Genomic DNA, 72089 nt, shown 5'->3' with positions numbered 1-72089 from the left:
ATTTAAAATTGAACAAAGGGTGCACAAATTCTGCAAAATGACTGTAGGTGACCTAAACATAGTATCATGAGCTTTTACTAAAAGGACATGGACCAGATATATTCCATCAGTAAAAATTAGTCCTAAGTGGCCTGCACAATTAATAATTTTTAATTAATACTTCTTCCTTTTGATCACTCCACCCCTGATCAGTTCAGTTCATTTCAGTCCTCTCCACATTTCTAGTTAAGCTGAGTCACAAGCTGTAAATTTGTTTATTTTAAAAGGTTTAATCTGTGTGTTTTATTTCGGAGACGAGTATTTTTATGCAGCTATCAGAAAAATCTCCTCAATAATATATATTTTTTTATTTTAATAGAATACGGGAAATTTACGGGAAAGTACTAATACGGGAGGACGGCGGGAAAGAGGAGTAAAATACGGTAGTTTCCCGGCCAAAACGGGAGACTTGACAGGTATGCTAGTGTCACACACTACATAAAACACAAACTGTGAACTTCAGAGCCGCTCAGCTGAAATGAACTGCAGCTAACCGAGCTTCCTTCACACATGCTCAATGATCCTGGTAAGTCCGTCTCCAAGCATGAGTTACCATTATCACTAACTACCTAAACCACAAACTATGCACTTCCTCTAACAGGATCACAGCAGACACATATTTTTTTACATTAAAATATCCATTATTAAAAAGCTTTAGGAAAAGAAAAGTTGTGATTAATCATCAGATTATATTTATAATGCATTGACACAACTAATCGTACTGCATATCACCTTTCTCTTAAACTTTTCCCTATATTAGAATTTTGGTCTCATAAATCACCAAGCTGTAATGATTATAAACAGCAATAAAAAAAAAAATATATATATATATATATATATAGTTCTGCTGTTCACTAAATACTTATGATAAAATATGTATTTAGTTTTTACAGGAGGATTGGCTGCTGCTATAGATATATCTATAACAGGTAATATGGATTATCTCATTATTATTAGCTGCTGTTCAGTTAATTTGGTTCCTGTCATCAATTGCAATTATATTTAAATAAAATGTAAATAATACGAAATAAATACATTTTTTGTATCTATCCCTAAAGTAGTTAGCATTAGAAAATAAATTATAAGTTATAAAGTAGAAAATAAGTTATGAGTTATATATATATAGTCATGGGCGTGGTAGTGGGGGGACTATCCAGGGCCCGAGTAGTGACAGGGGCCCATGAAAATTATTTTTTCTTATTTGTTTTTTTGCTCATGTTTCTTGTGTACTGGCATGGATTCGGGCCCACTGACATTGAGATTGTACAGGGCACAGAACTTGCTGCTACGCCCCTGTATATAGTATGAGTGTTTTTCCTAAAAACAAAACACAGCATATGATTTACACAGATGCAAATGAACATACATACAGTAAAAAGTAACAGTAATTTCTGTTTTTAACTATAAGTATGTTATATTCTGTGAGCCGAGCTGAAGAACATAGTGTAGAGGTTCCAGATTTCTCCTGGATGCTCCTCAGCCAGCATGTGTATATTAGTTCCAGTTCAGTTCCATCAGCAGCTCACCTGATTTAACATCAGTAAGCTCTGATTTACCAAACCAGGTGTTAATATAATGAGAACAAAAATATATGCAGTACGATTAGTGGTGTCAACGGATTAAAAATATAATCTGATTAATCACAACTTTTCTTTTCCTAAAGCTTTTTAATAATGGATATTTTAATGTAAAAAAAGAAAAGTAATACATTTCTCTCCCTTAATAATAAACTTGTGTTTATTGTGTTGTCTTTGAATAATATTTACATGATACATTTTTTCGTGTGTCTGCTGTGTTCCTTTCAGAGGAAGTTCACAGTTTGTGTTTTATGTAGTGTGTGACACTATATGACTCATGTAGTTTGTGTTTTATGTAGTGTGTGACACTATATGACTCATGCGTGGTGAGGGAGTTACCGTTGAGCATGTGTGAAAGGAAGCCCGGTATATAAAGAGGCTGAAGTTCATTTCAGCTGAGCGGCTCTGTAGTGAGAGACACTACACACACACAGCTCTACAGCTTCTGCTCTCCACAGGTAAGAACCTCAACACTGCACCTGAACTAACTGTAGTAGTACTATAGAAGTGCAGACCTGAAGGGCTGGTTTATTAACAGCACTGTTAAATGTTTTTTCTTAATGTAGTTAATAAATGTACAATTTTAGAGATTTAATAAAATATTAAATATGTTATTTATGATGAGTAACATGATCATCACAAGTTCATTATGAGGTACATTTGTGCAAGAGAGATAGCAGAGATTTATATTTAAACAGAATGAAAAAAACCTTTTCGGATGATTTATATTACATATTTGCTGCACATCATTCACTTTAACAGGATTTTTACACTCACAGAAACGTGAGGTCCGATATAGGCGCTGTTCCATTCAGTATTCAGTTAATAATATGATTTTTTAATAAAATAATAATGTACTAAAAATGTAATGTAACATAAAAATGCAGAAATGTAACTAAACACGTACCACGATATGAGGATGCAGAATATTTAGAGAATGCATATAAACTTCAAACATGAACAAAAATGATTCATAGCTTCATAGACTGCTTTTAATACAAAATACTGTTATTATCATCATATTATTTTCTTTATTGTTTCAGAAATTATCACAATGCTATGTTCAATCTCTAGTGCTGAGGCTGTGCTATTGAACAAAAACTGCTGTGGATGAATTAAATAAGAACATACAACATGTGATCTGCTCTCACCGTCTGTGTGAAAGAGTGATGGAGTGATCAGGTTTGCAATTTAAAAAGGAGGGTAGTCTTTACCCTGTAAGGATCGGGGGTGACATCACATGTCAATTTCACATATTAAGGGATGAGGGGAAAAAAGAGAAAAGAAAAACTGTGAAAAAAAAAGCAAAAAATACACAAAGACATTATCATTGATCAGAGACTAACATGCATTCTTTCCATGATTTCTCAGTCTGTTTCTCTGCCTATTTAACCCTCCTATTATGTTACGGGTCAAACTGACGTTTTAAAGTTTGAAGATCTAGGAAAAATAGTTAAAAGTATTTTATTTCAGTATGAAACTTCTTCTGCTGACCTTAATCAGTGTAATCAACATATAATATGAAAATGGTTCATCTTACAAATTCACAACCAGCCTTTGCTAAAACTAAAACTAAATTGTAATGTTACGTGTGAATGTTGTGTAAAACTATTGTGTTTTATAGATCTATAGGTCTTTTAAAGGTAATAAAGTAGTAAAATCTAAAAAAAAAGTTTGAACATGTATTTTTTTTATGAAAAACGAGTGAATTATCCTAATTAAAGTATTACCTGCTGGAGGTAAGGAACACCATTGCACTAAATATTGATAGAATAATTAGTAATGGAGCAAATAAAGAAATATTCACACTGTTTTTTGAGATTTTTTTGGTTTCAGACATCTTTTGGATAATTAAACATGCAGCAGTTAAAATTAACCCAGGAACACCATTGCTGTTTTTGACAAATGAACATAACATAACCACGCCCTGCCCCAAGTTTCAGGTGTACCCCCTGTCAAGTCATAATGTAAAAAGATAAATTAATCAATAAAAAAAATAATAATGGAAAAAATGAGAAGGCCAAGCTCAGTGTGAGTAAAAGTGAAACTTAGCACTGCACCAAAAGCCAGTTTCTGAAACTGAATATGTTCTGTTTAGTTAAAAATTAATTGATGTTTTTTTTTTTCAGGTGTTGCTACAATACAAAGTTTATGTGACATTACGTGTGAGAGACGTGGGTAGATTGAGCATTCCCCTTTAACGATGAATGTTTTTTTTTTGTCAGTCAGAATGTGAAACAGTATCACATCACATGTTCCATAGTATCTAAATTCTGGAAAGATTTTTCTTCTTTGTTTTTAAAGGAAACTGTTGAAAATGTTGCTGAATATGAACCTTGGTGATATAATGTTATTTTTTCATACACTGATCTTGATATAGAGTATATTATTAATTTTATTATTTTATTGATAAAATTTTACATTCACCGTAAATAGTTGATATCTGCATACTGGACTTTACTCACCTTTTGAAATCCTTTAGAATTGCTAAGAATAAGAATAAGAAATGGCTAAAAACTGTAAGAATTTATGATGAGCTTTCACTGGCCCCTCGTTAATATTTCTCTATTTTTATCTCTTTTTTAAACTTATTTAAAGTTTCAAGATGATACATATAAACAACAATAAAAGACAGCATAAAAATATACATTAAGGAAACACCTTATATATAACTACACCTCTTAATTGAACGAGATTCACACTGTATAACTGTAAGTAATAAACCATGTTTATCCAGCGCTCATAAAAAGAGCACTTCCCTTTCCGCTCTTGCTCAGTGTAAACTAGAGGTCTGCACTCCCGCGGGAGCAGAGGCGGTTCTTTAATTAGGCAAACCTAGGCATTTGCCTAGGGCCTCAACCAAATCTGTCCCTCATAGGGGCCCCCAAATCTGACCATCCCAGCTACAGTAAATACACCAAAAACAATGTTAATTTGTTACTTATGTAAAGTAAAGAAAAAACATAGTCCATAATATGATGACGTAGCAATGTGCCACACGACGTGACTTCAAACCAAAACAGCGGGAACTGTACACGACTAGAGTGAGAGCTGTCACAGTGAAAATGAAGCGGAGTTATGAAAGTGATTCTGCTAAACGAAAGAAACGGGCAGAGAGCAAAATTCACCTCCTTTTTCTACACCTCCTGGACCGATCAGTGTTTTTGGGGCCGATTACCATCGTCTTTCACCACGATCGGCCGATCGTCGATGCCGATATTGGGCGGGGCCAAATGCCACATTAATGCCACACAGGTGCCAGACAAACCTGGTACAGATTCCCCTAATTACATCCACGCCAAATCAAACACTGGTAATTTACGGTGCTAGTAAATAAACACGAGTGTTACTGACCAAAATAAACGCTTTTTAGGAGAGATATAAGTTCTGTGTAAATATTTATAAGACAATAGCTGACAAAATCTGTTTTAATGACGTTAATAAACATCACTGTGACAGCGCTAGTCACAGTTTCACCGCAGTAAAGGACGAGGAGGTGAATCACTTATCTAACCAGTCTTTACTGATTTCTGCTCCAATAACCCTTTCAATAACCTCCAATAGCCTTTAATAGTCTTCAGTAGCCTTCAACAGTCTAACCTTGCAGCCGTGGTGTGTCCTCTAAACTCCGTATTATAAACATCCTGAGGTTAGCAGCGCGCTAACTGACCTATTTATAATGTAATCCGAGCAGTGACTCCGTGACGGCTGCTCTAAACTGCTGCTGTTAGCTGCAAAGATGAACTGTAGAGAGCTGTATTATCCGGTTAGTGGGGTTAAAACCTTTATTTCCTACACAGATGAACTTAAGAAAACTGATAACATAATGATTAACTGCTTAACCCTAAACTCCTGAATCAGATCGGCTAAAATCAGAAGAATATCTGCCGATCGACGATACCGTATTTTGGCTGAAAATCGGCCGATACCGATACACTGCCGATCGATCGTTCTATCTCTAGTTATTTGGTTTGTGTGTGTTTCAAGAATGCCCCTTGTTTATATTTTGCCTAGGGCCCCAAAATGGCTAGATCCGCCCCTGCGGGGAGTCCTGAAGGACTCGCGGGACCCGTCAGAATATGTTGCGGTGCAGTACAGAACTGAATTGTTATTGGCGGGAGCGGGAGTTTAATCAATCCAGGCGATGTGGGAGCGGACGCACATTAACATGTAGTCCCGCTACCGCAAATTAATAAATAGTTAAGAAAATTATAATAATCACACTATGATTCCCATGCGAGCAACAATAAAAACCCTCAAGAAAAATCTCTCAGAGGGTGGACTGACACACACAGACACACACTCACGCACACACACACACACACACACCAATGGGAGATTTTCAGCATGTCCAACAGGCACGTGCAGAGGGGGGTGGCGGAGGTTGCTTGAGCACCTGCCCATTTGGGTCGTTCTCACCTGAATAATTCCCCCAGCAGTACATTTGAAGCATTAAATGTGATTCATTCCATTCCTATACGGACCGCGGGGCGGGAGCGGCAGAAATGTGTATGTGGCGGGCGGGTGCGGGATTAAAAAAAGCAATTTTTGGTGGGAGTGGGCAGGAGCGGGTTTAAAAAAGCAGTCCCATGCAGACCTCTACTCCGTAGGACTGTCCCGTTTAAATATTGCCATCGCAGCCTACCCATCTTTAGAAGAACACACCTTCGTAGGCCGCGTCCTTCGAAGGATGCAGCCCCTGAATTGGGACACACTGATATTCTGACCCAGAGACTGTAAAAAAGATGGACGCCGTGTCGCCGCTCCCATTCATTCAATGAAAATGAAGCCAAAATCTTCCTCCATGTTGGCGATCCTGAAACCCGAGTCTGTAGAGCGCAGTAGAGACCAGAGGAGGGAGAAAGGCTGTGGAGAGACCGCCTACTCATTTAAATAACCCCGCCCCTGAGGGCTGCCTCCACAGAGCTCACACAGTCTATAGTCCCGCCCAAACAGTCATTGGTCCCGCCCCGGCTAGGTGTAACCCCACCCTTTTACAATAAACACACCTTTTTTAATTGAGCTGAATAACATTTAAATAACAAATTCTGTAGGGATATAAAAATTTGACAATATAAGCAGAGGTTACACTAGCTGCTGCATTTAAATAATTCAAGATTCAAAGAGTTTATTGTCATGTGCACAGTAAGAAACAAGTTTCCTCGTACAATGAAATTCAATGAAAAATAATGGAGGTAGAATTACAGTATATTAGAAAAAATCGTGATAGAAATATGTTCTGTTTTGCCATTGAAACCTATGGGGATGGGTGGGGTTACACAGCTTTCTGCAGCCGAACAGCAGGAGGCGCCCGACCTGTGGTGGCTTCACACTTGAGAGACTATGCTCTGTCCAGCTATATACAGTCTATGGCAGGGGTGGGCAATTAATTTTCACAAGCTGCCACATGAGAAATTGTAACAGTTTTAGAGGGGCAGACTAACACACTTAGCTCGACTCTGCTCAATACATATATATATAGTGTAGCTTCACTATCCGCTACAGAACTTTACACAAACAAAAATACTTTTCAAAAGACCAGCATCATTTCATACAAAACAATTGCAATAAATGCTTTTGTATGTTTGTTCTACATCAGTTAAAGAAATCTAGCATGTTTTGGGCTTGAACAAGAGCATTAGTCAGGCTGAAAACCAGGCTGAAAAAAAACAGGCTGAAAACCTGATGTGGAAATGTGGAGGACAGCACAAAATTGTGATCAAATCTATTTTATGAACAACTGAATATAGATTGTTCCTAAGTTTGGTAACTTATCCCATTATTCCAAAATGATACAGATATATCACTTGAAACATATATTTTGAATACATGAGAAAGAAATCTTTAAGAATTTAGTGATGTGATATAATAACCCTTTGATGTTCCTGTTTTATTTGACTCCAAACTCTTGTCTCATTTTTCAGTAATATTACTGGAAACATACATTATGAATACAGTTGGCAGTGTTAACTGTTAATAACTGACTTTTGGGCTATCATTATCATTTTACAGATAGGTAGTTGTATTTCTGGTGTACATTAGTTGATTATATCTGGTAAATCATGTTTGCATGTCTGCAGGAGAAGCGCGAGCCTCTGCTCCTCCAGCACCGCTGTGCACGCGGCCACTGTAATACACCGTTTAGACGCGCACACCGGTTTTTGGTGCGGATAGCGCAACTTACAGTTTTACTTTTCCCTTCTAATAAATTTACCAAAAGTCTCACGCGTCTCACAAATAGTCAGAGGGTCGGTTGTGGCCCGCGGGCCTTAAGACACCAGTGCAGGATTGGAGAAGGAGACTGTTGGACAGGCGCCCACACGGAGGAGAGAGGAGAAGCTGAGTTGTGCAGAGAGGTGTTTCAGCTCGTGTTTGACTGCAGAGAGGAACTGGTAGGATCTAACGTGCCACCGAGCACCTGTAGAAGTTTAAGTATTGATATAATTTGCAATTGTTAGTGAAATAGTACATGTATGGTGTGTATTTGGTGTATATTTTAGGTTATCAACATGTTAACTGAATCCTGGAAGTAATAAAGATCCTAAAAGGAGACAAAGTTTCGTCTGTTGTGGGGAAATTGAGTAAGTGCGATTACTGTTTTCACACCTGCTCAATCAAACCGCACTAACGTTACAAACGGACCAGAGTTCATTTTACCCAGATCAAACAGTGCTGGTGCGAAAACGCCCTAAGATAACTTGACACCCACACATTCACCTCATAGAAACGTGAGGTCCGATATAGGCGCTGTTCCATTCAGTATTTAGCCAATAATATGATTTTTTAATAAAATAATAATGTAATAAAAATGTAATGTAACATAAAAATGCAGAAATGCAACTAAACACGTACCACGATATGAGGATGCAGAATATTTAGAGAATGCATATAAACTTCAAACATGAACAAAAATGATTCATAGCTTCATAGACTGCTTTTAATACAAAATACTGTTATTATCATCATATTATTTTCTTTATTGTTTCAGAAATTATCACAATGCTATGATCAATCTCTAGTGCTGAGGCTGTGCTATTGAACAAAAACTGCTGTGGATTAATTAAATAAGAACATACAACATGTGATCTGCTCTCACCGTCTGTGTGAAAGTGTGATGGAGTGATGATCAGGTTTGCAAATCAAAAAGGAGGGTAGTCTTTACCCTGCAAGGATCGGGGGTGACATCACATGTCAATTTCACATATTAAGGGATAAGAGGGGAAAAAGAGAAAAACCGTAAAAAAAAGCAAAAAATACACAAAGACATGATTGCCATGATTTCTCAGTCTGTTTCTCTGCCTATTTAACCCTCCTATTATGTTACGGGTCAAACTGACGTTTTAAAGTTTAAAGATTTAGGAAAAAATAGTTAAAAGTATTTTATTTCAGTATGAAACTTTTTCTGCTGACCTTAATCAGTGTAATCAACATTTAATATGAAAATGGTTCGTCTTACAAATTCACAACCAGCCTTTGCTAAAACTAAAACTAAATTGTAATGTTAAAATATATAAAAAAAGTTTGAACATGTATTTTTTTAATGAAAAACGAGTGAATTATCCTAATTGAAGCGTTACCTGTTAGAGGTGAGGAACACCATTGCACTAAATATTGATAGAATAATTAGTAATGGAGCAAATAAAGAAATATTTACACTGTTTTTTGGGATTTTGTTTAATTAAACATGCAGCAGTTAAAATTAACCCAGGAACCCCATTGCTGTTTCTGACAAAAGAACATAACAGGGGGGTTAAACACCACGCCCCGCCCCAACCAGTCAGCCCAGACCAATCTTCTGGCTGGTAGGGCTACATAGAAAAAAAATAAACAAACAAAACCTTAACACGATACGCAATAAACACATAAAACATACAGTACACTATTTCATGTACCGGTAAGTATATACAATTAGTTTTTTTTTCAGTTCTAATACTTCTCCTCTTTTTCTCCACAAGTTCCCAGACTTTCCCTCAGCCCCACAGGTAGCACAAGTAACACATGTGCACCACTTACCATTACATTCCTGTTATCTAGGCATTTTACTATACTTTACTATACTTTAACCCTTTAAACTCTAGTCTGTTTTGGTGTGTTTTTTATTCTTCGTTTTTGTCAGTTCTCTCTCTTTCAGGTCTTATAACACAGTAATTATATCAGACAGACACATGCCCTGATCTCTTTTACTCCAGAAGACATACGACTGCTCAAAAATATAATCATTTAAAATGTAAAAGGAAGCAGAATTGTTATATTTTCCTGGAACTGATCATGATTTGCTCAAAATTTTACCAAGCGCCTGTTTTTTTTATTTACTTATTTTTAAATGTATAGACTTTAAATATATTCACACTTAAAATATATTTTCAAAAATATAGGTTAGACTAGAGTGTTTATAAGTTATGAGAAAGCATAAGAATATTGTTGATTTGAGTTCATCACATGGTTTATTAATTATTAATCTGATAAAATACATGCAGGAACAGCATCAGGCGGAGTTATTTAATTTTTCTTGATAATCAATAATCACACCTCTAGGATACATGTAGATACTAAAAACCTGACACTCAGAGCAGCCTATGCCTTTCAGTATTTTAATCAGGACACACAAAGAAAACTAAATACAAAAATTAAAACTTTTAGTCTAAATAAATAAAAATGTTTAGTGCAAAATAACTACTTAGTAAAAATGTGCAGGTAAATTAAAAACTATATAAAGTAGTGCGCACACCATACCTAGCTTTAGTTTGAGTAAAGCAGGTAGTTTCACACTTTTTCTGTGGACACTTTTGAGTCTTTATTTACTGATATTATTTGGTTTAAGAAACATCATATAAATATGTTTGAAGCACTAAAGGTAAATAATATTGGTTGGGGAAGGAGATTTTTCACTTTTTTAGGTGTTTTTCTCTCAGTGGGTTTCTTGTAGATTTAGCTTTACTGCACTGGGATGTGATTCATCACTATTTTTAGAAAGAGTAAGCTCCGCCCTTTCTAACCTTATATGGATTATGTTTATGTGTGAAGGGATTCCTGAGTAATTAAGCTGAGATGTAAAATCTGTCAGGTAGGGTTCTATGGGTTAAATCCCAGTGTCCTTTCACAGTCCTCACTAACCCCATCACAGTCTGCTATAATGTGTTATTTCTCATCTTTATTTTAGAAAACTACGTCTTAATAGAAGAGTATGAAGACCATGCTCTCACTCCTGTACTCTGCAGCTGTTTCATGGCTTATGCTCTGTATAGGTGAGTAAACAAATAAACACTTCTTCTTTTTTTTGCTGAAATCAGCTGTTTTAAAGCTGTTTTAAATTTCTGAGATGGGAAGTGACAGAGTATTGTAATGACTGATATCACAGCCCTGCAGCATGTCGTATATTCATTCTAAAAACAGAGTGGTCTGGTAGGTTTGTTGGATGTAATCATTCTCTACATTTTGAAAGGATTTCATAAATAAACTAAATTAATTAAACAATTTTATACTCAAACAAGTACTCTTCCAAATGATCTGTGCAATTACAATTCTCACCTAAAATCTCCAAATCCTACAAACTTACAGGGTGTCTCTTTAAGTTGCATCCTTTGCTGATACAGATGTGCAAATGCACCAAAACAGCTGGTCTAGTCCCTGAATTATCCCTGGTTTAATATATTAAACCGTGGGCTATAGAGGGGTATAAAGCCTCCAGTAGTGGGAGTGGAGCAGTAGAACTGTGTTCTCTGGAAAAATGGAGCTTCATCCAATACTTTTAGGTGAATGAGCGGCTGAATGCAGTCAAATCCTCACAGCAGTGACTCAGACATATCAACTAGACGGTGTTCTCTGAACAGTAGATTACTGCGTATATAATATCTCCTAATATGTCCCAAAAACATTCTAAAAGGGTTCTAATTTTTCAATGCTTCCACCACTGGTTCTGTTTCAGCAGAGTCTCGGATCGTAATGACGGTGAAAGCCGGCTCCTCGGCTGTTCTGCCGTGTAATTGGACAGCAGTCTCCAACATTCAGCCGTCCAGCCAAATTCTTCACGTTGAATGGAGGTCAATTGCTGGGACGATTTTTGAGCGAAGGGGTACAGAGCAGTATGCAGGTGAGGGGTATGAAGGTCGGGTGGACGTTCCTGAAGATAAACTGGTCAGTGGTGATTGTTCCCTGGTGCTGAAAAACGTCAAACCTGAAGACACTGGAGTTTATGAGAGTTACCTGCTGGTGAATCGAAAGAAGAGATCTCTACAGTCCAAACGAGTTCCCATCCAGAGGGTGGAGCTCTCAGTAGATGGTAAGCATAAATCCACTGTATGTATATGTATATATATATAGGGACTGGACAATGAAACTGAAACACCTGGTTTTAGAGCACAATAATTGATTGTGGTGACGGACAGTTCTGGTGGAAACAGGAGAGTTGAGGTGCACATTGAATTCTGTGTGATTTGATCAGTTTTTTGGATACAATCCGGGTTAGCACCCGAAGATCCCTTTCAGACAGCTTCCTCTTACAGCGTCCACAGTTAATCCTGTTGGATGTGGTTGGTCCTTCTTGGTGGTATGCTGACATTACCCTGGATACCGTGGGTCTTGATACATCACAAAGACTTGCTGTCTTGGTCACAGATGCTCCAGCAAGACGTGCACCAACAATTTGTCCTCTTTTGAACTCTGGTATGTCCCCATAATGTTGTGTGCATTGCAATATTTAGAGCAGAACTGTGCTCTTACCCTGCTAATTGAACCTTCACACTCTGCTCTTACTGGTGCAATAATGTGCAATTAATGAAGATTGAACACCAGGCTGCTCCAATTTAGCCATGAATCCTCCCACACTAAAATGATGACAGGTGTTTCAGTTTCATTGTCCAACTCCTGTATGTAGCCACACCTGTTCTCAATCAATAAATCACTTAAATAAAACCTGTCTGACAAAGAGAAGTAAACCAAAATATCCTCAAAATCTAGACATCATGCTAATATCCAAATAAATTCAGGAACAAATGAGAAAGAAAGTAATTGAGATCCATCAATCTGGAAAAACTGAGCAGGATATGGGTAATCCATACTAGATCAAACTAGATATATTTATTTTAGTTAAATGCTTAAAGTATATCTGTCTCTAAATTAAATACAATCTAAACTATCCTTTCTTTTTATTTTCCCCCAAAGAGACACCTGAAGAAATTCAGGAAGAAAATCCTGTAGCAGGTGAGTGAACACTGAATCTAACACTACTGATTATCATATTTCATCATGTCAAAAATGTTTCACCTCCATTTTTACTACTTTTACTCATTAACATGAATGGGGCAGTACTTTATGTTGAGTCAGAATTTTATGATGAATGGACCAATAGAAATGCTCTTGGAAAATACAAGTATATAAAGTAAAAGTCACAGTCGTTCCTTTGTGTGTAACCTAGTATTATGATGGTTCCTGGGGGATCTGATTGATTAGTATGAAGTGCAGTATAAAGTGTGAACAGAGCCCAGGAGGGGCTGTGGATCAAAAAATGAATAAATCAAATGAATGATATAGCAGTTCATGCTCACTTTTTCTTTAATTCAAGTGAATGATTTTTATGTGCAAGAAGACAAGATGCTCAGAGTGAAAGAAGCATTTCCCACTCATGATCTGTTACAGGGCTGCTGTGATTATCATCAGTTAATGCTCTAGTTTTACAGTTACATGTGCAGATTTTGCCGTAGTAGTGGCGTCCCGGTAGCGGAGGCACCTCCCGGGCTCACATATGAAATAACCACAATACTATACCATCCACCGTCCACGCGGGTTAGCTGAGCACGCTACAATCACAAGCTAATAATAAAAGATAATGGTGATACTTTTAGCTGCAGCACAAGCCAAACTAGCTGCTCATTTTGTACTGAGGACTAAATGTAACTAGCCATGCCTCCAGTGTAAATGAAGTGACCAGAAATAGCAGATGTAAATTGGTGCGTTTTGGGGTTTGGATAACATTTGTGATCAGATCATTCAGGACTCATTAATGCCAGGTGTGAACAAACCTGTGCTAGTACAGTGGGGGGAAAAAAAATATTTAGTCAGTAACCATTTGTGCAAGTTCTCCCACTTAAAAAGAAGAGAGAGGCCTGTAATTGACATCATAGGTAGACAGAAAATCACATTGTCTGATTTGTAAAGAATTGATATGCAAATAATGGTGGAAAATAGGTATATATATCGTTTGTTGGCGATGACAGAGATCAAATGTTTTCTGTAAGTGTTTATATGGTTTTAACACACTGTTGATTGTATGTTGGCCCATTCCTCCATGTAGATTTCCTCTAGAGCAGTGATGTTTTGGGGCTGTTGGCGGGAAACATGGATTTTCTACCTTTCCTTCCAAAGGTTTTTTTTATGGGGTTGAGATTTGGAAACTGGCTAGGCCACTGCAGGACCTTGAAATGCGTCTTATGATATGTACTGGCTTAAGCAGGGGGACACGGCTACGTCCCTGGGGGTGTAGTGTGTTACTGACGGTAGCCTTTGTAACGTTGGTCCCAGCTTTCTGCAGGTCGTTCACTGGGTCCCCTCGTGTGGTTCTGGGATTTTTGCTCACTCTTCTTGTTCTGAGATCTTGCGTGGAGCCCCTGATGGAGGGAGATTAGCAGTGTTCTTGATGGTTTTTCTTTCATTTTCTGATTTTTTCTCCCACAGTAGATTTCTTAGCACTGAACTGCTTACCTATTGCAGATTCAGTCTCCCAGCCTGGTGCAGCAGGTCTACAGTTTAGTTTCTGGTGTCCTTCCACAGTTCTTTGGTCTTCACCATAGTGGAGTTTGGAGTGTGACTGTTTGAGGTTGAGTTTGAGGTGTGTTTTATACAGGTAACGAGGTCAAACAGGTGCCATTAATACAGGTAATGAAAGAAGAAGTTGTTACATGTTTGTGACAAAAAATGGTAAAAACCAGCAGCACTTGTTGACTGGAGAATTTCAGATTTATTGACAATACAAAAATAACCAACGCGTTTCGGCGCTCAGGCCTTCATCAGGGTTAAAAGACCAAAGTTAATAGCATTCCTGCTTTTAAAACACACATGATTACAAAACAACCAATGAGAACACTCCAAATACTAAAGGTCACATGATCAGCCAATAAGAGGCTGGCAGCTCAATTCCACAGAGGAACCACTTCCACCCAAAACTTCTTAAAAGTCCTTCTGAAATTCATAAAAACAGTTAATCCATTTTAGGGAAAAATACTTTTGCTCAAGAAAACATATACAGAGGAAAAAACAACCAAACTGACGATACAGACACATTTCCCCAAATCACCTAAAGAAACTCTTTTATTGTAAAATCCTCATTCATACCTTCAGGAAATAACTTTTAAGATAAAAAATCCAGAAGGCTTCCCTCTTTTTTCTTTTTTGCTCTGTATTACCTCCTCTTTGTGTAGTTTGTATTTGTTCAATACCCAAAAAAGAAAAAGAAGAAATAGAATGGCCTTTTTCTTTAAGGTGTCTTGCTACAGGGTTGGTTAAATCATTGCTTGAAATCGAGCTTCTATGTTCTGTAATTCTGTCTTTTAGTGGTCTAGACGTCTCTCCCGCATATACTTTTCCACATGGACATTGGATCATATAGATGTTTGTGACAGACAGAAATCTTGCTGGTTGTTATTGACCAAATACTAATTTTCCACCATTATTTGTAAAAAATAATGGTGTCTCTCTTAGTTGAGGTTTACCTATGATGTCAGTTACAAACCTCTCTTGTCTTTTTAAGTGGGAGAACTTGCACAATTGGGGACTGACTAAATACTTTTTTCCCCACTGTGTGCTTTATAGCTGCATGTATGTTATAGCTTTGAATTGATCTGTAATTGATCCCTCCTCTATCTCTCAACTAATGACATCTCTCTCTCTCTCTCTCTCTCTCTCTCTCTCTCTCTCTTTCTGTCCAGATGATGCTGGAAGAAACTCTCCATATCTGCTCATCTTAGCCTCTTATCTATTAATCTATTATCTTGTCCAGCCCCTCCTTTAGCTTAACTTGACAGAAGCAGTCATCATCTTGACTGGCTTCTGGAATTGCAGCTCGTAAATCTGATGAATCAGATGAGTCAGACTTTAAATAACTCCGACTCGTTTACCTCGCTGAGCGCACGCATGTTTTCATGCAAAGTATGAAAAATAAGGTACTCAGTGGTACCGATATATTTTGGTCTGTATTTCCTCATATAAAGTTTAAATGGTTTAAACTCACAGCTTTGTGATGATCAGAGAACATTAATTCATACACAATGAATATTCAGGTCCCCAGATTTGAATATTACTGTAAATCTGTGGTGTGATTTAAAGCGTAAAGGCTGTTCATGATCAGAAACCATAAAACCTGACTGAACTGGAGATGATTTATAAAGAAGAATGATCCAAAATACCTTCAACCAGAAGCCAGACTCTCATTGGAAGCTATAGGAAGAGTTTAGAGCCTTATACTTCTGTAAAAGGAGGATCTGCTAAATATTAATGTCAAATAATAAACAAAAGGTTTTTAGGAACTTTAAACAAAGATAAAAACAAGGATTGCAAAGATAAACCAAGCATTAACTAAAACAAAAAAGGTACAAGCTCTGTAGCAGCCTGGGCTTGTGGAAGTGAGGTAAAAGTCTTCCTGCTCTGGCCACGCCCTCCAGGTAGCAGCACCTGTCCTTATTGACAATGGCCCAACCATAGCAGCCAATAGATGAAGTAAACTCAAAAAATACACAAAAAATTAGAAAACACAAACTTAAAAATGACAATTTTGGCTCCTACAGCACCACAGTAATTTGGCCAACACTATTAATGACTAAACAAATGGTGCCCCCTACTGGACTGGATAATTTTGCACGTCATACTTTTCAGATTTCAATTACTTTTTTTTATGTGCTACTCCGTGTTGGTTTATCACTTAAAATACATTTGAGTTTGTGGTTGTAAGCTGACAAAATGTGAAAAAGTTCAAGGGGTATGAATACTTTTGCAACTCACTGTATGTAATAATTGTGATACCCCACCATCTACTGCTCAGGTGGGTTAGCTGAGCTACAATAACAAGCTAATGGATAAAGGCTGATCCACATCACCCTAGTAGTGATGAGGGAAAAGAGCTCCATCTACTGTACCCACCCAGAGAGAGCAAGACTAACTGTGCTCTTTCAGGGCTCTGGCAGCTGATGGCAAGCTGCATAACAGGGATTTGAACTGGATCATAGTGTCAGCTGTACCACTTGGAGCCCTGTTTTTTAAATCCCACATTTCCTTCTGGGTGGAGTTATTTCTTTAATAATTCGTGTAATTTGCACACAGGATAAGGAATATTTAAAATAAGTTAATAGTAAAATACATTTTAAACATAATTATCTGTATATATTCAATATCAACTGGGGTTAGTTAAATGAAAACACATTACAATTGCACAATATCTTTAAATATTTATTATTACAATGAACAGCAGCGTTTAGATTTTCAAAAAGTACCTAAACATGTCATGGGAATGTGTATTCATTTAAAGCCCTGCTGTGATTGGATAGACTGAATGAGTGCATCTGATTGGCTGCCAACTGATATCAATGTAACAGAACTATGAGATGAGACAACAGTAAAGACCAATATATTAGAAATCAGTTTAAAGATTTCTATTTCTATTGATCAGTCCGTGGCTTTTTTCTGTAGGGTTATTTTTGATTAAGAATTTTACATTTATTTGCAAAAAACAGGTCAGTGCTTTTTTTTTTAAACAATTTTATCTGGTCTTCCCCTAATGGCTGTGTGTGGAAAAGGAAGATAAAGGCAGAATTAAAGCATGTGTTTAATCATCTTCAACATTTTACAACCCAAAGCACAGATGTTTTTATTTATTCATTTACAGTTACATTTATTTATAACTAAAGAGAAGTACGGCTACCTAATAATCCTGATTAAAACTGCAGATTTAGGAGTCTTACCGTTTTATTTATACAGCAATTTTAATGATCAAACTGAAATAAAAAATAAAATGAGCCACATTTCTACCATCACGATTAAAACTGAGAGCAATGCAGTGCTGCACTGTCTCAACGCAGAAGTACCAGATGTAATGTAAGAGAAATGCAGTGTAACTGAAACATAATGTAACAGAACTGTAGTGTAACAGAAATGCAGTGTAACAGAACTGTAGTGTAACAGAAATGCAGTGTAACAGAAATGCTGTGTAACAGAAATGCTGTGTAACAGAAATGCAGTGTAACTGAAGCATAATAACAGAACTGTAATGTAACCAAATGCAGTGTAACAGAAATGCAGTGTAACAGAAATGCAGTGTAACTGAAAAGCAGTGTAACGTAAATGCAGTGTAACAGAAATGCAGTGTAACTGAAATGCAGTGTAAGAGAACTGTAGTGTAACAGAAATGCAGTGTAATGTAAATGCAGTGTAACAGAAATGCAGTGTAACTGAAATGCAGTGTAAGAGAACTGCAGTGTAACAGAAATGCAGTGTAACTGAAATGCAGTGTAAGAGAACTGTAGTGTAACAGAAATGCAGTGTAATGTAAATGCAGTGTAACAGAAATGCAGTGTCACTGAAACGTTATCTAACAGAACTATAATATAAAAGAATTGCAGTATAACGGAAACAGTGTATAAGAAATGTAGTGTATAAGAAATGTAGTGTAAGAGAACTGTAGTGTAACAGAAATGCAGTGTAACTGAAATGCAGTGTAACTGAAACGTTATCTAACAGAACGATAATATAAAAGAACTGCAGTATAACAGAAACACAGTGTATAAGAAATGTAGTGTAAGAGAACTGTAGTGTAACGGAAATGCAGTGTAACAAAAAAGTAATGGAACAGAGATGCATTGTAGCTAAAAGATAATATAACAGAAATGTAGTGTAATAGTAATGTAGTGTAACTGAAATGCAGTGTTACTGAAACGTAGTTTAACAAAAATGTAATTAAACAGAAATGCAGTGTAACAGAAATATAATTAAACAAAATGCAGAGAAACAAAAATATAATATTACACAACTGTAGTGTAACAGAGATGCAGTGTAACTGTAACGTAATGTAACAGAAACACAGTGTCACAGAAATGCAGTGTAACAGAAATATAATATAACTAAACTGTAATGTAGGCCTCACTGTAATCGGTGAGGAATACAGTAAAGACACTTCCCCACATCTTCCTTCAGTTTGTCTTGATTGATGCATCTCTTGTGGTGATTGGCAGCGGTCACTGTCCAGTTAATCCCTTGCAGTGATGTTTTACTCACTGTAAAACATCCAATACAGCCTCAGCACATAAACTTAACTGAATGTGGTTTAATTAATTCAGAAATTTGATCAGAAATTCCCATAAAATTAAGAGGTTGTGCAAAATGTGTAAACGTGTAAATAAAAACAGAATGCAATGACTAGTAAATTGTGTGGACCCATAAATATTTCACAATAGAACTTATAGAACACATATCAGATTTACTATTTCATATAAATCAGATAGAACTTAATGCAGCAGCAACACGTCTCAGTAAAGTTGGGACAGGGCCATGTTTACCATGGTGCAGCATCTCCTCTTCTGTTAGCAGCAGTGTGTAAAAGAAGTGAGGAGAGCAGTGCTGGAGTTTTACATTGGTGTCTGATTCTATCTGATCAAAAGTCCTGGCTCTTCTTTACCAGACTTTTCCTTTTATGAATGCCAAATATTTCCCAATTCAGCCCAAGACTCTTCTTATATGAATGCAATGCTGTTATCCTGTCCCAACTTTCAACATCTGATGTGTGTTCTACGTCCTGTTATGAATAAAATATGGGTCTATAATATTTGCAAATAGCAAAAAAGAGCAGGACTGTGGAGCAATAATATGATCCTTATAAGCCGGTGCTCCTTATGTATGAATTCTACCAGTCAGGTATTAAGGAGCAGTAAAGTAAAGAAGTAAAGACACTCTGCTGAAGTACAGAGTTATAAGGATGAGTTTTCAGTGAAGTTTCTCCAGCACTAAGGCTGGAGCAGCAGCAGTATTAGCATTAGCCTGTAACCCACATGTGTCAAACACAAGGCCACAAAGCGAGAGCTTGTAAAATCTTAGTGTCTATAATAAATAGGTCAGAAGCGTTCTTTGACCAAAAACTACATTTCCCACAATGCTTGTCGATTGTATTTCCCGCGAAGTTACGGCTTACTGCCACTACAGGGCAGTGTAGTCATTGATGTGGAAACCCTGCCGGAGGGAAGGCGTAACTTCGCGGGTGTAATTGAGACATATAAATGTTTATCCCATAATGTCCAGAAAAAGAGAAGCTGATGCAGACGGACGGCTGTGCTTCAAGGCGAAAGACCGGTATGCCTTTTGTGTTACGAAGAGTGTTACTGACCAAAATAAACGCTTTTTAGGAGAGATATAAGTTCTGTGTAAATATTTATAAGACAAATACCTGACAAAATCTGTTTTAATGACGTTAATAAACATCACTGTGACAGCGCTAGTCACAGTTTCACCACAGCAAAGGACGAGGAGGTGAATCACTTATCTAACCAGCCTTTACTGATTTCTGCCCCCAATACCCCTTTCAATAACTGGAGGTTAGACTGTTGAAGGCTACTGGAGACTATTAAAGTCTATTGGAGATAGACTTTAATAGTCTCCAGTAGCCTTCAACAGTCTAACCATGCTGCCGTGGTGTGTGCACTAAACTCCGTAGTTATAAACATCCTGAGGTTAGCAGCGCGCTGACTGACCTGTTTATAATGTAATCCCAGCAGTGACTCCGTGACGGCTGCTCTAAACTGCTGCTGTTAGCTGCTTGGGATGAAAGATGAACTGTAGAGAGCTGTATTATCCGGTTAGTGGGGTTAAAATCTTTATTTCATACACAGAAGAACTTAAAATTTTTAAAAACGCTCCAGACTGGCTCAGCTGAGCCCTGTAGCCCGTGGCTGGGCTGTAGCTCTGACTCAGTAAAGACTGCGGGCTTGTGCTGCTGCTGCTGCTGCAGCTCCAACTAGTGGTTGGATGAGGAACTGCTAAATCTGAGGAAACGCTAAATCTGTCACATGTTCTTAACAGCTCACAATTTTTGATTATATATTTATTAAGCCTCTTTTCAGTATCAAATGCTTTGATCAAAGTTAATATAACTTGTATTTTATGTCATTTCTATTCACTTGAATAGTTTGGTTCTTGATTGATGGAGTTTTTGGATTTCATAACATGACAAATTAAAAGGATTTATGTTAATAGAGCAACAAGCAACCATTTTGTCCATGCAACTGTAATATTTGATTGAATAAATAATATATTGAGAGTTATTTAACATTAAGGAGTAATTACTAGGGCTGGACCCGAATATTCGGGTATTCGGATATTCGTTCGTTGAGTAGGTATTCGGTTTTTAATTTTGGTATTCGGATATTCGTTTTTTTTCTCCTTTCCAGAGTTCCACCTCACTCTAACCACTTCTGTTTTAGCGGGTCCCGTCAGAATATCTTGCGCGCGGGACAGAACTGAACTGTTATTGGCTGGAGCGGGAGTTTAATCCAGACGATGCGGGAGCAAGAAAACTGTAATAATTGTAAAAGAAAAAAAAAAACCTAAAGAAAACTCTCAACGCGCAGGATGGACCGACACACACACGCACACACCGATGGTGTTTGGACTGGGGTAAGGAACGGGACCACACTATTCAGCGCTGCTGTTTTAATAAATATATAAGTAAATTTGAAGCATTAAATGTAGTTTATTTAATTTATATTAGGAACGTGGGGCGGGAGCGGCAGAAATGTGTATGTGGCGGGCGGGCGCGGGATTAAAAGAAGCAATTTTTTTGCGGAGCGGTAACGAGACAGAAACGCGGGAGCGTGGAAGAGTGGGTTTAAAAATCAGTCTCGCGCAGACCTCTATTATACATGATAAAAAAAATGCAGGCTCTTCGAAACTGATTTATATAATAAAACGTAAGGGGTAATGTGGCAACAGTAGGGGCTAAATCGGTTACAAAAGCCTGGCCTACAAAAATGATGTCTGAACGAATTTCCTCTTATCTAATATAATTTAAAATGGTTTAAAAATATAAAATAATTTCTAAGCAAACGAAATATTTAATATTGAGCTTATAGCCCAAGTGCAAAAATACAAAATCAGTAATACGGCTATGCCCTGCACAATCCTTAAACCGAAATAGACCAAGTACAATAACGTCATTAACAATGACTTTCCTCTACTCTAATATAATTTAACATGGTTTAAAAATATTAAATAATTTCTAAACAAACGAAATATTTAATATTGAGCTTATAGCCCAAGTGCAAAAATACAAAATCAGTAATATGCCCTGCACAATCCTTTAACCGAAATAGACCAAGTACAGTTTACAATGACTGTCCTCTAATATAATCAACAATGTTTAAGAATATAAAATACTTCCTGAACAAACGTTTTTTTTTGTTTGTTTTTTTAAGCAAATAGCCTAAGTGTGAAAACACAAACAGCAATTTACTGGGCTGGCTTGCGCAGCGGAGAAACCGTGCAGCAGCCTCCTAGCCTGCTTACGCAGCGGATAAGCCGCGGTGTGGGGCAGCAGAAATTCCGGGATGAAAACAAAGAAATCTGGGCTAAAAACACAGAAAAAATATGGGGTGAAAACACAAAAATCCGGGATAAAAACACCAAAAATCCGGGGTGAATATGTCTCGTCGGTCAGAGCAAATTGAACATTTTTCAGTGGATTAAAGGGGCCGTGATTTCCTTTTTTTTTTTTTTTTTTTTTTACCTCTTTTTTTAAAAACGAATATTCGAATATTCGCTTCGAATCAGTGCCGAATATCCGGAGCTCAAAAAACGCTATTCGGGCCAGCCCTAGTTTGCAGAAGGTCCTCAGGGACCGCAGGATCCATTTCGCCCGTTCCGCTCCTAAGAGGACCCTCTTTTCTCTCTTACTCTCCTCAGACGCCGCCATCCGAAGATCCCCCGCGACGTCACCTCAACTTCACCCAGGCGGCGCGGCCGCCCCGCCCACACTCCCTCCAGCCGCTCCACCCCCCCCCGCCGGAGAGGCGGGCCCCTCCCTTTCCACCCGGCCCATTACCACTCTTTCTTCTGTCTTTTCTCGCCTTTCTCCTCCCTTCGTTGCTCCTCTTCCTTCTCTCTCCTCTTTGCCCCCTCCTGAGTTTTCCGCTCTTCCCGCCAGTGGCCTCGTTTCTTCCTTTTTCCCCCCCGTTTCTGTTTCCGCCCCCTTGGTTCCCGTTCCCGCCCACAACCCCCCCGTCCACCGAGTTCCCCGAGTCCCCCAAGCCCCCCGAGTCCCCCAAGCCCCCCGAGTTCCCCAAGCCCCCCCTGTTCCCATTTCCTCTGATCCCCCCCAGGCCGTTCAGCAGCTAACATCACTTTCTCTTCCTTTCACTCTCTCCTCAGGTGCTCCGAGTGTACAAGCTGCCCAGCCTCTCCTCCCCACTCCTCAGGTCCACGACGGCTCCTTCTCCCTCTCCACCGCAGCTCCCGCTCCGCCTCCAGCCGGCGCCCGCTCCTTCTGCCCTCCTCTGGTTCAGCCATCTCTACGCCAGCGAATTCTGCAAGGTGCGGACTTTCCTCTCTCCTACGTCCATCAGCTGCCGCTGCGGCGCCCCGCCTTCTCGATGTCGGGGGCGTATCGCTCACGCTCGGATCTTCTGAATCCCGCGCCTCCAAGATCCTTACCGTGCCTGAGTTCGCTCTCGCGTTTTCTACCTTCCGCGATGTTATCTGCGCTGTTTGATGATTACCTGTCCATCATCCTTGACATGGCTGTGCGATACGGAGGATCGGGATTTTATGAATACCATCGCCTCTTCTCCGCACAGGCGGCTGCGCGCCTGCAGCAATGGAACATCGCTACCTATTGGGGCACCCTGAACCTCGAGCTTTATTGCCGTATTTTCGCTGGCCGTCCTTCCCTCTCCTGCGAACTGTGCGGTCAGCCGTCACACCCCGTCTCAGCCTGCTCACTGGTGATCTCTGCTCCTGTCACCGCTCCTTCTCCTGCCCCCCCCCTCTCTCCTTTCACTCCCCTTTGCCGGCGCACCTTCGGCTGCACCGCGTCTCAATACCTGCAGTTCTCGCGATTCGCGCGGAAGGCGCCTTTATTTTCTCGGGACTCAGGCTGTGTGCAATAATTTTAACATGAACGGGTGCCGTGCATCTTCGTGTCGTTTCCTGCACATCTGCTCCTATTGCGCTCAGGCTCACGCCCGCCCTTCCTGGCCCCACCATCCCCCCAAGTTCGGGCGGAGCTGACTGCTCCGCTATCTGTCAACCCCGGTAAACGTACCTGAACTCGCTGCTTGCCTGTCTTCTCACCCTGACCCTGTATCTGTACGCTACCTACTCGATGGTTTCACTTTCGGTTTTTCTCCTGGGCTCGTTTCATTGCCGGACTTTTCTTTCTCGGCTCCCAATCTCCTGTCAGCAGAATCTGAACCCGACGTTGTCTCCTTTCTCCTCGCCAAGGAGGTTTCTGATGGTTTCATGGTCGGCCCCTTTTCCTCTCCCCCTTTTTCTACTTTTCGGATTAATCCCATCGGCATTGCCACGCGCAAATAGGAAGAAACGCCTCATCATCGACTTATCCGCTCCCCATGGCTCTTTTGTTCCTTCCGTCAATAGCCTGGTGCCCAGTGACGAGTTTTCTTTGTGCTATGCCCGCGTCGATGATGCGATTTCCCTCATCAAACTCGTCGGACGCAGCACTTGGATGGCCAAAGCAGATATCGTCTCAGCTTTTAAGGTCTTACCCATCCATCCTGACTTTTGGCACCTATTTTGCGTGCGCTGGAAGGGGCGTTACTACTTCACCACCCGGCTCGTTTTCGGCTGTAAGAGCAGCCCCAAGATATTTGACTGTTTCGCTGAGGCACTGTCCTGGATCCTGCTCAACGTGTGTCGCATTCCCTATGTCGTGCACCTGCTGGACGACTTTCTGGTCCTCGACGCCCCGTCTTCTCCGCCCGCTCTTTGCATCACCTCCCTAGCATCAGTTTTTCACCGCCTGGGCTTTCCGCTGTCCGCCGAAAAGACCGTTGGTCCGTCTACATCGCTTGAATTTTTGGGGATTTTGCTGGACTCTGTCAACTTACAGGCTTCTCTTCCCCGCGATAAGCAAACTTGCATCTCCCAAGTTCTCTCAGAGTTTCTGCAACAGCCTCGTTGCACCAAGCAGCAGCTCCTGTCGCTTCTCGGGCATCTGAATTTCGCCATGCGCATCATCCCACAAGGTCGCGCTTTCATTTCCCATCTCCTCCTCCTCGCTTCTTCAGCTACATCCTACTTTCAGTTCGTCACCCTGGATGAGGCTTGTCTAGCAGAGATACGTTTCTGGCTCCTACTCCTCTCTCATTGGAATGGCATTTCGTTTTTCTTTAACGACGCAGTATCTAATCCTGTTGATATTCATCTCTTCACGGACGCCGCACCTTCCACAGGCTTTGGCGGTTTCTACGACGGCAGATGGTTCGCCTCCCAATGGCCTGCCGAATTTTTTCAGCTCCCCTCGGATCTTTGTGATTCATCCGCGCTTCGTGAACTTTACCCCATCATCGTCGCTGCCCTGCTATGGGGACACGAATGGACGCGACGCGTCATTTTCACACACTCTGATAATCTAGCCGTAGTAAACGCAATCAACAAGGGTCGGTCAAATTCCCCGTCCTTAATGCCATTGCTCCAGAGGCTCACGTGGCACTCCATCATGCATCAGTTCATTCTCAAAGCTGTTCACATTCCTGGTTCATCTAACCCCATTGCTGATTCTCTGTCTCGTTTCCAATTTCAGAAATTCAGGACCTTGGCTCCACTCTCAGACCCTCATCCAACCCCAGTTCCACCTTATTCGGACACCATCTTCCCGCTGCACACGCCTTCTACAATTTGACTCTCCAATCCCAGGACCTCATTCTTAACGCCGTTTCCCCTAACACTCTTTCAACTTACTGGACAGGATGGCAATGTTTTCGTCGGTTCCACGTTTTTCTTTCAATCCCCTTTCCCTCCTTTGATCTATTTAGCACGGCCAACTTCCTCACCTTTACCAGCTCCCGCCTCTTCATTCGATCATCCTCCCTCAAAGTTTACCTGTCAGCTATCAACTTCTTTCATAAACTCCTCCATGGCTCACCTCATCCTTTCATTAGTCATCCTCAGATCACACTGCTTTTAAAAGGCATTAAAAGGAGCTAACCTCCTCTCACTCACAAACGTCTTCCCCTAACCTCTCACATTCTCTCCTGCTGCATTTCCACTCTACGTTCCGGACAATATTCTCCCAACATTTCTCAAACCTTGAGCTAGCTTTCTTTGGTTTTCTCAGAGTTTCAGAATTTACCACTCCTTCCACCACTCATCATCCCTCTCTCCACCCCTGTCTGTCTGATATCACCATCCTGGACACCGACACCCTCATTTTCAACATCAAGAGAAGCAAAACTAACCAATTTGGTATATATACTCCAGTTTACATATTCAGACTTCGTTCATCTCTCAGTCCTTACGAACCTCTCCAGCTCTACCTCCAGTTCCGTCTCTCCCAAGGTGCTCGTCCTCATGACCCCCTGTTTATCAGCGAATCCGGTTCCCCTGCTACCAGTCATTGGTTTCATTATCACCTCAAGAACGTACTCAACCTCAGTGGATTCAACCCCGCACATTTCTCCGCCCATTCTCTTAGAATCGGAGCAGCCACTACAGCTTCTCACCAAGGTTTACCTGACCACACCATTCAGATCCTCGGCCGCTGGTCCTCCCATGTCTATCACAGCTACATCCGCACTCACGCCCGAGACCTATTTGCTGCCCACGAACTTCTAGCTTCTGTATTTCCTTAATTCCATTAGTTGCCATACTTTCTTCCATTGTTTTGGGGTTTACGCTTGAGACCCACTCAAGCAGTACAGAACTGTGCCCAAGCATACCTCATACAGTTCACGCCCCCCCGCGTCGTCTGGCGCGATCCATTATGGCAAACCTGTATTAATTACACCTGTTTAAACTCGTAAAAATCCACCAATCACACTCCAGCCTCTCCACCATGACCAAGATCAAATATCTGTCTAAGGACACTTTACTGTATTGTTGGGAGCAAACTGCACCATGTTTAAGGGAGGATGGATGAGGTCATGTAGCGCAAGATTTTGGCCAACAACCTCCTTCCCTCAGAAAGAGCATTAAATATGGGTTGTGGCTGGGTCTTCCAACATGACAATGACCCTGTAATGTCTCTGTAAGAAGCATTTTAAGTTCTTGGAGCGGCCTAGCCAGTCTCCAGACCTGAAGACCTGAAGGAGCTAAAACTCAATGTTGCCCAGCGAAACAGAGATCTGGAGAAGGTTTCTGTACCAAATATTTAGTTTTATTTTTCTATTGTAACAAATACTTATCAGTTTGATACAGTTTACATACTGATCTACCAAAATGAAAGGATGTGTGTTTAAGGAATGGTAGAAATGTACGTTTTTGGTGATGCTAACACATGTCATTTGATATTTTCTGCTGGTTTTGACTGAATTTTCCAGCATTTTTCTTTACATTTCTAACATGAAGTTTGAGAAAAGTTTTAAATTCTCTGCAGCAAGCCTGGGCAATACACACACACACACACACACACACACAGCTTAATAATGCACTGGGATAAAGTTACAACAGAAGAAAAAAAGGTAAAAATTACATATACCTCTTATTTTAATGTAATTTAGCAAGCTGTTAAAAATTAGACTGGAATAATTCATTATCAGTTTGCTTTCTCACATTTCCCCACCATACTGATTAATGTGTGTATTGCAGTAATATTGTATTACCTGTTGTGTTGTTCAGAATACTTGAGTTAAGATGTTCTGATCTATAACGTTTTAATTTCAGTTTACTTTATTAATAAGCATCCTCAGATCGCATTGAGTGCTGTGTTTTTAATGTGTATATTTGATATATTTTAGTGCTTATGCATTGAATGTAGACAGAAGGGAAATTGAGTGTTATATTAAGTGTTACTCTGTGACTCAAACTGTTTAAATTGTGGCAGATAATAGCCGTTTATTTTCATCTTAATATTGATATAACAGAGTCTGAGTCCAGGTGCTTACTGTTTAAATATCAGCTGTTTATATTTTTTATTATATGTATTTTTACTGTTTTATTTTCTGTCACATTTTTACATTTGCTGGATGAGCTGAATATAGCCACTTTACCAAAGCCTTTTCATTTAAATCAACTATTGCACTTTTTTATATATATATTTTATTTGTATTTTTCTTTTACAGTGTATTTTATGTTTACATATTTGGTCAAAATGTTAAATCTATGCTGGAATTCTCTGGATTTGAACCAGAAATTAGAGAATTACCTCTTAAAAATAGAGAAACGTTATAATTGAAAGGATTGTCTATCAGTAACCCGGTACAGAATTGTTTTTTACCCTGTCATTACATATTTTGTATTTAACTTTTAATTCTTTGGCATCTGTAGCATTATTTTATTTCCTAGGGACTTCTGGTTACTTTACCTGCCCAGTGTTTCAGAAAGTGTAGGAGCAGTGTAAATGTTTATGATCTTCTGCTGCTTTTTTAGCTTTTAAATTAGATCTATATATTACTATATTTTTCTTGATGCACTTTTTCCTTAATTTGCAGCATAAGAACAGATATATAAACGTGTGGTTTGATGTTTATGGAGATTGGCAGCTTTTGATCTGATGCTGTATTCTTTATTATATTGTACTTTGAATTTCACTGAGTACTGTTTTTATTAATAAATAAAGGATTTAATTTTTGCTTATCCACGTGTCCCTGAATTAATATGATCTTTTAACGTTTGTAAAAAATGGGGCTCTGTAGAAAATAACTTCTTTTGTTGATACTTTAGGAAATGTCACTGACTGTATATGTATGTGTAACATATGGACGTAAAAATAAGGACATATTTAATATTATATTTAATAATAAAAATAATAATAATATTACAGTTACAAATTACTTATTTTCTTTGTGTTTCTGTTTTTTAAACAGTAACTTTTAAAAGATACACATCCACTGACAAATCTTAAGTTTCTAAAGATCAATCACACTGTCTGATTAAAGTTGAATTGCATGTAATTAGGTAATTTCTACCACATTACTTTTTTTGTAAAGTAAATGAAAAATAATATTTTTAATTATTTACTATATATTTATGTAGTTTATTTTTTCTTATTTTTTTTTTCCAAAAAATACCCTAAATGTGTACCTTTTGTACACATTTAAAAATGATGTTTTTCTTTGATTTTACCAAATTGAAAATCTCTGGAATATAATCAAGAGGAAGATGGATGATCACAAGCCATCAAATCACCAAACTGAACTGCTTGAATTTTTGCACCAGGAGTAAAGCAGCATAAAGTTATCCAAAAGCAGTGTGTAAGACTGGTGGAGGAGAACATTCCCATCAAGAGCTTACCATTTAGACAAGATCTCAATAGTTTAGTTACGTTCCACTGTGTTCCTGTTAGTGATATATATTGCCTCAAATTACTAAAGTATCAAAAGTATTGATATTTTGATTTGAAAATCGATTTTAGAGCATAAAGATGTGGTATTGGAGGTATTGATATTTCAGAATCTATCTGCGCATCACTATTGTACGGCCAGTCGGTCACTCTGTAAATGCCTGGAGTTGTACCAAAGATAAACTGAAACTTAAGAATTGATCTTATCACACAAGTATCGATCAATACCAAATACCAACATTAGTATCGATACTATCAATGTTTTAAATCGATCCGCCCACCTCTAGTGGAGGGTCATCTATGGGGCCTTAGCCACTAATAAGCTCCTTGTTCACCTGAAGCCCCTTATTGATGACGGCTGTGCTTTTTATGGGAGGCCTGAGACTGTAGAACACGTGTTTGCTGTGCACCCTTGCTGTATCTGTTGGCAGGATTGTGTGAAGCGTTGGAGGTTATTTTGCTTTGCCTTTGTTTATTCTGGGTCCACGCTACTCCTCCTCTTTCTTTCAAACTTTCTGTTTGGACAAGCAAAGCTAGCAATCTGGCTCACAAGCATAATAATAACCTTTGAGATGAAGGTGTGACGGACCCTGAGCTGCTGTTTAAAGCCCTGGTCAAATCAGGTATCATCAGTGTGGGGTTCTCATATTATAAACTGAGGAACGATGTGCTAACTGGTGTGTTTAGGGACAGTGGTTGATGTGTGTACATTGGATTATTAATGTATGAGCTGTGTTATTTGTGTGTTTTTATTTTTATGAGATTTGGTGCATCACCTTTCTGATGATATTTTAAAGTTCATGTAAAAGTAAAAATCTCTCTTTCTTCTCACAGGGTGAGGGTCATAGCAATTCAATAGCAATTTCCAGGCCTGGATAAGTTTTGGAAAAATAAAAATACCTAGAAAGTCATGGAAATTTGTTCTACCAAAAATATATATATATATTATATTTTTATTATTAAAGACGGCGTATCAGTATTTTATTTAATACATTTTAGGCCTACTATTATCAATTTTGATTATAGTTTTAGTTGATTGTTGGTTTTATTGTCCATGTCTGCACTGATGTTTTAAAAATCGTATGGTCATAAAATTTTGCCATGAAAATATCATGGAAATGTATTGGTTAAAACGTGTATGAACCCTGTTCTCGGTTTCCCCTCTATCGGTCTCTCTCTCTCTCTCTCTCTCTCTCTCTCTTCTTGATTTCTCCATCTGTCGGTCTATTTATCTCTTCCTCTCGCTCTCATCTCAGTCTGTCCCTCTATCATCTTTCTCTTCCTCTTTTTCTCTCTCTGTATCTCTCTCTATATTTGTTTATCTCTCCCTCTTTATAATAAACATCTGAGCATTGTTACTTTTTGTGCTATAATAGTTTGTAAAATTCTTATGATTGATATCATAAACGTACCGCTGATGTTTCCAGCATTATTAAATATTAAATATTCTATAATCTCTAAGTATATAGGGGCGTTTTCTCCGTTTTACTGTAATTCTAGGCGGGTAAATATGTAAATATGCGCGCTGAAGCGTGAGCAGTTTGAACTCAGAGCTCAGAGCTCAGAGCGGAAAAACCAGCAGCGGCTTTTCTGAGGGGAAAAAATCCGCTTCTTAAACCGATTTAACCGGATCAGGAGCGGAGCGCGCGCAGGGATGGAGCTGTACGCGATCCTGTTCGTGATCGTGGTGTGCACGGTGGGGGTCCTAACCCGCGGCGGTAAGTCCCGAACCGACACCCAACACCCGACACCGACCCCGACACCGACCGCGACAAACGGAAACTAAAATATAGTATATATATTAATATTCCTAAATACCTGAAATACACAGAATAAAAGGATTATAGCAAACACAATTATTATTATAGACTATACTTAAATTAATTTGGTTAATGGTTATAATAATTATAATAATAATATAATTGGTTAATAAGGTTAATTCGTCATAAATGAGTATTTTACAGTAATTGTTAAACACGGCACTATCACACCCACACAAAGAAGTGTAACGTTAACTGTACACACACGTGTTTCTTTGTGTGTGAAATGAGACTTAAATACACTTCTAATACATTATTTATTTACATAAAACGCTTAATTATGTGTAAAACGCTTCTCAAACAGTTGCACTGTACATTAAGGAAATATATTTTTTATTGACTGCGAAATTTAAAACGTTTTTAAAAATATTATTTAAATATAAAAGCATTTAACATATATTTCTCTTCCATATGAGCAGAACAGCAACAATGGCTTCATTAAATTTGAAATATATTCATTCATTTTTTTGTTTCATTACTTTTCTACATATTAGACACATTTGTCACAGGAAATGTAATGGTTTGCTTTAGTATCAAGTGTTAGCTTCTTATTTAATGCGAATAATGTTGTAAAAGTGTACCTGTACAAAAAAATCAAATATATTGATTATATTTGAAACAGTTGCAGTACATTTTTGTGTATTATGACATTTTAATGTTTAACATTTAAATTGGTTTCTAAATTCATTTCACATATATTTTTTTCCATATGTGCAGACCAGCAATGGTATCATTATATTTGAAATATATTTATTTATCTATTTGTTTCATTACTTTTTTACAAATAAGACAAATTTGTCAGCGCATGCTGCATTAACACTCGACTGGTTTCCTTTAGTGTCAGGATGAGCGTTCTCCAATTTATTTAATGAGATTATTGTATATGATGTGTATTTCTTTACATGCGAAGTACACTTTAAATATATTGCTTATTCTCAAAATGACAATGCAATTTGTAGCAGTACATTAGGGATAATACATTTTTGAATGTATTTAAAATGCATTTTATATATATTTCTCTTTATGTGGGCAGACCAATTACATTATTTTATTATTAATCAATCAATCAGTATAATCAATTTATTTACACATTTATTTAGTTTGTTTACTTACTTACAGATTTATTTTATCACAGCTGGATTGTTTAGCACCCGACTGGGTTTATATTGTATCCGGACCAGTGTCATGCAGTTTGTTTAATTAGATTAATGAGATTATAAGAAAATACATTTGAGATGTTCATACATTTCAACGTTTTCTATACACATATGTTACACATATTTACTTTACACATGGGTAAGCAGGCATTCAACAGTGTCAAATTTACATACATTATCTTAGTGTCTAGATCATCGATCTACGGTGGTGCCAAACAGTGTTTGAATGGCTGTTTCAGCCCATATGGAAAATTAATATATTTCCAGTATGCATTTCTAAATATATTTGCATTTGTAAAAAGTAAGAAAATAAAATCCCTAATATTTGGCAAGCAATTAAAAAAAAAATTAAAATGTTTAAAATGTATTTCACATATTAAGAAACAAATGCCCACATATATACATTTTCTATGTGTGAAGAAAATGGTGTATTTACCATTCTGTTTGAACTCAGTCTAAACTGGTATATGATGTTCAAGTTCAGACAAAAAAAATCATACCCTGTACTGGTGAGACATCTAGTTGACCAGCTTAGCTCTTAACCAGCATTAAACTCCTGAGAGGGGTATCCAGTTAGTGTTCTGACACTGACTGTATTGGGCGCAGCAATGGTTGTGTGGACAGTTTGAATGATCTGTTTCTGCTCTCTCTTTCTGCTTGTGTGCTTCAACTTCCAGTCAGAACTAAACTTCTCAGCACAGGCTAAGAGCTAAGTCGGTAGGGAGTTGCTAATAGCAACAGTGCTACAGCTACATTTTCTGGGTTACGTTCATTGGATTTGCAATCTCAACAGACTGCCTATGTACCGTGTATTCTGCATGCGTTTACACGAACCGAACCGTGACCCCGTACCGTGACGGTTTGTAAAGAATACACGTACCGTTACCCCCTAACTGTACATGTTTTAAACTCAATACATTTAATATAGTTGTCTTATGTTGGTAAACATAAGACTTTTTAAAACCCTGTTTTAAATTTTCTTTACAGTATCTCCTCCAGAGAAACACTCCCTGTTCTACATTTACAGCGCCCTCAACAAAGACGTGTCTCTACCAGGAATCCACCAGTTCACAGCTCTGGGGCTGCTGGATGACCGAGAGATCGACTACTACAACAGTAAGGAGCAGAAGAAGATTCCTAAACAGAGCTGGATGATGGAGAAGATGCAGGAAGATTACTGGGAAAAAGGAACCCAGTCTCGCAAGAGTAAAGAACAGTGGTTCAAGGTCAACATGGATATTCTGATGAAGAGGATGAACCACAGTAACACTGGTTAGTGATTCATCAGATCTCATTGTTTCCTTCTCTCGTGATCTGTGTCAGTGATTGTGATGGTCTTTATTTTCTCCTTCTTTTCAGATCTTCATGTTCTTCAGTGGAGACACGGCTGTGAGATCGATGAGTCCAATGGAGAGGTGAAGTTTCTGAACGGGATTGATCAGTACAGTTATGATGGATCAGATTTTCTCTCCTTTGATAATTCGCACAGGGTCTGGGTCGCTCCGGTTCCAGCTGCAGAAGAAACCAAGAGGAAATGGGATGGTGTGGCCATCCTGAACCAGTACACCCAGGGCTACCTGGAGAAAGAGTGTGTGGACTGGCTCACCAAATTCATGGAGTACGGAAAAGAAACACTACGAAAACACTGTGAGTTTCCGTTTTTTCCATTTTTGGAAACATTGAAATTGTAACCCTGAGGTGAAGCTGGTACAGATTGTAGAAGGACTGCATGATACTGGGAAGAAATGCTTCTACATTGTGATATTGTAAGTGATACACACTGGTACTGATGCACTCTTGAGAGGAGTATCCTGTTAGTTTTCTGTTGATATTCTGAGTACTGGGCTAAGCAATAGACTCTCTAAAGGGGAATTCGATAGCAATAGACATTCAAAAGGGGGAATCCGAGTAGTGTTTTGATTATGCACACTGTATTGGGATGAATGATGCACTTTTTCAAGAGGGGTATCTGGTTAGTGTTCTAATGATACTTACTATACTGTACAGGGCTCAGTGATTAACTCTTTTGAGAGGGGTATCCGATTAGTGTTCTGATGATACTCACTATACTGTACTGGGCTGAGTGATGCACTCTTTCGAGAGGGGTATCTGGTTAGTGTTCTGATGGTAGTCACTGTATTGGGCTGAGTGATGCACTCTTTCGAGAGGGAAATCCGGTAAGTGTTCTGATGATACTCACGATACTGTATTGGAATGAGTGATGCACTCTTTCCTTTTTCAAGAGGAGTATCTGGTTTAGGGTTGGGCGGTATTGAAGTTTTTCATACCGTCGTCAGATTATATGGCGGTATACGGTGCAGCGCGCAGCGCCTCGCAGTCCGCGGAATTGCTTATATTTACAGCGCTCAAGCTAGCTGCGAAATAATGACAGAAAACTCTGAGGAAACTGCAGAATTCTGTACGGTATTAGAATATGAGCGCGAGTGAAATAGGAGATGAGGAATATTTAAGGAAACAGCTGTAACACACTGAACACCCCATGCTGCAGGATAAACTGATAAATTTGATCATTTCGGTGGTTGGTTGGTTGGTTAGTTGTTAGGGATTTATTGTCACTTCAGCACAAATGTGGTTATTTGTGGCGATAATTTTGGTGAAAATTAGTGAAACCTGTAGAGTTTATTGAGTTTTTGCTGTATGATCTCCTCACTGAGAATCCCCACCCCATAACCAATCAGGGAGCTCCAACTGCTTACCCCTCCCACTGCTCTTTCATTGTGGATGCGCAGAATGTCTTAAACGTCCGTTTTTCAAAGTTCAGGTTTGGCACGTCACGTGGTTAATATACCGTCACTATTTTACAATACCTTCACCATATTTAAATACCGTGGTATACCGAAATACCGTCATACCGCCCAACCCTAATCTGGTTAGTGTTTTCATAGTTTACTGGGCTCAGTGATGCACTCTTTCGAGATGGGTATCTGGTTAGTGTACTGATGATACTGTACTGTGCTGAGTGATGCACTCTTTCGAGAGAGGTATCTGGTTAGTGTTCTGATGATACTCACTGTACTGGGCTAAGCAATAGACTCAAGAGGGGAATCCGATTAGTGTTCTGATGATACTCACTGTACTGGTCTCATTGATGCACTCTTTTGAGAGGGGTATCTAGTTAGTGTTCTAATGGTAGTTACTGTATTGGACTGAGTGATGGATTCTTAAGAGTAGCATCTGGTTAGAGTTCTGATGGTACTCCCTGAATTAGGTTCAGTGATGCACACTTTTCGATCTGGTTAGTGTTCTAATGGTACTCAATGCATTGGCCTCAGTGATGCACTCTTTCAAGAGGGGTATCTGGTTAGTGTTCTGATGATACTCACTGTATTGGGCTGAGTGATGCACTTTTTTAAGAGGAGTATCTGGTTTGTGTTCTGATAGTAATCACTGTGATGGGCTGAGTGAAGCACTCTTTCAAAAGGGGGTATCTGGTTAGTGTTCTGATGATACTATATTGTACTGGGCTCAGTGATGCACTCTTTTGAGAGGGGCATTTGGTTATTGTTCTGATGGTACTCACTGCATTGGGATGAGTGATGCACTCTTTCGAGGGTGGTATCTGGTTAGTGTTCTGATGATGCTCACTGTACTGTGCTAAGTGTTGCTCTCTTTCAAGACGGTTATCTGGTTAGTGTTCTGATGATACTCACTATACTGTACTGGGTTCAGTGATGAACTCTTTCGAGAGGGTTATCCGGTTATTTTAAATGTATTCTTGTTCATTTTGTTTTTGCTTTAGCTCCACCAGCACTTTACATGTTTGCAAAAAGATCCAGGATTGCCCCAGGAAAGTTAACCCTGACCTGCCTGGCCACGGGCTTCTACCCCAAAGACGTGGTGATGACTATAAGGAAGTCCGGCACTGCCATTCCTGAACATCTAGTCACATCCTCTGGAGTCAGACCCAATGAGGATGCGACCTTCCAGATGAGGAAGATTGTGGACATTCCGGAGAAGGAAAATGTCCAATACGACTGTTCTTTTACTCACAGCTCCCTCAAGGAACCAAAAATCGTACAATGGGGTACTACATTTTTTCGTAAATATGATATTTCTTACTGTTACCTGTTGCAGTTCTGGTCTTTCAGAGTTTAGAGTTATCAGCCTAATTACTAATTGTATTTAATAACCTGAATTGTGATTTTTGTCATTTATTCAAAGGTGAGGCGCCCGATACAACACCGGTCGCTGTGATTGTTATTGTAGCACTTCTGATTACGGCTGGAGTGTTGTGTGTCATCTTTGTTCTTAAAAAAAGGAATATAATAGGTAAGTTGAACTGCGCTAATGCTAATGCTCACTGATGTACAGTATATAATCATTGCATTATTATTATTGTTATAAAATTCTTGTTTTCTGTTCACTGTATCTAGAGGATGTGTTTATAGTTTAGATGCGTATCTTTTGTTACAGCAGGATGAAGGAATGTGTAAGTGTAAGCAGCTGTATTTATACTCTAATTCTATTCATTTTAATTGAACAGGTGCAGGTTGTCTTAATGGAGAAGATTCGGACAACAGTGAATATTCTTTAGCTCCTACAGGTAATGATTTTACTAGAAACTTCAGTGAGTAAAGCACTTCCATTTATTTACAGTAAGCTCAGATTCCCAAATTTCTCCAGCACTAAGGCTGGAGCATTAGCATTAGCGGCCAACCACTAGCACTAAGCAGCATATGCCGCCTGACAGTGCTACACTGAGGAACCCTGAATGTTCCGGTAAGCTAGGGCGCTATTAGCTAGCGGTTCGTCCCACATAGCTTCTGTTAATGCAGTACTAAATAATTAGACTGCAGGCTGATAATAGCCACCTCAGAACGGCAAAAGAGCTAGCACTTAGCACAGTTAGCGGCTAATGCTAATGCTGCTGCAGGAAAATTAATGCTGCTCTTTGGGAAAATTAAAGGATTTTAAGTGCACTTTATATTGTGAAAATACTAATTAATAATTAAATGAATTAATAAATGGCTTCTGCACATTTCGAGCTCTGCACGGCGTATTTTAAAGCAATTCACTGGTGCACTATAGATCACTAAAATAGAGCCCAAGGTCTTAGATGGGATATAAAGGTAGTAGAACAGCGGTTTTGTGGCAGAAGAGGAGAAATGGAATTTACAGGGTACATTTTAGCATTTTTACTTTATTACTAGAAATATGAGTTGTTTCCTCATTACATCGTATTGCATCGTGTTTTATCTTTTTTATATATTTATTCTTCTGCTGTTTTTCAACTTTTCGTGAATTGACAAATGGGACAGCTGCCCCCACCAATGGAGATGCTCTTCTGCATAGTAATAAAAATAGTTTATTTTTACATTTACAGTAACTTTATTCACATACAGTATGCATGCACTTAATAATCTGATTATTATTAGTTTACATGCACAAATAACTACAAAAATAATTAGATAATGCAGTAATCTGATTAAATCTGATCTAATACATTTTTAAAAGATGTGATTAAGAAATTGTAGAAACTTTGTGGATATTCTCCTACAGGTAACGGTTTTTACTACAAATATTAGAAATATTACATACAGATATGTATAATTTACACACATTTATGTTTGAATGTTGGGGACGTAGGGGAGATTGGAAATAGCTGACAAGTAGGGCTGCAATTTATTATTTTTTTAATAATCAAATAATCTTTCCTTTTTTCTATCTAATATTGAATCAGAGAAAAAGGAAAAAAAGCTAAATTTGATTTACAGCATTTTATTTAATAAACCAAACTTTAATAAACTAAACCGTCTCCGCACTGATGTTGTAATTGAATAAGCAACGCACAACCAACCATTATTACAAATATTAGCGTTTCCTTGAAGAAGTAAGCATACACTTTCACAAAACAGACATTTTTAGTAGTTTTAAGGGACACATTTGAGGGGGACAGCACAGCAACCACCTACCAACACCATAGCAACCACCTAGCAACACCACAGCAACCGTCTACCAACACCAACACAACCACCTACCAACACCATAGCAACCGCCTAGCAACACCATAGCAACCACCTAGAAACACCATAGTAACCATCTACCAACATCACCACTGAGCTGCTGGTGTATCTTTACCACCTAACAATGCCACAGCAACCACCTAGCAACACCACAACAACCACCTAGCAACACCACATCAACCACCTAGCAAAACCACAGCAACCACCTAGCAACACCACAGCAACAACCTTGCAACATCACAGCAACCACCTTGCAACATCACAGCAACCACCTAGCAACACCACAGCAACCATCTAGCAACACCACATCAACCATCTAGCAACACCACATCAACCACCTAGCAATACCACAGAAACCACCTAGCAACACCACAGCAACCATCTAGCAATACCATAGCAACTACCTAGCAACACCACAGCAACCACCTAGCAACACCACATCAACAACCTAGCAACACCACAGCAACCTCCTAGCAACACCACAGCAACTAACTGGCAACACCACAGCAACCACCTAGCAATACCACAGAAACCACCTAGCAACACAACAGCAACCATCTAGCAACACCACAGCAACCACCTAGCAATACTATAGCAACTACCTAGCAACACCACAGCAACCACCTAGCAACACCACATCAACAACCTAGCAACACCACAGCAACCACCTAGCAACACCACATTAACAACCTAGCAACACCACAGCAACCTCCTAGCAACACCACAGCAACCAACTGGCAACACCACAGCAACCATCTAGCAATACCACAGCAACCATCTAGCAACACTACATCAACCATCTAGCAACACCACATCAACCACCTAGCAATACCACAGAAACCACCTAGCAACACCACAGCAACCATCTAGCAACACCACAGCAACCACCTAGCAATACCATAGCAACTACCTAGCAACACCACAGCAACCACCTAGCAACACCACATCAACAACCTAGCAACACCACAGCGACCTCCTAGCAACACCACAGCAACCAACTGGCAACACCACAGCAACCATCTAGCAATACCACAGCAACCATCTAGCAACACCACATCAACCATCTAGCAACACCACATCAACCACCTAGCAATGCCACAGAAACCACCTAGCAACACCACATCAACCATCTAGCAACACCACAGCAACCACCTAGCAATACTATAGCAACTCCCTAGCAACACCACAGCAACCACCTAGCAACACCACATCAACAACCTAGCAACACCACAGCAACCTCCTAGCAACACCACAGCAACCAACTGGCAACACCACAGCAACCATCTAGCAATACCACAGCAACCATCTAGCAACACCACATCAACCATCTAGCAACACCACATCAACCACCTAGCAATACCACAGAAACCACCTAGCAACACCACATCAACCATCTAGCAACACCACAGCAACCACCTAGCAATACTATAGCAACTCCCTAGCAACACCACAGCAACCACCTAGCAACACCACATCAACAACCTAGCAACACCACAGCAACCTCCTAGCAACACCACAGCAACCAACTGGCAACACCACAGCAACCATCTAGCAATACAACAGCAACCATCTAGCAACACCACATCAATCATCTAGCAACACCACATCAACCACCTAGCAATACCACAGAAACCACCTAGCAACACCACAGCAACCATCTAGCAACACCACAGCAACCACCTAGCAATACTATAGCAACTACCTAGCAACACCACAGCAGCCACCTAGCAAAACCCACATCAACAACCTAGCAACACCACAGCAACCTCCTAGCAACACCACAGCAACCAACTGGCAACACCACAGCAACCATCTAGCAATACCACATGGTTCATGGCGAAGCTTTGAAAACACATTAGGCTGATTTACTGTAAACAGAGTAAACACTGTAAATCTGTAAATAAATATATTTAAGGTGAAAGAGTTTAAATAGATATATTATTATTATATTTTAGATGTTCTTCGTCTCTGCTGTTTTACAGGTAATGGAGACACTAATGGAGCAGCGAATGGCGTTAATGGAACTTGTTAAATTGCTGTTTCATCATCTGTGACAAGCAAGCTATAACACTTGATCCTCAAAAATATATTATTTTCTATATTGTAGATTTTTACAATACTGATACTGAAGACATCAGGGGTGGGTTTCCCGAAAGCTTCGTAACGCTAAGAACTTCGTTAACTCGTACTTAAGATTGATCGTTAATTAAAGAGTGTTTCCCAAACCCGTGCGTACCTAAAGTACTACGTAAACTCGATCGCAGATTAACGAGTGCCCTGACCCAGTCGTTATTCTTAAAGAGCTTCTTTAGGGGATCTCTACTTGCAGTTCAGCACCTTAAACACCAGGGACCGCCAATTTTGAGGAAGAAAAATGATAATTTCCGTGTTTGAAGCAATTATATTACATTACTATTAATTATAATCAATTATATTACTATATAATTATTAATATTATTATATTATATTATATTACTATTAATTATAATCAATTATATTACTATATAATTATTATTATATTATATTATATTATATTATATTATATTATATTATATTATATTATTTCCCGTGTCTGCGGGTGCTCCGGTTTCCTCCCACAGTCCAAAGAAATTAGTTCAGGCTAATTATATGTCGGATAAAAATTGCCCCTTAGGTGTGAGTGAATGTGTCTGTGTGTCTGTCTGTGTCTGTCTGCCCTGTGATGGATTGGCATCCTGTCCAGGGTGTATACTGCCTTCAGCCCGATGCCGGCTGGTATAGACTCCAGCCACCAAGCATCGACCCCACCCCCCCCCCCCCCCCCGCGCCCCTTAACGGATAAAGCGGTTCACGAGTGAGTAAATGAGTGAATAAGTTATATTATATTATATTATAATGCCAACTGTGGCTTGTAGTCTAACTGGGCAATCAAACCCACGAGTAAATTATTTAAATCCAGATTAGCGATGATAGAAGTCTTGACATTAATGCTGCAAGAAATGCAATCAGTCAATTCCTGCAGATGATGCTCACGGTCTAAGCAAAGCTGCAAAGTCACCAAGTTCATCTGGGCAAACTCTGGGGTGTGTCAGCTCGCAAATATCAGTCAAAAGTTGGACACGTCTCATTCCATGTTTTTTTTTTGTTTTTACATTGTCGATTAATATTAAAACCATGAAAACTAATTGACGCAAATGGAATTAGTAGACAAAAAGGTGCATGGCCTTGACAATCCCCTGACCTAAACCCAACTGAGATGGTGATTTAGGATGAGCTGGAGCTTCACAGTATAAAGTACAAAACATATTTCTGTTGGTTTAAAATGTAATATATATATATATATATATATATATATATATATACACACACAGGAACATATGTATTATTATATTATTTTTATAATATTAAAAATTAGAATAATAATAAATTAATATTACTATCAATATTACTGTTAATAATATTAGTATAATATCTATTAATATAATATATATTAACAATAATAGTTTTAAAAATGTAAAAATAAGTTTAATGTTTTAAAATAGATTAGATTTTCGAGTATTTATTTAGTCATATGTATCTTTAGGAGTATAATGTTGATTATTACAACACATTTCTACGTTTTTAGGGTGTAATAGTGAATAAATACTGCATATTGCAGTGTTGAATCGATATTTGTGGATCGATTGAGCGCGCTGTTTCGGGGGAGGAGTCAACAAAGACGTTCTTTAACCTCGTTCGTTAATTTTCACAGAACTGGCTCGTTCTTTACTCACGTCATTCGTTAGTTCGTTCGTTATTCGCTAAGATTGATCGTTTTCGGGAAACCCACCCCAGAACTATGAGGGACATGTAGAATCGTGTAATTACCAAAAAGTGCTTTTAATACATATTTTTTGTGCGTTCCTTCATAGTTGTGATGTTTTCAATTTTAATCTACAATATATAAAGTAATAAAACAAAAATTCCCTATATTAGAGATACTGAGATTACTGTAGAACTGTTAATCAGATTATATTGGTTAAAATGGTCTGATACATGTATTTCAGCTGGTTGCTTTTATCACTCCCTTGTTTTTTTTGTCCATACGATTTTGTTCACACCTGATATTATTGTAGTTCCTGGGTGATCTTTTTATAATCAGTGTCCTGCATAAAGTGTGAACAGGTGTGAACAGGATCCAGTGTGTAACTTAAGCAATAATACACTATATAACAGGTTCGTGCTGCGGTCGTAGATCACAAATCTCGAGTATACCTCGAGTGCTATAGATCACTAAAATAGGGTCCTAAATCTGTGGTATAATCACAATATTATATATACAAGTGTTGGACAATGAAACTGAAACACCTGTCATCATTTTATTGTGGGATTTTAGGTTTCATGGCTAAATTGGAGCAGCCTGGTGTTCAATCTTCATTAATTGCACATTATTGCACCAGTAAGAGCAGAGTGTGAAGGTTCAGTTAGCAGGGTAAGAGCACAGTTCTGCTCTAAATACTGCAATGCACACAACATTATGGGAGACATACCAGAGTTTAAAAGAGGACAAATTGTTGGTGCACGTCTTGCTGGAGCATCTGTGACCAAGACAGCAAGTCTTTGTGATGCATCAAGAGCCACGGTATCCAGGGTAACGTCAGCATACCACCAAGAAGGACCAACCACATCCAACAGGATTAACTGTGGACGCTGTAAGAGGAAGCTGTCTGAAAGGGATGTTCGGGTGCTAACCCGGATTGTATCCAAAAAACATAAAACCACGGCTGATCAAATCACGCAGAATTCAATGTGCACCTCAACTTTCCTGTTTCCACCAGAACTGTCCGTCACCACAATCAATTATTGTGCTCTAAAACCAGGTGTTTCAGTTTCATTCTATTATATATTATTGTTATTATACCACAGTTCCATTATCACTGTTTATTGAAAGATTGAGGGCCCTATTTTAGTGATCTATAGCGTATCGGTCAATTGCATATGGCACAGCTGGATTTAGGGCATGTCAGAGTGTTTTTTTTGCTATGATAACGGCGGGAAAAGTACACCATGTGCAGCTCGAAAGATGCAAAAGTCATGTACTAATTTTCTAAATTAATTCTGGGCGAAAGATGAAATAAACCAATCAGAGCATCTCTTGATCATCATTCTCTTTAAGAGTAAATCAGGTGAGCTCTGTCTTTGGTGGATTGCTATTGTAACGGTGCAGCTACCTGGACGTGTTCAACAAACTCTTCTCTGCAGAGGAAACTGAGCTGCTGGTTGACGCTGTGAAGGAGCTCCAGCAGCTCAGGTATGCTCTGACTTTGGCAGCTAATTTACAGGAACAGTAAATGTTATTTTATTTAGTATTTTGTTTATTATTGATGTAAAAGTTGGGTTTGTAAACCAGAACACCACGCCCATCAGTTTAGATAAATTCAGAAGAACTGTGGCTATTTTAATTATACTGGCTGTTGGTTGGTGTAAGATAGCGATGAGCATCACAATGCACCTTGTGCAGGGTGTAAGATATGATCTATACACTGTTTGTTCTTTGGTGAAGTACAGAAATATAGATTTACTGGATCTTTTTCTGGTATTTCTTTTTATTGATCATAAGTGTGACTCATTAAAACACCAATCTGTCTAATACTAAGGACCTAATGGCACATTGTTATTGTGTCACGTCTGGTGCTGTTAGCTCCTCTGTCCCTTCCACACCAAGCTCTAACGGAGGTTCTCAGGTTAACAACTACACTACCCAGAATGCACTACCCGCTGACATCACGCATTCACCTGATCACGTGACACCTCACCTGCTTCCACCAGGAAGTCCCGAATACTGATTACTGGCACTATAAAGGTGCACGCCAAACAGACTACCACGCCGCGTATTGTAGGTTCTCCTCGTACAAAGCGTTACTTATCTCTTGTCTCAGTTTACTTTGTGTATGACCTTGCTTTTTGTTTTCTCGACGCCGATTCTTGCCTCTGCCTTTGATATTGGATTGTTTGTGTATGACCTGGACTGTACTTTCACCACCGCCTCTTGGATTACCTCTGATACTGGATTGCTTGTGTATGAACTCTGGACTGTCTCTCGTTTATGGTATGGTTTTGTCTTCATTGCTCTGTCTACTGGTGATCACCCTTGTTTCTGTATCGACCCTGATTTCATCTGTTTATTCCTATAATAAACATATATTGTTTTTATCAGTATCTGCGCTTGTCTGCTATTCTGTTCTGACCATGACATATTGACAGTATGGCCATTATTATTTATTAGTTTATTATTGTTGTTTATTATTATTTTGTTTTTTATTATTGGCTTTTTGTGTTTAAATATTTTTTTCATGCTACATTTTATTTTATACTGGCTTTGTACTTTTATATCAAACGATACATGTCTTGAGATTTTGTATTTTGTATATTATGAATTATGTTTTTACACTTTTTTTACCAAATTTATTTTACCAAAGATTGCAGGCACTGCTAAATGTGTTTACTAATAATGTTTTCTGTTCGTTTGGTTAGCAGGATTAACTGGTTAATTTTTATTATGTGTCTTTAAAAGATTGAATTTGTCTTTCAAGCTGTCCTTTTTTGCTATTATTTAAAAAATTCGGGTAAAATTTGTTTATTTTTTTCCCCACAAATACTGGTTTACGCATGATGTATTACAAAAAAAAAAAGTAAGAAAAGTTTACTTAAAATATTGTATTATCAGGAGTTCTTTAGAAAATCTCATAGTTATGTCCTATAAATGTATTTGAAGGTTTGTGAAATATATCACATTTCTTTTTTAAAAATATATGTATCAGTCTGATGTACGTTTAATTATGTATCAGTAGTGTCACTATTTCATTTTTTTTGTTTTGAGAATATTTCTTTAAACATTTTCATAGCATTAGTGGGGTTTTTTTTCAGAATTTTCCTAAATAGGAATTATTGCATCACACATTTTCATAATATTGCTGGAACATTCTCTGTTACATTACAGCCTAAAGAGCCTCAATAAAAGCTTTTTTTGGAACGTTTAAATAAATGTTTGTATTATTTGGTTTGAAAACATTATACCACATTCATAAATATTATGGATCAGTGTGAAATCTGTAATTATCAGTATCGGCTGTATCATTGTTTGTTTTTTCTTATTTTTGAGATGGTTTCTTTAAATGTTTCAACAGCTTATGTCCTTAACTGGTTTATTCTTGTAAAATAAAACATAAAAACACTTTAAAAATGTGAAAAAATAAGAGATCACTTTAAAAATGATGATTTTCTTTGATTTTACCAAATTAAAAACCTCTGGAATATAATCAAGAGGAAGATGGATGATCACAAACCATCAAACCACCAAACTGAACTGCTTGAATTTTTGCACCAGGAGTAAAGCAGCATAAAGTTACCCAAAAGCAGTGTGTAAGACTGGTGGAGGAGAACATGATGCCAAGATGCATAAAAACTGTGATTAAAAACCAACCAGGATTATTCCATCAAATATTGATTATTTCTGAACTCTTAAAACTTTATGAATATGAACTTGTTTTCTTTGCATTATTTGAGGTCTGAAAGTTCTGCATCTTTTTTTTTTTGTTATTTCAGTAATTTCTTACTTTCTGTAAATAAATGCTCTAAATGAGAATATTTGTATTTGTAATTTGGGAGAAATGTTGTCTGTAGTTTATAGAATAAAACAACAATGTTCATTTTACTCAAACATAAACCTATAAATAGCAAAATCAGAGAAACTGATTCAGAAACTGAAGTAGGCTCTTATTAATGATATATTGGGTTTATAAAGGGGCTGTATTTTGTTTTTTTAGGGATAAAACACAGTGTGCACTGGTCCAGCCCCTCAGAGTGCAGAGTGGGAGGGAGCTGGACACTCAGAAGGAACATCGGGAAGGATCTGATCTGATCTGCTGAACTTTATTTACTGAAATCAGTTTTTTTTTTTATGAAATTTTAACCCAATTTAAAGATCAGAAGGAGGAGATGGGGGTCTCTACAGCAGTGTGTGTTTTTCTACTGACTACAATCGTCCTTTCTACACTCGGAGGTAAGTGCGTATGTGCGCGCGTGTGTGTGTGTGTGTGTGTGTGTGTGTGTGTGTGTGTGTGTGTGTGTGTGTGTGTGAGACGTTAAGAGTAAACGAAAGTAAAGATTTAACAGAAATCTGAACAAAATAAAAATAAGACCGAACTTTAAAACTAACACTTTAATTATTACACTTTTAAAAACAATAATCCAGGGTTTTATTCTAAATCCAGATTCTAACGGTCTCCAGTAAACCGTTATTTGTGAATCACTGCAGTAAAGTTAGTTTCACAATCGCAAATCCACAAAAGTTTCCTGTACAGTTTTTTATTATTCAGCAAAAAAACTGCAACTTTTAGCAAAGTACTACCAAAATCATTGGCAATCAAAACAAGCAGATTTTACTGCGTTTACACTGGAAATATATATATATATATTTAACTGCAGAGATCCTGTTGTTTGAACTGTACTTATGTCGCAGTTACCAGCTTAAGGCACCGTCTACAAATTACCATACACTACCCTGGTGAAAAAAAATATATATATATATATATATATATATATACTTAATTGTACTTAAAACATATTAAGACATGTGTAAGTATGCTGTAAATATGCTAACCGATGTATGTATTTACTTAAAGTATATTAAAAGTACATTAATGTTAAGTTTCATCAAATGTTTGAAAGTAAACTTTGATCATACTTTTTAAAAATTGCAATATAGTGTATTTTTAAAAAATAGACTTCTATGAAGCACACATCCAGTTTAATGAAGTTCAATATACTTCGAAAATACTAATTTCCAAATATACTTTTGTACATTTTTAGCAAAGTGATTCATTAGTTCACATTAAAGGCACACTAGGTAGGATTTCCTTGATTTTTTATATTTTTAAAGAAGTGAAATTACAGCTTGAAACTCACTGCAGCGCTGCATTGAGGTGTAATAGGAGGAATAGTGGTGTTTCTCGTGTCTGTGCCGGAGCTCCTCTGAGCTCAAACCAGACTCTGTATGTTTTCCTAGGCGATAAATTGGGTTTAAGTGTTTGTTTTAACTGCTAAAGCTGAAGGCTAGCAGGCGGAAGCTAGCAGCGATTAGCATTTGCGATTAGCATTAGCGATCAGGTTAAATGTGTAAATATATCATGTTAAGTGTAAAATATGGCTGTTTGTAAGCTTAGCTTGCAGTATATTGCTCCAAATTGAAACCACATTTGAGTCTGGGGCTTGTAAAATCTGATTTTACTGATACTGTGTTTTAGTTTTAATATTATTTCATGCTGTTCTTGTTTGGTGGAGAGGGCTAACAGTGCTACTCTGTTTAAAACACGCTGTTTAATCAGTTCTAGAAACAGAAGAAATGTCTTGTTTCAGTCCTGATTACAATTAAGTAAACATTTCATGCTAAAAGTGACAAATTGATGATGGTTATAATTATTTTCCTGTGCTTTTTACTTTCTGATGGAAAAAAGTAGCTTACATGCAGGTGGATTTTCCACTATTTATGTAGTACATAACAGTCTACTGTATATATATATATATATATATATATATATATATATATATATATATATATATATATATATATATATATATAATACATTTAAAATTGGTTGGTTGAGTTTAAATATCTATAACAGTTTTACAAAGCCTGCAAGTTTAAACCTTTACTTTATATTAATGGTGAGACTCAAGGAGTGAAAACTGTTGTAATAAACATATTGAAGGAAGTATTCTATAACAAAAGGAAAATTAAGGTATGAGGGAAATCTTACTTAAATTCTGTTTTTCCAGAGATATTTTGGAGAAAAAGCTTACTTATAAGTTTTATAATTATTTATACTCTGCATTATATATACCCACGTAGTTTTAATCTCAGTTAATTTACAGATATAGATCAGAACTGTTAATTTTTCTCCAAACATCCAGAAAAACTACCACATATTTTTTTTATGTTGTTATACAGAATTTATTTGGAAACCTTTGGATACTTGGATTTTTGCATAAATTGGTGATTAAATGTGTTCTGATTGTCACGTCTTAGCCCTCTCTCATGTCTCTCTGTGTTTTCCCCACGTGACCTGTACTCCTCTGTGTCTCTTGTCAGTAGATTTCCACCACGTATTTCTCATTTGTAGCTCCGCCCCTTCCCCAGGTGTTTCCGATTCTAGTGTGTTTCCTGTTTCTTTAAATAGATCCCCTGTGCCACTTTGTCTCCGTCGGTCTTTGCACCTTCCTCTGTTGTTTTGTCATTCTCGTGTTTTCTAGCCTAGCCCTCGTTTTCTTAGCTTTAGCCCTTGTCCTTTGTTTATCTCTTGTTTAATGTTTCTAGTTTCTTGTTTATTTAAGTGTTCCCTAGTTCCTTGTATATACCCCTGCTTTGTGTTTATTAGTTTATTGTTTATATTTCCCTGCCCTGTTTGGTTTGTTTATTATTATCGCTCGTTTGTTTTGGTTATTTGTGTTTCTTTGTTTCGTGTTACTCGTTCCTTGTTTCTTTGTTTATTTGTTATTTATTTATTAAATTATTATTTATTTTCACCCTACCTGCACTTGCGTCCGTCTCCTCGTCTCCCTGCCTGGGTCATAACTGACACTGATCTTCATCTAAGTCACAACAATAGACAAACACAGTCTGCTTAAACAAAAACCACACAAAAAACATATGTTTGCATGATTTTATTAAACACAACATGTTAATATTCACAGCGAGGGGAAAAGTATGTGAATCTTTGGATTTAATAACTGGTTGATCCTCCTTTATCAGCAAAAACCTCAACCAATGGTTTCCTGTAGCTGCAGATCGGGGGTACGTTTCCCAAAAGCTCAGTTGCTAACTACGTTAGCAACTTACATAGTCTGGACGATGCAGCTGCGACGCAGGTGTTTCCCAAAAGCGTGGTTGGAACTATGGAGGTAACCACGTTAGTAACTTGCATAGTGCGAACCTTAGTTAAGCTACTCAGGTGTTTCCCAAAACCGTAGTTCCAGCGAATGTTCGCAACTACTGTGGTTCAGCTGCTTCGTTCCAACTACAGCTCTAGACCTGTCGTTAGGAGCTTAGTTCCTGGTGATTGCGTCATCAGTGACGCAAAGTGCAGACGATGGGAGGGTAGGATTCAGAAAGCTGATAAATCATTAATATTGCTGCACGAGGATTTAAGATGTCAATGTTTTGAACATGTACCTAATTATTTTAGTACTGTTTGTGTTTATTACAATTATTAAGTCACTTCACTTTTACCCATGTGTGCCCAGGGCAAATAAATTAATGCAATACTCAAATGTATTTAGAAAACGTAAGAAAATTGGCCATTTTTAGTGTATGTCTTCAACCTCAAATGTATTTTACAGTCTTGGAAATATATATGTCAATTATTGAAGCAAGCATCTCTTGCGTAAAGATACCTTAGTGCTGTGAACCTTTATGATTTAGTATATTTTTTACACCCACTGTACTATATGCACTCTCTGAAAAAGGGTACCAAACAGTCACTGGGGAGTTGCTTTAAAATGGCTTTAACGTACACACCTGTGCGTTACGGACCTTTGAGGGTACATTTACATTGTTTGTACCCAGCTGAAAAAAATATCTATACAGTAGGCAAGAACGTGTCTTTTAATAATATATTCATAACAAGAAAAACAAAGGAAAAAGTTTCTTAAAACAAAAGTGAAAATTATAGAGACATTTAATAATTAGGTAAAGAAAGGAAACATAACATGTTACAGTCCAAACATATTTTCAACTAGCTGCTGTCTTATTTGTTGGCCTGCAGGATTCCCTGGTTGTAGATGATCAAACACAGCATCCTCAGCATCCTCGACAGGCATGTACTCATCCTCTGGCAACTGCACATTTGCCTTCAGGGCAGTGTTGTGCAACAGTGCTGTTACCACCACCACAGCACAGCATTTTGTGGGATGCAGTTGTAGGCCACCAGCAGACCTGCTCAGACACCGGAAACGCTGCTTCCACAGACCAATGGCCCTCTCCACCACAGCACGAGTTTGGGTATGAGCACTGTTGTACCGCTCTTCTGCCTCAGTGCGTGCCTGCTGGATGGGTGTGAGTAGGTAGGGGCGCAAAGGGTAGCCACTGTCTCCCAGGAGCCAGCTGCCCTTAAAACCACCACCTTCTGCCACCTGACAGAGAGCAGAGTTGGCCCAGATGAATGAGTCATGAGTACTCCCTGGCCACTTGGCTACGATGTCTGTAAATACACCCTGAGAGTCACACACCACCTGGACATTCAGAGCAGGGTATCCTTTCCGGGAGAAGTAGGCTGGTTCATTGAGAGATGGCCTAGCAATTTGGATCAGGGTGCCATCGATCACACCAATGACTTGTGGGAAGTTGGCAATAGCATGAAAGCTGTGGTTAACCCTGGCAATGTCTTCTGCAGAACTCGGAAAGGTCATCCTCTCATTAAGCTGTAACAGTGTCTGGGTTACAGCTGTTACAGCTCTGCTCACAGACGATTTACTGAGACCCAGTCCATCTCCCAGTACCTCATAAAAACTACCTGAGGCATAATAACGCAGCGCGGCTAACAACTGCACTGTTGGACTTAAAGCGTAGTTGCGTCTGGTGGCCCTCAACAGATGAGGATGAACAAAATGAAGCAACTCCTCAATAGCTGCTCGAGAGAGGCGATATTTTCGGATGATTGCCTCATCTGAAAGGACCTCAAGGGGGTTAAAGGTGGTGCGTATGAAAGCATTCATATATACCACCTCACTACGGCGCCTACGCTGGCGATTAAGTTCAATGATGCGCTGTAATGCTGCCATTGTGCCAAGGGCCTCACATGTGTCTGCATCATATATAGGGAACAGGAAATACTTGGAGTTAATTGATAGGCAGTGCTCATTGGTTATTCTACATCATCAGGTGAAAGTGTTAAAAGCAGCAATTAGTGTGAATGAATAAAATGACCACTGTATTTATTTATTATTGGTTGTAGACACATTCTTTATACCCATTTATACAAAATATTTTAATTATTTATTAGCTATCCTAAGCCTTTTCTCTTTATACCTGATGGTTTGGTGGTATGTGTGACCATTAAAAAAGCATTGTGCAGTAGGATATGTTGTGCACAGCAGAGACATGTTGATTAAAGGAACAAAGGAGCAAACATCATTCCCTCTACACTTTTATAGAAAAGTATTTCTCATCCTGTCCCTGTATTCTTTTTTCAAACATATTATTTTAAATAATTAAATCATACTGGGGGGTATTTAGAATCTAGGGGGAGGGGGGTTTATAATCTAGTAGTTGGAGATGCAATAAAATACTTGCATTTACTTAGAAAAACATGTCAGAATGTCTGGTTTCATGGATACAGGTGTACAAATTTAATCATCACTTCATACAAATGCTTTCAACATTTTAATGCACCAGAGCCCCGTTGGCCAGACTGCGTCTGTTTCCACCTCCCACGACTAGGACGAGGGGTTGGATTTTGAGAGGCATGTGGGCCCGATTTCCAGGCCTTTTAAAACAAAAAAAGGATGGGGTTGCAGAAGGGTCACTCAGGGTCTGTAAACATGAAATGAGTAATTAGTCTTTATGCAACCAGCAAATTATATAATGCAAGGACATTGCAATATTAACTTACTCTCAGAGGTGGGGATGTACATAGTGACACTGGGCCTGCTGGCCTGTTGGACCAGTAAGGCCATTTTTTCCCTCCGGTAGGCCATTGTCTCCTCGTGCTGTCTCCTCATCTCTCCCCTCAGGGCTGCCAGTTCTTCCCTGATGCCCCTCAGAACTGATATTTTTTCCCCTTCAGACCTGAGAAGCTCTTCACTGCACTGGCACCTGATGGTTCTGCGCCGGCGAGTCTGGGTGAGTGAGGGGCGCAGTGGTGAGGCAGCAGAACGGGTGCAAGAGCTTCCAGACTGAGGGGATTCCGAGGGTTCAGGGGACAGAGCAGACCTTGAGGACTGACGGCCATAGCAGGGTGCGCCATATGTTGAGGGATCCTGGGCTGATATGGCTGATGTAGAGGGATCCTGGGCTGATATGGCTGATGTTGAGGGGGCCTGGGCTGGGACAGATGATGTTGAGGGGGCCTGGGCTGGGACGGCTGATGTTGAGGGGGCCTGGGCTGGGACAGCCGATGTTGAGGGGGCCTGGGCTGGGACGGCTGATGTTGAGGGGGCCTGGGCCTGCAGAGAAACAGATGTTAAAGGGCCAGGAGGAGGTGGGGGGGGGGGGGCTGAAGTCTGTGAGGTGTGCAAGCCACACACATCTATGCCCCCTGGGACTCCCTCCAGCACTTCTGGGCCTAGGATGGCCACAACTCTCTCCTCCTCAGGGGTAAGAGGGGGCAAACTGATGCTCCCACCACCAGTCCGCTGTTGTTCTCTCCTTAGAGCTGCAGCCTTCCTCTTCGTAACACTGGAGTAGTCTCTCCATTTGCCCCTCACGTCCTCTGCAGTGCGTCTCCATCCATGACCCACTGCATTCACCTTTTCAGATATATCTTGCCATATTTTTTTTTTCTCAGCATTTGTCACATTATTTTTGAGCTTCGAGAAAATTGTGTGCCGGTGTAGGTAGACCTCATCTACCAGCACACTAAGTTCCCTGGCTGAAAATTGTGGCTTTCTTGCCATTGGTGCTTAGGCCTATAGGACAACCGGCCTTTAGCACTAGAGCTTAAATACTATAGGGTGTTAACAAAAAGCAGATGCATTGAGTTACCTAATTACTACCCTGGAGTTAACAGGGCCAGAGAATGTATCATTTACCACGTGTGTGTTTCTAGGCCTATACAAATGTTATCAATTAGTCTTTGTTTAATAATGTATATAACAGAAAATAAATATGTATAGGCAACAATAATAGATATTTTTGAAATGCCATGAAATAAACATAAAAAAGGTATAAAATCTCTATATCTCTGTTGTACTACCCTGTCAAACCGTGCTACCCTAGTTTATATGGAAACGTGAAAATTGACAGAAAAAGCCCAATATTAAACATGCTTTCGGTAGGATATGCTCACTTATTATTACTTTTATTATTATTAACCCTCATTTACGCATTTGTAAAAAAGCAAGGGGGTTCCGGTTGTTTAATGCACCAAAGAAGAACAGATTTACCATAAAAAATTATAATTACAAAAAAAAATATTGTATCCGCGCATGCGCACTGGAGTTGAGAAGCACATTTCGATAGGTAGCACAACTCGACAGAACACCGGCCGCTGTCGAGCTCACCCTGCTGAGGCACTGAGTAACACACATTTCTCAGTTCTTATATTAATAAGACTCATTCAGAATGGCGATTATTTTATTTAAAAAAAATATTGCAATAGCAAATATGTGTATGTTTTTTTAGGTAACACTGTCTGTTACAAATTAGAATTATTATATAGCAATTATTGTGTACATTGTACTTGCAGTTCATTGTTATTTTATTAATAGTATTGTTGTCCGTTATGTTCTTGTGATAATTACAATATAAATAGCCTAAATTATATATTAGTAACATATTTTTGGCATAATATTTGACAGATTGTGAGTTTTGCACGTTTTCTGCTGGGAAAGTCTGGCCGAACACATCTGGAAACACCTTAGTTAAGACCACGGTGGTTCAAACCAACATAGTTCAGACTTCTGTGGTACCAACAAAGTACGATGGTTTCGGGAAACGGTCGTACTTCAGATGTTAGTTAGTTTAACGATGCATCGTACCACGTTAGTTCAATGCTAGGCTCCGTCGTTGTACGGGAAACGCACCCCAGACCTGCAGAACGGTCAGGAGGAATTCTGGATCATTCCTCTTCACTAAACTGTTTCAGTTCAGCTATAATATTATGGGATATCTGGTGTGAATCGCTCTCTTGAGGTCATGATGCTGCAGCATCTCAGTTGGGTTCAGGAGGTCAGGACTCTCCAGAAGGAGTATTTATTTTCTTCTGTTGAAGTCGTTCGGTTGTTGATTTTGGGTCGTTGTCCTGTTGCATCATCCATCCTCTGTTGAGCTTCAGGTGGCAGACAGATGTTCGCAAGTGCCAAAGATTTCTGTATTCAGTCTTCAGCTGACACTCTAGGATTCTTCCTCACCTCATTGATCATTTTGCATGTGCTGTGCTCTTACAGTCATCTTTACAGGACTTTACCACGCCTAGAGAGAGTAGCAGCAACAGTGCTGAACTTTCTCCATTTGTAGAGCGTCTGTCTTACCGTGGACACGTGAACATCAAGGCTTTTAGAGATACTTTTATAACCCTTTCTTTCCAGCTTCATGCAAGTCAACAATTCTTGAACGCAGGTCTTCTGAGAGCTTGATCTTTTGTGTGAGGCATGATTCACATCAAGCAATCAAGCTTCTTAAGAAGAGCAAACTCAAAACTGCCGCTTAAACCAACACATCCTTTAATCTCATCACAACCTGCCTCCAATTAGCTCTTAGAAAAGATCATCATTAGTCTAGGGGTTCACATACTTTTATCCCCCTCACTGTGTGAATGTTAACATGTTGTGTTCAATAAAACCATGCAAAGATATATAATTTTGTTTTGTCTGGTGTTAGTTTAAGCAGACTGTGTTTGTCTATTGTTGTGACTTAGATGAAGATCAGAATACATTTAATGACCAATTTATGCAGAAATCAAAGTATAATCCCTTAGTATAAGGATTCACATACTTTCTCTTGCTACTGTATGATTTTTCAGACAAACTAAGTCCTTTGCTCTGTTTTTTTGAGGTCTGTAACCTGTTTCTCCATCTCTCCTCCAGAGAGACACTCCCTGTACTACATTTACACCGGCCTCAACAAAGACCTGGATCTACCAGGAATCTACGAGTTCACAGCTCTGGGGCTGCTGTGTGACCGAGAGATCGACTACTACAACAGTAAGGAGCAGAAGAAGATTCCTAAACAGAGCTGGATGATGGAGAAGATGCAGGAAGATTACTGGGAAAAAGGAACCCAGTCTCGCAAGAGTAAAGAACAGTGGTTCAAGGTCAACGTGGATATTCTGATGCAGAGGATGAACCACAATAGCACGGGTTAGTGATTCATCAGTTACACAAGTGGACAAACTGTTGGTTTCCTGCAGGTAAAGAAAGGAAAACCTAGAAATGGTCACAAAAAATAGCTGAGAAGAAAACTAACTAACTAACTAACTAAAACTAAAAATCAGCTAATGAAAATCAGCAGAATCTTGGATTAAAATGATGGTTCCCGTTGAAAAGATTGGAAATAATTTGGGAATGTTAAACTGTAATAAGCATCACAGGTGTCTTTAAACTCGTCTTCAAAATCAGTCAATCTGCCCATTTTAACCCTCCTATTATGTTCGTCAGGAACAGCAATGGTGTTCCAAGGTCATTTTAAACCAGTTTGTGTTAAATTAACAAAAAGACGTCTGAAACCCCAAAAAATCCTAACAAGCAGTGTGAATATATTTTATTACTAAATCCATTACTAATTGTTCTATCAATATTTAGTGCAATGTTTTTTTTTACCTTTAACAGGTGGTAATGTTTCAATTAGGATAATTTACTCGTTTTTCATTAAAATACAACAAATACCTGTTCAAACTTTCTTAATGTTCCCTACTTTATTACTTTTAAAAGACCTACAGAGATATAAAACACAATAGTTTTACACAACACTGAAACATAACACTGCAATTGTGTTTTAGTTTTAGTTTTTGTAGGGGGTGGTTGCAAATATGTGAGATAATTCATTTTCATTTTATATGTTGATTAGTCTAATTAAGGCAAGCAGAAGACGTTTCATACTAAAAAAATACTATTTTTCTTAGATTTTCAAACTTTAAAACAAGTCAAATTGACCTGGAACATTAAAAGGTAAATACTTATCAGTGGTAAAAGCTATAAAACCGTCTTCTGAACTGTAGCTAACCTCCCTGGACGTGACCGTAAGAGGAAAACTGATGACAGATCGAGGAGACGTTTAATACGACCGCTAATCAAAGAGCCCAGAACAACTTCTACAGAGATTCAGAGATAAAATCCAATATCAAAGTACATCAAAGTGTCAGATCACAAAAAAAGACACTGTTTTAGTAAAAGTGAATTCAATAAAACATGACTTAGGAGGAAGGAAATCACTGTTAAGGGGACGAATCATAAAAAGGTGAGACTGGAATTTGCCAGAAAGCATATTGAAAAGCCAACAAGGCTACGTTCACATTACCAAGCTGAAGTGATTCAAAGCAGATTTCTTTTGCTAAATGTGTCTCAGATCTGATTTTTTCATGGCTGTGTGAACATGCAAAATCCGACATGAATGTGAACAGTCAATCTGAATTAATGCGTCTTTTTGCTTTTACACATTAGCATTTGCTAGTATTGACCCACGCCCTTGACTGGGCAAAGAAGAAGAAAAGAGGGGGAGCGAACTCAGAGTATTGGGGTGGAGTTCGGGGCAGCTTCGCTGTAAAGCGTGAAGCCGAAGCCCCCCCTCAAACGAAGAGAAACACGAGGAAGGAGGAAGATGGGGAGGAGGTGGGTGCGAGGTTTGTTCAATGAGCAGGTAGAGAGGAAGTGACTGTTTAAATAGGGAAGGAAGTGGGAGGAGTGAGGGCGTGGATCACTCCCAAAACTTAGTTATGACTTATAACTCCACTTAGCATTAGCGCTACGTGCTTCTCTCTTGTACTCACACTTTATCTCTTAGTGCAGCTGTGCAGCTATAGCTGCAAAAAAAAAACAGCAAAAGCAAACCAAAGCCTGGCATTTTTTTTCACCTCCTCGACCTGAGTATATACAGTGCCTTGCAAAAGTATTCATCCTTGATCTTTTCAACCTTTTGCCACATTTCAGGCTTCAAAATATAAAGATATGAAATTGTAATTTGTTTTTGTGAAGAATCAACAAGTGGGACACAATCGTGAAGTGGAACAAAAGTTATTGGATATTGTAAACTTTTTTTTTAAATAAAAAACTGAAAAGTGGGGCGTGCAATATTATTCAGCCCCATGTGTTAATACTCTGTAGTGCCACCTTTTGCTGTGATTACAGCTGCAAGTCTCTTGGGGTTTGTCTTTATCAGTTCTGCACATCGAGAGACTGAAATTTTTGCCCATTCTTCTTTATAAAACAGCTGGGGCTCAGTGAGGTTGGACGGAGAGCGTTGGTTTGTGATGAACAGCAGTTTTTTTCAGCTCTTTCCACAGATTCTCCATTAGATTCAGGTCTGGAATTCGACTTTCTGCCATTCGAACACCTGGATACATTTATTTGTTTATTCCATTGTAGAGTTTGCTTTATGTTTTGGATCATTGTCTTGTTGGAAGATAAATCTCCGTCTCAGTCTCAGGTCTTTTACAGACTCCAACAGGTTTTCTCTTTCTAGAATGATCCTGTATTTATTTATCTCCATCCATCTTCCCATCAATTTTAACCATCTGAAGAAAAGCAGGCCTAAACCATGATGCTGCCACCACCATGTTTCACAGTGGGGATCAGGGTGTGTTCAGGGTGATGGGCTGTGTTACTCTTCATGGTTATGGGTCCATCAACAAGACAATGACCCAAAAACAGTCTGTTCAAACCTGAGACAGCTGGAGGAGTTTGTTAAACTTGTATTTATTATTTCAGTGACCATTGTGGTTTTTTCTTTCTTTAACATCAGTAAACCAACAATATGTTCCATGTGTGTGTTGATAATTATTTGTATCCACTGTATGTTTTTTAATGTTTTATGCTGTGATTATGGGTCTTTTCTGTTCTAATTTCAGATCTTCATGTTCTTCAGTGGAGATACGGCTGTGAGATCGAGGAGTCCAGTGGAGAGGTGAAGTTTCTGAGAGGGATTAGTGAGTTCGGTTATGATGGATCAGATTTTCTCTCCTTTGATATTGAAAACAGGCTCTGGATCACTTCAGTTCCACAAGCTGAACCAACCAAGAGGAAATGGGATTCTGTGGCCATCCTGGGACAGTACACCAAGGGCTACCTGGAGAAAGAGTGTGTGCTGTTGCTCACCAAGTTCCTGGAGTACAGAAAAGAATCACTGCAGAAAGCCGGTGAGTCTCAGGGTGTTTATATACAGCTGCAAGAAAAAGTAAGTGAACTCTTTGGGATTATACTTGGATTTCTGCATAAATTGGTGATTAAATGTGTTCTGATCTTCATCTACATCACAACAATAGACAAACACAGTCTGATTAAACTAAAACCACAAAAAAATACATGTTAATATTCACAGTGAGAGTAAATAAAAGTATGTGAATCTTTGGATTTAATAACTGGTTGATCCTCCTTTATCAGCAAAAACCTCAACCAATGGTTTCCTGTAGCTGCAGATCAGACCTGCAGAACGGTCAGGAGGAATTCTGGATCATTCCTCTTCACTAAACTGTTTCAGTTCAGCTATAATATTATGGGATATCTGGTGTGAATCGCTCTCTTGAGGTCATGATGCCGCAGCATCTCAACTGGGTTCAGGAGGTCAGGACTCTCCAGTAGGAGTATTTATTCATTTTCTTCTGTTGAAGTCGTTCGGTTGTTGATTTACTTCTATGTTTGGGTCGTTTTTCTGTTACATCATCCTTCCTCTGTTGAGCTTCAGTTGGAGGACAGATGGTTCTAAGTGTTAGCATGTGCCAGAGATTTCTGTATTTAGTCTTCAGTCGACATTCTAGGATTCTTCCTCACCTCATTGATTTACCTCATGCTGCGCTGTGCTCTTACAGTCATCTTTACAGGACTTTACCACGCCTAGGGAGAGCAGCAGAAACAGTGCTGAACTTTCTCCATTTGTAGAGCGTCTGTCTTACCGTGGACACATGAACATCAAAGCTTTTAGAGATACTTTTGTAACCCTTTTCAGCTTCATGCAAGTCAACAATTCTTGATCGTAGGTCTTCTGAGAGCTTGATCTTTTGTGTGAGGCATGATTCACATCAAGCAATGCTTCTTAAGAACAGCAAACTCAAAACTGGTGTGTGTTTTTATAGGGCGGGGCAGCTTTAACCAACACATCCGTTAATCACATCACATCACAACACATGTGTGGTATTAGTTTAAGCAGACTGTGTTTGTCTATTGTTGTGACTTAGATGAAGATCAGAACACATTTAATGACCAATTTATGCAGAAATCCAAGTATAATCCCAAAGGGTTCACATACGTTTAAATGCAACTGCACTTATTTTCACGGTATGTTTCCTTTTTTCTTAGCACCACTGGATGTTCAAGTTTTCGCAAAACCATCAGTAAGTGACTCGAGTAAGCTGACGCTGACCTGCCTGGCTACTGGATTCTACCCCAAAGACGCGACAGTGATCTGGAGAAGATCCAGCTCACCTCTATCTGAAGATCTGATCACATCTTCTGGAATCAGACCCAATGATGATGGAACCTACCAGCTGAGGAAGAGTGTGGAGATACTGGGAGCTGAGAAAGACCAGTACGAGTGTTACGTGACTCACAGAACCCTCAAAGAACCAGTCATTAAAAAACTGGGTAAATATATCAGATTTTTTAAACATTTGTCATTCTCTGTAAAAAACGTCCATTTCTTAAGTACTGCATGAACTTTCTCCAAAATTAAAGTGACATTCCCTAGATTTTTGGTGAGAATTTGTAATTGCATTGAGAAAGGGTCGGCAATAGGCGAAGCACATTGCATGAAATTGCATCTGGCCCGTGAGGTTGTTTGAACTATTATGAACGATAAAAATAAAAAAATGAATATGTAAATAAAATGTTTCTCTGGTGAGCTTTTGTTTACGTTCCTCTAATAGTGAACAAATGCTGTATTATTAGACGTGGTTGTTGCAGGGTGGAGATATTCTTTTTTTTTTTTTTTTTTTGTATTTCAAACATTTTAACAGATTACAAAGGGAAATTTCAGCAAAATCATTATTTTCCAGTCCTTTCTTATTTTTTTTTTTTTTGTTGTTGCTAAAATTTATCGCTATTGGGAAACTCACCCTTATTGAAGTTTAAAACTTTAGAACCAAGTTTAGAAAAAGTTTGCATGCAATTAATCTGTTGTTTTTGTTTCAGAATTAACTACCCTGTAATTCTTTTTTTTTATTTTTTTTATACAAATCTCCCAGTAACTTTTTTTATACTTTTTCTTTTCAGGTGGAGCACCAATCAACACCGATCTCCCAGAAGAGTTAGAAATGCTTCCATCCTTTTAAGCTTCTGCTCACCTGATGGTGATTAATGGGGTGAAACATGGTCAGATTAAGAAAAATAATCACCATTTACTGAAACTGAGCTGTCTTTTTTCTATTGAAATAATTCAAATAAGTTTACTTATACTTATTGTGGAATTAATGCATTTAAACTACGAACATATACATCTAAACAAGATTTTAGGATTTTAAAATAGTCCTGATGTGCTTTTATATCTTCTAAACACAAAATCTGCATGAAATTATACATACCTTTATTTACACTGCTGCCATATATAAGGGTCATTCCACTGAATAGGTGCCATTACTGTCCCCAGGAAATGACATGTATAAATGTGCACACAAAATAACTTTAAAATACATTTTATTACTAAGCATAGTGTGTTGTACATTGACCTAATTCCAAAAGAAAAATATGTAATTAAAAAAATTATTAACATCTACTTACAACACTGAAAAAATAGCATTTGTTACCTGTTACTTCCACTCTCTAACTATAAACTTTACCATAAAATATAATGATTAAAATCCTTTAGCATTGTTGTGCGACTCCAAATCCCATCTATGCTTTAAAAATATTTTTTCATAATAAATTCATAATATTTAAGTTAAAATACACAATTTAGTTGTGTCCCTGGGTTTCACTCAGTCCTGTTACCGTAACACATTACCCCTGAATCTGAAACACCTGGAACATTCTACAACAGGAAGTCACATCTACAACAGGAAGTGACATCAGCTGGTTCTGGTTCTGAAGATCATGTGAAGAACAGAATTAAGTTCCTCGTTAGTTTTTTTCTGTATATTTGATCTTATTGTAATGATGACTGAGGAGCTCAATCTCAACACATCCCATTTTTTTATCTTTAAAATACAAATTTTGGGGAAAAAATCACTAGAATGAGCTCAGTGTCCTCATGCTATTAGCATAGCCGCCATTTAGCTATCATTCATGTTTTTGCTAATTCTATGCCAAAAACGTATTTGTTACTTTAATTCATGTTACTCATAACATAAAAAGTAACAGGAGTGAGTTTCAGTAACAGGAGTGAGTTTCAGTAACAGGAGTGAGTTTCAGTAACAGGAGTGAGTTTCAGTAACAGGAGTGAGTGCCAGTAACAAGAGTGAGTTTCAGTAACAGGAGTGAGTTTCAGTAACAGGAGTGAGTGCCAGTAACAGGAGTATTTTTTTTTGGTCATAGATATCAATTACTTCAACATGCAGTCTATAATTATTTCTTTAAAATAATGTTTTTCTTGAGAGAAAATTAAAGGAATTAGTGGACTTGCTTTTAAACATGCTTTTTAAATTTATGAGTTTTGTAAAAATACTCAGATTAGAAACCTTGTAGAAAAAATGAAGTAAAGCTGCCTGAGTTTGACCAGTACATGTTATGAATAGTTAAATATATGTGTTATTAGATTCAGAGTTGAAAAAAGATAAAACATTAAGTTTAATTTGGTTTAATTCAGAGTTACAACAAGCAAATGGCACTGATTCGATGGAACGGCCCATATATATATAATCACAGCCTCTGCAGGCATTTAATCCAGTATATTACTAATGCATTGTTATTCTGTGAATTTTATTTCAGAATATAATAAATAAAATATCTACACCATCATTGTGGTCTGTTTCTTTTCTATTGTTTAGTTGTAATTCTAATACGAGATCCATTCAGAAAGCTCCAGTGTGTGCTCCTCAGGTAGTCCAGGGTGGTTTATAGGGTCAGTATCCTGTTTTAGATCAGATCTTTGAAGGAATTGATTTTTGTAACAGATATTTGCACGCCTGCATTCAGGACTGTATGTATTTTTGGAGATTAATGATATAACAGTATGTCATTTTTTAGATTTAGATCTTTAGCATTATTGACAGTAATGAAGTACATTTAATTGGTTGTTGCACGTATTATTGTACACCCATTAATATTATGCAAATTGAGTACTCTATGAACTCTATTATATATTATATTTTATATATTCACAAATTCAATAGCATTTCAGCAACTGTGTTTAATACAGTTAGGTGGCAGCAAACACACACACACACCCTTTATATTTACAATACAAGCCAAGCCTATAGTATATTAAATGTAATATATTTAAAAATCAATAGAATTGAAACTATATTACACAGAAAATTAAATACAAGTGCGTATACATTTTTAAATATATAAAATTGTATATACAGCAGAATTGGCACTTTATTCAAATTCTAAAGGTGTGTGTTTGCATACACACTTGTCTTTAGTTTTCTGTGTTTTATGTAGTTTAGATTCTATTGTTTTTAAATATATAACATTTAATATACAATAGATTTGGCACCTGTATTGTAAATATAAAGGCTGTGTGTATTTGCTGCCCCCTAGCTGTATTAAACACAGTTGCTGAAATGCTGTTGAATTCCTGAATATATTAAATATAATATATATTTTGCATAATATTAATGAGTGTACAGCCCCCCCTCCCCCCTTCTTAAAGTCATCTGTTCTTATCTGTGAACATTAATAGGTCATTTTATGCACTAAAAGTGATTTAGAGGTAAATAAATGAGTGTACAGATGTAAAGGTGGTCTAGAAATGTGCAAAAGTATATTTGTAAATAAGTAAATATTTTATAAGTAATAAGTATTTTAGAAGTATATTGAGTTACATTAAACTAAAAGTGTACTTCATAGTAGTATATATTTTTTAAAATACAATATATAGTACTTTTTAAAAATTATGATCAAAGTTTACTAAAAAAAATTAATTCAAGCATAATATTAATGTACCTTTAATATATTTTAAATAAGTACATAAATCAGCATACTTAGACATTTTTCAATATGTTCTAATACAATTAAGTATATTTTTTTCACCAGGATTATCCAGAGCAACTTTCTACAGTGATCAATCGCAATTAATCACAGAATGTTAGTATTTAATCGATCGGCAGCTCTAGTTATTATTTTTGCATAAATATTTTAAAGTAAAAAATGACATATTTGGTTATTTAACCAGATCTGAACAAAGTCATAAAAATGAAGACTGATATAAAGATAATATACAAACCGTTATAATCTACCTGGTAACAGCTGATGATTGAGTTTCTGATTGGTTCATCATTCTTTAAAATCCTCTTTAAACTGAAAGTGATTTATCAGTACATCTCCAGCGACCAGTACAGACCCTGATCTCACCAACAGCACCAGTTAAACCAGTTCCTGCTCCAGTGCGGATCAGCAGAGAGACAGTGGAGCTGATGGGGGAGTCTGAGGTTTGGGTTTTGCTGGTTTTTGGGGTTTTTCTCCCGAGTTATGGAGGTAAGTTTTCTCCTGCAGAATCTCAGAATAATACTATAACTGGTTAAAGATAAAAAAGCAGAAGAAATACAGGTAATTTAACAATAAAATATTGTATATAATAAATGCAGAACTTTCTGATCAACCATTCAAATAAATAACTAACTAAATAAATAAATATGAAAATCTCACATTAGCTTCTAATGAAAATAATTTAGACTTTCAGGGTAGAAAAATGAACACAGAACGTGTCTTAATATTATTATTAATCCAAATACTAAATATGAGTTTGCGTATATTTTTTTGATTATGTATATTGAGTACCTTTATATTATTACTACTATTTTTTTATATTATAATTATATTATATATATATATATATATATATATATATATTATATATTATTTTATATTATAATTATATTATTATTACTAATATTATTATGTTTATGTTCTTGGTCTGTTTATATTCTTAGTTTCTCTTATAATTAAAAGGGAAAGTACTTTGTACAATGCTCTTTTAGGATTTATTTTTTGTTTGTTTGTTCGTTTGTATACTTGGCATTACATTCTATTTGTGCAAAAAAAAAAAAAAGAGAAAAAAAGTTGTAATTGAAATTGCAATTTAAAATTTGAGAATTTTGAAAAAAATGTATATAGAAAAAATGTGCTTATTTTTTACACAGACAATATATACTCCTGTTTTTATCAGTTGCGCTCTCATTAATACAGATGTGTTTTTCAGAACCTGATGTACCTGTGTATGTTTTCTGTTTGCTAAAACGGGTAATAATATGTGGTGCACTTTGTAGACAGTCCCTTACTTCTCGGCTTTAAAGAACTCTATCCATCCTGTAAACGCAGGTCTATCTGTTTGTTTCGGTTTACAATTCTTAACAATTAGAATATATTAATATTAGAACTGTTGCACAGATTTTTATTAGCTTCCAAAAATAATGTAGATTTTCATGCTGGAATAGAGAACACTGAACGTGTCCAGTGATTAAACACTTTTATTTTATTTAGAGAAATGAAAGTTATTGCATTAGTGATAAATGAGGTTGTGAAGAAGAGGATTTGTGGTGTGAGCGTTCTGTAGTCTCGGTTTGAGTGTAGTTTGTGTGGTAAAGTGTAAAAAATGCAAAACAGACTCTAAAGAGAAGAGCAGAAGGTGGAGTTTCACATCTGAATTTAGTGGTTTTAATATATGTATACTTACTATATGTTCATTATATTTCATTGCATAATGTTGCTGATAAAAAAATAGAATATACAAATTAATATTAATAATTCTAAGGGTTACATCTAACAATTACTAGAGAGATCAATAGATAAACAGAGAGGCAGAATGAGGCAGGATGGCTGCACAGCAAAAAATGGCTCCCACCAATCGCTATTGTCTGGCGCTTGCTACAGTGTCCATGGTGGTTACTAAGGTGTTGCTTAGTGGTTGTGAGGTAGTGGCTAAGGTGTTGCTATGGTATCCTTGGTGGTTGCTATGATGCTGCTAAATGGTTGCTAGGTGGTTGCTAAGCAGTTGCTATGCTGTCCATGGTGGTTGCTAAGGGGTTGCTATGGTATCCATGGCGATTGCTAAGGCATTGCTAAGCAGTTGCTAGGTGTTTGCTAAGGTGTTGCTTTGGTATCATTGGTGGTTGCTATGGTGCCGCTAAGCAGTTGCTAGGTGGTTGCTATGGTGTTTTTTTATGGTGTCTGTGGTGGTTGCTAAGGTGTTGCTAAGCAGTTGCCAGGTGGTTGCTAAGGTTTTGCTATGATATACATGGTGGTTGCTAAGCTGTTTGCTAAGTGGTTGCTATGGTATCCGTGGTGGTTGCTATTGTTTTGCTAAGCAGTTGCTAGGTGTTGATATGGTATCCATGGTGGTTGCTAAGGTGTTGCTAAGCAGTTGCCAGGTGGTTGCTAAGGTTTTGCTATGATATACATGGTGGTTGCTAAGCTGTTTGCTAAGTGGTTGCTATGGTATCCGTGGTGGTTGCTATTGTTTTGCTAAGCAGTTGCTAGGTGTTGATATGGTATCCATGGTGGTTGCTATGGTGTTGCTAAGCAGTTGCTAGGTGGTTGCTAAGGTGTTGCTATGGTGTCTGTGGTGGTTGCTATGATGTTGCTCAGCAGTTGCTAGGTGGTTGCTATGGTGCCTGTGGTGGTTGCTATGATGTTGCTTAGCAGTTGCTAGGTGGTTGCTATGGTGTCTGTGGTGGTTGCTATGCAAATTATAAATTGTCCCTTTTATTTTTTTTAATTTGGTCTACAGTGTAAAATATATAATGTGCTATATAAAAAACTCACAATAGTGAAGAAAATTAATTTTAAATGTAATTTGTTTCTTCTTCTGTGAATATTATAAAAAAGAACAAAACAAACAATTCCCCTATATATAGTGTGCATTTTGTTTTGTATTTATTTTTATATAATTTCATGAATGTGTCTACCAGCCTGCCAAAAACAATTTTACATTTAATGTCATTTTCTTTTTTTTATCTTATATAAAATAACTGATTGCTCTTAAAAGAGAGACTTTTTGTTGGTATATGGTGATTTACTGAAATGTCTCAGATATGAATAAATATAAAAATAATGTGTGCAATAATTAATATTTAATAGGATAATCATTATTTTATTGTTTATGATGGTAGTAAAGTTTAATCAGAAAGTTCTCTGTCCAGAATTCTTCTATATCACGTGATTTCTGGTTCTACAGTTGGTGAAGACATCTTGAGTAAGAGCTGATCTCAGGCCTGTCTCACCTCCACACTTTGCTTGCTCTGTGGTTTCAGATCCTTGGTTTGGGTCACGTACCATACAGCTCACGGAAACCCCGCAGCGCGTGTGCTTCTGAACAGGAAACAGTTAAAGCAGATTAATCCAGCTTTTGTAGAATAAACCACTATAAAGAAATCCGGTGTTTAACCAAAAAACTGTCAATATATTCAGAAGTCATTATGAAGCTACACACAGACTACTTTTCATTGAGTCAAAGTGTCGTTTTGTCAGTGTTTCCCATCAAAAGATGAACTTAAATATCTGCAGAAATGTGGGGGGTGTACTTACTTCTGTCATACACTGTAAGAGAAGAGGATAGTGAATTAAAATAGACAGATTTTAGGGGTATAGCAGCACCCTGGCCAGTAGAGAAGGCAGTAACTGAGATTTATGTTGGTTTACTTTCATCGTTTTAAGCCTTTATCCAACAAAAAGACACAATACTGTAAATCCTGTGTTCCTGTTTGAAGTTTGGGGTTCTTCCTGGTGCGATTCTAATCACTATTTCTCACAGTTTCAGATCCGCCAGTGGTTTCTATGTTTATCGACTCTCCTCCACCTGGACCGAACCTGCAGAGCCTGACCTGCGTGGCCACAGGCTTCTACCCCAAATCCCTGAAGATGATTCTGAGGAAATCTGGTGCTCCAATATCTGAAGATCAGATAAAATCCACTGGAGTCAGACCCAGCGGTGATGGAACCTACAATCTGAGCAAGACCCTGGAGGTTCTGGAGAACGAGAAGCTGAATGAATACGACTGTTACGTGACTCACAGCTCCCTCAAAGAACCAATCATTGTACATTTAGGTAAGTATTTTCGTTACAGTTACAAGAGAAAAAATACAAAAACCACACAACCCTAGTGAAAAAAGTAGATTAAAGTATATTAAGCATTATTATGCACATTATTAATCAGTATATTTAAAGAGTGATAAAATAGAACAATTTTTTGTACTTATTATACTTTAATTGTATAAAAAAAGTTGTGCTAAGTGAACTTAACTGTACTAAAATGGAACTATTTTAAATATACTTAAGTAACATTTAAACATTCAAACTACATTATTTGTAATTAAAATGATATAAATTAGCACTAAATTCATATTGAGTATACTAGTCGTATGTTATTTTCGCCACTATTTAATATAATTTAAGTTTATTTGTGTGAGCTGTCTGACTGAACATCTAATATAAAAATATATTAAAAATGTGATTAAAATATTATAGATTTAACATCACCTTCATTTTGAGGAGTGTGTAAAAACTGGGGAAAACAAAAGCAATATATCTCATCGCTACACATTTTTTTAAAGTAAACTTTTTAAGTATAAATTTAACACATAAAAGTTCATTATTAAATATGCAAATTTGACTCATTCAGACTCATTAAGTAAAAGCATTTTCATAAAATAAAAAAGTAGATTAAAGTATACTAAGTATTATTATGCACATTATTAATCAGTATATTTAAAGAGTGATAAAATGGAACAACTTTTTTTGTACTTATTATACTTTAATTATATAAAAATAAATAGTACAAAAAAAGTATTATTTAAATTGTGCTAAGTGTTAACTAACTAACTATTTTAAATATACTTAATAAGAAACATTTAAACATTTTAACTACTTCATGTATGTAACCCCATATTTTAAATATGTTTACAGTAAAATTATAATATATTTAATAATGAGTATTACAACTGTATCACTATTTATTATACACCAGATTTATTAGATTATATGTACTAAGAATTGATGTTAAATATGTTAAATATGATTCTTGCTCCTGTATTTTGTTAATAGTGTAGCACACTTCTAGTATACTTTATACGTTGGGTATAAAAATAAATTTTAATATACTGCACTACAATTTTTAGCGTGTTACAAACGTATTATTATTTTTTTTATTTGACATTTAAATGTGTTATTTAACACTGTATACTATAATTTGCTTATATTTATAATTACAGAGTATTGAAATACATTTAACTGTTATATTAATGTAATACATAAATATATTTTTGAAAATGTTACCAGTGTAGTGATTTAAATTACTTTCTAAAAAAGTTAAATGATGATACATTCACGCTCACTTTAAGTGAACTACTGTAACAGTAGAACAGCTGTTTTTAACACACTTTTCTAAAAAATGACAAAAGTATATATCTGGAAATAAGTATTTTAGAAGTATATTGAATTATATTAAACTGTATTAAAGTGTACTTCATAGTAGTCTATTTTTTTGAATGCACTATATTGTACTTTTAAAAAGTATGATCAAAGTTGACTTTCAAACGTTTAATAAAAGCATAATACTAATGTACTTTTAATATATATCATTTATATAAGTAAATCAGTTTTATCTGTATTATTTACAGCATACTTAGACATTTCTTAATATGTTTTAAGCACAATTAAAGTGTATTAATTTTATATGTTAATCAGGGAACAGCTGCTGGATTGATTTAATTTTAATTGAGTTTTTAATGTTTTTTCTCTGTTTTTTGTTGAAGGTGTGCACTGGGTGTTTTGGCTGCTGCTCAGTGTAGGTTTGCTGATTGGGATCATTGTACTCGTGTGTTGTTGTCTTTGTGTTGAAAACAGAAAAGATGCCTCTGCTATCTTCGTGTGTTCTGATCTGATTTGTTCCTGTTTGTCTTTGTGTGACTCAGTGTAAAAATCCAATGTTCTGTAATCCGGTGTAATCTGATCGCTCTTTATTCATTATGTTGTGTTAATAGTGCTGCATACAGTGAAATAGTGAAAGAATCGTTCACTTTGTGGCACAAATCCTCTTTTAACTCCTAGTTTTGCGGAAAAAAAAACCACACACTGCAAAAAACTAAATCTTAGCAAGTGAAATTTTCTAAATTTAAGGCAATAAATCTTATTTTCTTCTCTGATAAGACTGATTTTTGTCTTACTAAGCATTGTGTAAGTATTAGATTATTTTGCTTATTTTAGGGATAATTATCTTAATCATTCTTACTTAGAATTTGTACCTTATCTTTTAAGTAATTTGAACTCAAAATAAATCACACAATCAAGCAGCAATCAAGTTATTCTGATTCTTGTGTTCAAAAACAGTGACTTTTTTGCTTGATTTAGGTGTTTCTTCACTCATTTTGAGACTTTGCCATTGCTTTTTGTAAGAAATCTTACTAAGAAAATTTTGCTTACCCCATTGCCAGATTGTTTTGCTTAATATACATATATTTGTCTTAATTTGCATAGATTTTGTCTAGTTTTTGCCAATGGATTTTTTGCAGTGTAAAAAAAGTCCTTTCTATGTGTTTGTTTTCCCTGAATGTGATTGACTGATCAATATTTTGGTGTCTAAATCTACGTTTTTAAGGATGTGAAATACATTTCTGCTTCTAGAATTTCTAAATTGTGGAATCTTATTAATATACAAGCCAATTAACTGTATAAACAGTATAAATAATCTGTTTTGGCACTGAATTTGAAACAGGACATACAGAGGACTGAAATTATGTTACTCTCATAAAGCGATAGTTTACTAAAATACGACTTATATATTTATAATAAAATGATAAATAACGTAAAGCATGAGATGGACACTAAAAGTAAAATACAACAAGGTCACAGAGAAGACAAGAGACAAGAGAATAGTGTAATTTAAGAGTAATAGTGTACCAGTTAGGTATGATGGGGGGGATACAGTGGGAATAACAGTACCAGTATAAACACTAGTGCAAAATGAGTGCCAGTACTGTACAGTACTGTAACAGGAGTGATTATATTTGTGGTAAATATCCATTATTTGAACATACTATCAACCATTACTTTAAAATAAAAACTTTCTTAAGAGAAAATCAAAGGAAATATATTAGTGGACTTGCTTTTAAACATGCTTTTTAAATGTCACATGAGTTTTATAATCATATTCGAATGAGAAACCTTGTAAAAAAGTAAGTAAAGCCGTCTGAGTTTGATCAGTGCATGTTTTGAAAAGTTAAATATATGCCTCTGCAGACATTTAATGCAATATATTGCTAATGCGTCGTTATTCTGTGAATCTTATTTTAGATATAATAAATAAAATAAATAAATCATCACTGTGGCCTGTTTATGTTTTGCATTGTTTTGTTGTAGTTCTGATATTTTCTGAGATTTCCTTGTTTTTTGCTGCACAGCTTATTTTAGATCAGGAGATATGAGATCCATTCTGAAAGCTTCAGTTCGTGCTCCTCAGGTAGTCCAGGGTGGTTTATAGGGTCAGTATCCTGTTTTAGAACAGATCTTTGAAGAAATACATTTTTGTAACAGAATTTAATGTATTTTTTGATGATTAATGATAAAACAGAATGTCATTTTTTAGATTTAGATCGTTAGCATTACTGACAGTAATAAAGTACAATTAATTGGTTATTGCACGTATTGTACACTCATTAATATTATGCAAAATGAGTACAACTCTATTATGTATTATATTTTATATATTCACAAAACAAATAGCATTTCAGCAACTGTGTTTAACACAGCTAGGTGGCAGCAAACACACACATCCTTTATATTTACATTACATACCAAGTCTATTGTATATTAAATAACAGACCGAATTTAAACTATATTACACAGAAAACTAAAGACAAGTGTGTATAAATTTAAAAATATATAAAATTTAAAATATACAGCAGAATTGGCACTTTATTAAAATTCTAAAGGTTGTGTATGTGTGTTTGCTGCCATCTAGCTGTATCATACACACTGGTATGCTTCATTGGGTATAAAAATATATTTTAATATATTGTACTACAATTTTTAGCTGGTTAAAAATGTACTTGTAAATGTGTTATTTAACAATGTATCCTATAATTTACTTTCCTAATTATAATTTTAGAGTGCTGAAATACATTTTAACTGTTATATAAATGCAATACCTAAATATATTTTTAATAAGTTTTACCAATGTAGTAATTTAATTTACTTTCTAAAAAGTTACATGATACATTGCACTTTAAGTGAACTAGTTGTAACAATTGTAACAGTTGTTGTTAACACACTTTGATAAAAATGTACAAAATATATATCTGGGTATTTTAGAAGTATATTGAATTACATTAAACTAAAAGTGTACTTCATAGTAGTGTATTTTTTTAATACACTTTATGGTACTTTTTAAAAAGTATGATCAAAGTTAACTTTCAAACATCTGATAAAAGCATAATATTAATGTACTTTTAATATATATTTATGTAAGTTCATACATTTGTAAGTATAATTACAGCATACTTAAACATTTCTGAATATGTTTTAAGTACAATTAAGTATATTACAATGGTGCTTTGTTGTTTACTTCAAAATATTAAGATAAATCACAATTAATCACAGAACGTTGTTAATTCTTTAAATCGATTGGAAGCTCAAGGTTTTTTTTTATATTTGCTTCATTATTTGAAAATAAAAAATGATAAAAAAATGATAAAAAATGGTTATTTAGCCAAATGTGGCCACAGTCATATAAATATGAGGATCTCCTGAAGACTCTGATATAAAGATACAGACCGTTATAATCTACCTGGTAACAGCTGATGACTGAGTTTTTTTCTGATTGGTTCATCAGTCTGTAAATTCTTCTTTAAACTGAAAGTAGTTTATCAGCGGATTTACTCCAGCGACCAGTACAGACCCTGATCTCCCCAACAGCACCAGTTAAACCAGTTCCTGCCCCAGTCCGGATCAGCAGAGAGACAGTGGAGCTGATGGGGGAGTCTGAGGTTTGGGTTTTGCTGGTTTTTGGGGTTTTTCTCCCGAGTTATGGAGGTAAGTTTTCTCCTGCAGAATCTCAGAATAATAC

General features: G+C 37.3%; 4 protein-coding genes across 4 annotated transcripts; all 4 read left to right on the top strand.

The window, feature by feature from the left end:
• Window positions 1-23227: 23227 nt before the first annotated feature.
• On the top strand, window positions 23228-25656 carry LOC125790029 (uncharacterized). The gene is made up of 3 exons (XM_049473125.1): window positions 23228-23682; window positions 23811-23888; window positions 24171-25656. The coding sequence occupies exons 1-3, from the start codon at window positions 23228-23230 to the stop codon at window positions 25495-25497; spliced, it is 1860 nt and encodes a 619-aa protein (XP_049329082.1). The 3' UTR covers window positions 25498-25656.
• A 5092-nt stretch (window positions 25657-30748) lies between these two features.
• On the top strand, window positions 30749-36734 carry LOC125790028 (H-2 class I histocompatibility antigen, alpha chain-like). Its single transcript, XM_049473124.1, has 6 exons — window positions 30749-30812; window positions 33059-33343; window positions 33431-33718; window positions 35832-36116; window positions 36254-36361; window positions 36576-36734. The coding sequence occupies exons 1-6, from the start codon at window positions 30749-30751 to the stop codon at window positions 36665-36667; spliced, it is 1122 nt and encodes a 373-aa protein (XP_049329081.1). The 3' UTR covers window positions 36668-36734.
• A 9126-nt stretch (window positions 36735-45860) lies between these two features.
• Window positions 45861-61824, top strand: LOC125790050 (zinc-alpha-2-glycoprotein-like). The gene is made up of 5 exons (XM_049473160.1): window positions 45861-46075; window positions 54814-55086; window positions 57789-58076; window positions 59233-59517; window positions 60145-61824. The coding sequence occupies exons 1-5, from the start codon at window positions 46012-46014 to the stop codon at window positions 60201-60203; spliced, it is 969 nt and encodes a 322-aa protein (XP_049329117.1). The 5' UTR covers window positions 45861-46011; the 3' UTR covers window positions 60204-61824.
• Window positions 61825-66804: 4980 nt separating this feature from the next.
• On the top strand, window positions 66805-68945 carry LOC107197083 (T-cell surface glycoprotein CD1b4-like). The gene is made up of 2 exons (XM_049473123.1): window positions 66805-67075; window positions 68782-68945. Exons 1-2 carry the CDS (start codon window positions 66805-66807, stop codon window positions 68943-68945), a joined length of 435 nt encoding a protein of 144 aa, XP_049329080.1.
• The last annotated feature ends 3144 nt before the right edge of the window (window positions 68946-72089 follow it).

The sequence above is a fragment of the Astyanax mexicanus genome, unplaced genomic scaffold (genome assembly GCF_023375975.1).
Source record: "Astyanax mexicanus isolate ESR-SI-001 unplaced genomic scaffold, AstMex3_surface scaffold_34, whole genome shotgun sequence".
NCBI lineage: Eukaryota > Metazoa > Chordata > Actinopteri > Characiformes > Acestrorhamphidae > Astyanax > Astyanax mexicanus.
The sequence above is the reverse complement of the archived record's forward strand: the minus strand, read 5'-3'. Positions and strand labels throughout refer to the sequence as shown.

What these genes read in the sequence shown, in the direction of transcription:
- LOC125790029 (XM_049473125.1), top strand. Translation starts at nt 23,228, where the DNA reads ATGTCGGGGGCGTATCGCTCACGCTCGGATCTTCTGAATCCCGCGCCT. An exon ending in ACCGCGTCTCAATACCTGCA is followed by an intron (nt 23,683 to 23,810) that starts GTTCTCGCGATT and finishes TATTGCGCTCAG; the next exon opens with GCTCACGCCCGCCCTTCCTG. An exon ending in TCCGCTATCTGTCAACCCCG is followed by an intron (nt 23,889 to 24,170) that starts GTAAACGTACCT and finishes ACGCGCAAATAG; the next exon opens with GAAGAAACGCCTCATCATCG.
- LOC125790028 (XM_049473124.1), top strand. Translation starts at nt 30,749, where the DNA reads ATGGAGCTGTACGCGATCCTGTTCGTGATCGTGGTGTGCACGGTGGGG. An exon ending in GGGGGTCCTAACCCGCGGCG is followed by an intron (nt 30,813 to 33,058) that starts GTAAGTCCCGAA and finishes TTTTCTTTACAG; the next exon opens with TATCTCCTCCAGAGAAACAC. An exon ending in TAAAAAAAGGAATATAATAG is followed by an intron (nt 36,362 to 36,575) that starts GTAAGTTGAACT and finishes TTAATTGAACAG; the next exon opens with GTGCAGGTTGTCTTAATGGA.
- LOC125790050 (XM_049473160.1), top strand. Translation starts at nt 46,012, where the DNA reads ATGGGGGTCTCTACAGCAGTGTGTGTTTTTCTACTGACTACAATCGTC. An exon ending in CGTCCTTTCTACACTCGGAG is followed by an intron (nt 46,076 to 54,813) that starts GTAAGTGCGTAT and finishes TCTCTCCTCCAG; the next exon opens with AGAGACACTCCCTGTACTAC. An exon ending in AGAATCACTGCAGAAAGCCG is followed by an intron (nt 58,077 to 59,232) that starts GTGAGTCTCAGG and finishes CTTTTTTCTTAG; the next exon opens with CACCACTGGATGTTCAAGTT.
- LOC107197083 (XM_049473123.1), top strand. Translation starts at nt 66,805, where the DNA reads ATGTTTATCGACTCTCCTCCACCTGGACCGAACCTGCAGAGCCTGACC. An exon ending in ACCAATCATTGTACATTTAG is followed by an intron (nt 67,076 to 68,781) that starts GTAAGTATTTTC and finishes TTTTTGTTGAAG; the next exon opens with GTGTGCACTGGGTGTTTTGG.